The 72,089-nt window shown below is 34.3% G+C and overlaps 2 protein-coding genes across 2 annotated transcripts in view; both read left to right on the top strand.

Annotated features, from left to right (window-relative positions):
• The window catches only part of LOC131852814 (serine protease inhibitor 3/4-like), a 23,161-nt gene extending 8,297 nt beyond the window's left edge, over positions 1–14,864 (top strand). Inside the window, exons 2-8 of the mRNA XM_059203549.1 lie at positions 6,314–6,454; positions 7,304–7,507; positions 8,950–9,048; positions 10,466–10,606; positions 12,521–12,733; positions 13,517–13,664; positions 14,710–14,864. Of these exons, the coding sequence (XP_059059532.1) occupies positions 6,314–6,454; positions 7,304–7,507; positions 8,950–9,048; positions 10,466–10,606; positions 12,521–12,733; positions 13,517–13,664; positions 14,710–14,864 (1,101 nt within the window). The remainder of the gene's footprint in view (positions 1–6,313; positions 6,455–7,303; positions 7,508–8,949; positions 9,049–10,465; positions 10,607–12,520; positions 12,734–13,516; positions 13,665–14,709) is intronic.
• A 21,834-nt stretch (positions 14,865–36,698) lies between these two features.
• Positions 36,699–69,264, top strand: LOC131852813 (uncharacterized). The gene is made up of 3 exons (XM_059203548.1): positions 36,699–37,269; positions 37,312–38,657; positions 69,136–69,264. The coding sequence occupies exons 1-3, from the start codon at positions 36,699–36,701 to the stop codon at positions 69,262–69,264; spliced, it is 2,046 nt and encodes a 681-aa protein (XP_059059531.1).
• Positions 69,265–72,089: the final 2,825 nt, after the last annotated feature.

Below are 72,089 nucleotides of genomic sequence, written 5' to 3'. Positions count from 1 at the left end.
GATCTGAAATGATTATCATACAAATATATACAGTACATCATATATATATAATAACACTTAATATATTAATTGAACGCTAACAATTCCATTCACTCCACTCTGTGTAATGCAAACGAAAATATTCATGGTACCTACGAGTATATCAGGATAAAGATTTTCCTTGGTAAGCAATATGCGAAGTTTCCACGCAATCTATCGTCGGTATAATGGAGCTGTTAAAGACAATATGCTAGGAAACATATTGGATGCAGCTCGACGAATGTGTAAGCGGGCGAGCTGAGACGACTGCTCGCGCCGGTGGCACACCGGGAGCGGCGATTTACTATTATTTTTATCTTTCTTAGTCTGTATGGAAAGTCGGCACTCGATTTCATGAGAAATTTAATGAATCAAATGTTTTACCTTTGCTTAAAAGTATATATACGTATACGTAAGCAAAAATCTTCAGTTATTTCCAAAATGGCTACAGTAGTGTAGTGGTATTGGGTTGGATTCTCAGACAATACAAATAATAGTTATCACACGTGTGATCAGTTGTTTGTATGTTTGGCACTATTACCCGTGTATTAATCTGCTTTTTTGAGATGAAAGATAACGTCCGTCTTAGGTATTTATTTATTCCGAGCAAATTTATGGTCCTTATAATATAAAACTTTCAGATTAAAATACATACAAAATGATAATACTGTAGTACCATTTATTTTCGCGTCAGATTTCTCTATGATTCATTCAGACATATATATATCGATTTATAGGTTGGATTAGAAAACATTTACAGAATAGGGGATGCCTTACACCATTTACAGGGCTTGACAACGCTGCTGAAGTCGCGGTAGAATGCTAGCGCGACGTCGCAACTCCAGCAATGGCACTCGTAAGGCTGTATTTGAAAAAAAAATTAAATATTTCTATCACAATTAAATTTCCACCGTAAAGAGACAAATTATATTTAACATTGTACCAATTTTCTTTTCTTTAATATAAATAAAATTCTGTTAACATGATAATTCATTGCATTACGTAGTTATATATCATTTTCTATTTAGTTTACTTTTTATTATATAACCTTATCTAGCTATTTAGCGTATATTGAATGCGTCTATATAATTTAGCTCTTAGGCATACATAGTGTTGGATTACAATCCAGTTCTGTACCGAACTACACGCTCCTATTATATTATTATATTGACTGTAATCTGTTTTGTATGCTAATAAATAAATAAATAAATAAATATCAATTATTTAGAGTCCATACAAGCTCTGCTTAGTTAGTTTAGTTGAGTGGATGGCGCTGTGTGAATAGTCCTGGAGCTTATTGTTGATTTAATTTTCTCTACGTGCAGCACTCGGTGTGCCCCGGCGTTTAGGGAGCGATAAATCCGCTGCTACATCTGGGCGATCGGTTCAATTTTATTACTATTCCCGGCGACTTATTTGATTCACCCGTCAAAGCGGCCCGAACAGGAACACTTGGGTTACATTATCTCCCCGGCATCCACCTTATCTTCCAGATAGCCTTTGGAGGTATCGCCGGCTCGCAACGGGAATTTATGTTTGAAATTTTTGAAAATGACATTTCAAACTGTCGCAGAAGGTCTATATCCCATCAAAAATATAAATGTGAAATGATAGCCGAGTTTAATATTATGATATATGCGCTGATTGTTGACTTCTACGACAAAAGAGGTGAGATCTAAATGGGTGCCAAGTTCAATGGTCTGTCCTGAAATGTATTTATAACTATATAAAATATCATTTCTTCTTATAACTTTAAATTTATTACTATTCCCGGCGACTTATTTGATTCACCCGTCAAAGCGGCCCGAACAGGAACACTTGGGTTACATTATCTCCCCGGCATCCACCTTATCTTCCAGATAGCCTTTGAAGGTATCGCCGGCTCGCAACGGGAATTTATGTTTGAAATTTTTGAAAATGACATTTCAAACTGTCGCAGAAGGTCTATATCCCATCAAAAATATAAATGTGAAATGATAGCCGAGTTTAATATTATGATATATGCGCTGATTGTTGACTTCTACGACAAAAGAGGTGAGATCTAAATGGGTGCCAAGTTCAATGGTCTGTCCTGAAATGTATTTATAACAATATAAAATATCATTTCTTCTTATAACTTAGGATAATATACTGTAGCCTACTACTGTAGTAAATATACACACGGTGCTGCTCGCCAGTTGTCTTACTTGAAACTCGGTTTGACACGCTACCGCGTATCCAGATTCATTGCATTTCAAAACATACAATACGAGTACAGCACATCAAAACGCTTGTAATCTATAATATAAAAATGAATCGCTAAATGTGTTGGTAAGCGCTAATCTCAAGAACTACTGAACTGATTTCGATAATTCTTTTTTTAGAATATTCCTTGAGGTACGAGGATGGTTCTTACGGAGAGAAAAAATTAAAAAAATGCCTAAAAACAACACTTTTCCTTAATCCCATACAAACGATTCTTAATGATACTTAAAAGTCAATTTGAACTTTAATACCATACCATAATAGTTTTAATAGATAGAGTGATTCAAGAGGAAGGTTTATATGTATAATACATGTACACCCGTGCGAAGCCGGGGCGAGTAGTTAATAATAATAACTATTAACAATCTAGAGCCATCGGAGCCATCTAGACTCAAGTTAAACAGATCTTGTGTTATTGGTACTGGGTAATAATTGATATACATAAAAAAACACTTAAATGCATTTATTTTTAAATACATAATATACATAGAAAACACTCATACAAATTAATATAAATATCAGCACCGTGCGAGGAATCGAACCCGAGACCATCGGAAGTAAAGCGTGTTAAACCGCTATCCCACAGAGGCCGTCAGATATAATTACAGTATATTAATAAGCCGAGAAATTTAGAGATTTGTAACACATCCATGTGAAACCAGACTGGTCGCTACTCGATTCTAAAATATCATAAAAGCATACATATTGTTCTACGCTGTTCTTTAAACACCTATTTATACTTACGTGGTTATAGAACAGTTCTAGAAAATTACTCCTAGACGAATACACAGTCTATGTTTAGTGTTACACAATTTCGCGAGTGGCGTTTGTTATATTCCGCACGAGACTGCCTCCATTTTCTCTCCATCCGGATCTCCTGCCTGGAACCGGTGTGTGCCTTGTTCTTTAACAGATGACATCTATTTCATTATTGATTATTATCGTTATTTAGGAAATTACGATGGTCTGAGCTTAGGGTTCGAGCTCCTAGTCGTGTCTTCAGACTTTAGTCAGGTCCGCCAGTGTACCGTATGTTTAAAAAAAATATATCTAAGTGTTTTACCGGTTCTGATAAGTCCACAACATAAGCTCTGCTTAGCTTAGGAATAGATGACGCTGTGTAAATTGTTCAGGGTTATTATTATTATAAAAATATACTCCACTTTTATATATCCACGTCAAAAAATTTCAAACTTGACAAGCAATTATCAATCTTATCCTACTTAACTATAAATATCAAGAGAAATATCGTAAATTGGACGGCAATAAAATAGACGAGTCCACTTTGGCCATAAATTGAAATTTCGTTACATTTCCCCCGCAAGATTTATTGGGACTCTCTCTATGGTTGCTCAGAAAATATTTCATACAATGTCACAACAGTTTTACGGCAGAATCCATATGGCTTATCGATGTAACATTTTGTTGTATTACAAATAAAACGCGTTTTATAGTCGACTACCTAGTTATAGAGTATACATCAGCTCGCGCGGTGCTGTTGTGAATACGGAATTTTTCCGTAATACATACTAAAACAAGAGCTACTGCTCTAGTTTCGAATATACTATCATGAAGAGATGCAGTTTTACTAATCTTCAAATCTGTTAATATTTAATCATATTTTTTTATACACCTATTTTGGATTCTTTAAATATGTTAATATCTTCATTACATAGTATACTAGCTACTCGCCCTGGCTTCGCCCGGGTGTACATGTATTATATATATAAACCTTCCTCTTGAATCAGTCTTTCTATAAAAAAAACCGCTTCAAAATCCGTTGTGAAGGTTTAAAGATTTAAGCATACATAGGGATAGACAGCGACAGCGACTTAATTTTCATTACATAGTATAAAAGGTAATAGATAGAGTGATTCAAGAGGAAGGTTTATAATACAATACATGTACAGCCATGCGAAGCCGGGCGAGTAGCTAGTTATATATAAAAATTACGTGTCACATTGTTTGCCCGCGATGGACTCATAATCTACTGAACTGCAAATTTGATTTGCACATTGTGTGCGATGTGATCCAACTTGAAAGATAGGACAGCTTACATCTCAATTTATAATAATATCGTAATATTCAAGAACCTTAGCCACAGCATCGTGTGGCCGGGTCCGCTAGTTTAACCATATTTCATTATATTTTATTTTCATTACATTTTGGATTCTTCAAATCCATTAATATTTAGCTATATTTTATTATACACATATTTTTGATCCAAATATTTTGGTCGTTTCAAAACTAGATAATTTTTGAAACCCTAATCAGTTTTATTATCTTTATACATTTTTCAAAACTTACCTTTATTATATAACTAGCTACTCACCCCGGCTTCGCACGGGTATACATGTATTATACATATAAACCTTCCTCTTGAATCAATCTATCTATTAAAAATATCGCTTCAAAATTCGTTGCGTAGTCTTAATGATTTAAGCATTCATAGGGACGGGCAGACAGCGACCGAGACTTTATTTTATACTATGTAATGATTAGCTGTACCTCCGACTTCGTCCGCGTAAATAGTGACATTGACTAAATAATAAAATATTATCTGTGCCTTTATTATGCGTTTATTTTTTTTACTACTCGATGGATTCCACACAGTCAGGTTTCCATACCGTATATTCGTAGTCTCACACATGTTTATTGTAGCGGAATTAAACTAAATAGTAGTGAAATGGACTTCCGCAAAATGACACCTAATTCGATAATTTTTTTATTTAATTTTAACGTCATAGTGGTTTAATAAACATTCTTCCATGTTGCAGTGCCTAAAAGGTGTATGTTATGTGTATGAATTAATTCATTATAATAATAATAATAATAATAAAATTAGATTCTGCTCGCATTGTACGCCGGTTTCTCTCCCTGGGGCCTTGAACCCCGGCCAACTGTGCTCCTGCCGGGGGTATGTTGCCATCTCCTCTCCTTAAGAGGGGAGATGAGAATTTTTGGATAAAAATAATAATAATCTCAGTACAATTCACACAACGCCATCTAGACCCAAGTTAAGCTTGCTAAAGCTTGTGTTGGGTACTAGACAACTGATACAAATACATAGATTTTTTTTTCGTAAATACATACATGTTATACATAGAAAATACCCCGACTGATATAAACAATCATACTCATGAATACAAATGTTTGTGACGTGCGAGGAATCGAACCCGCGACCATCGGACGTAAAGCGGTGTGCTAGACCGCTAGACCACCGAGGTCGTCGTATATATACAGTAATTGTGTAAAGCGATTTATTTATTTACGTTATAAATAAATCGAGGCTCGACAGGTTGTCGTCGTTGCCATTGATTTTATTACTCGTTTTAAAAGCTAATTTTATCTTTTCAGTGTGTATAGCTTACATTACTCTATATGCAAGATGTAACGTAACGGACAGTTTGCGAAAAAAATTGGCTATGGTAAATATATAGAGTATAGAGTTACATTCTTCTAATACTCGACCGGTGTAGTCATTCAGTTGTTCATCTATATATATAAATAAAATTGGAGTGTCTCTTTGAATTTTGAAACCGTTTTTTACTACATGCATATGAATATAAATATGGAAGTACATACACCAAAATTACTGTTTTACAATTTTTGTCTGTCTGTCTGTCTGTTTGTTCCGGGTAATCTCTGAAATGGCTGGACCGGTTTTGACGGGACTTTTATTGACTGGTAACTGATGTAATAAGAAGTAACGTGGATTATTTTTATTAAAAAAATCTTTTATTCCAGAAAAATATGTAGTATATAATAGTATATAAACTTAAATTTGTTTTACTTTTAATAAATGTGTACTTACGTATATACATACATGATATCTTGCCTAAGTGACGTAACTAAATAAATAAATCTATCTCAATAACGCCTCTCTATCTGTCTGGCTGTCTATTTCTTGACGTAACCATAAATATATCATAACTACTCATAACTTATATCATAAATACTAGAGTAACTTTGTTACACAAATATATCATATTTGTATCACTTTAAATGTATTATCGTTGTATTGTAATTATTAACTATTATTACTGTTTAGGATATATTGAAAACAAAACAGTCTAACATGGTAGTGTCAAGTTTGATTTTGCGACTGTCATTTTGCAAGATAGCCTCAGAAGCCGATGGTCAGTCTAAATTGGAGTTATTATCAGCTCTGGGGATGAAGGATAAAAATATGGTAAATTATTAATTACTATATTTTTTTGTTAACTATAAAATATTGCATAAAATATCATATTCAGTCTGGAGTAACTGTACAAATTATTATTATTATAAACTACCTGTTTCCTGCGACTTCGTCCGCGTGGAATTAAACTTTCATTTTCTAAAATAAAAGTAGCCTAAGTTACTCCCTATTATATAATAAACAGTCCCGTCAAAATCGGTCCAGACATTTCAGAGATTAGCCGGAACAAACAGACAGACAGACAAAAATTGTAAAAACTGTTATTTTGGTTTATGTATCGTATTTATATTCATATGCATGTAATAACGGTAATTTCAATATTACAAACAGACACTCCAAATTTATTTATGTGTAAAGATTGTAATAGGACTCTCGTTCATGTAAATTATTAAATATCTTCATATTTATAAAGGAAGTACTAAAATTTTTATATTTTCTATAATATTTTTAGGCTGTTAAAGTTCATTTTTCTGTGTGAAATGTATTCCTTTTGACATAATAAGAGCGTTATACTTACACATACTTTAGTTACAGAAAAATGAACTTTAAAAGCTTAAAAATGTCATTAATATTAATTATGTTTGGTAAACATATAAAAAAATAAAATATTTGTCATGTAATTTGTTAAAAAACGTCCTTTTTACATTGTTTTTAGTTTTTAAAATTAATTATATATATTATATACTTACAGTAGAAACATAACATAATCCTCTGAAATAATAAATCAGAACTTATATTTTAAACTCGTGTTTCTTGAATGGAACTTTGACTACATCACTAATGAGTGATGTAGTAAAAGTTCCATTCAAGAATATTTGACGATTCTATAACCATTTTCAGCTCAAGACGTGCTACAGCAGCGTGAAAACTGATCTATCGATACTAACAGAATCTGATCTCATCTTACTCAATAAGATATACGTGAACTACACATCTCACGTGAAGTCAAGTTTCATAACGGATTCTTGGCAAAATTATGGAGTGTTAGTTGAAAAGATATCGTTTAAATATAAACAAGCGGCGAAATCGTTCATTAATAGATGGGTTTGTAATTTTACAGTTTTTTTTTATAATTGTCATGATGCAGGGTTTTTTTTTATTACGATGTTGACGAGAAGCCTTTGGCTCATCTGATGGTATACAGTTACTATATTCTATGGACACCTAAGATACCAGGGGTATGAGGTGTGCGTTGCCGACCCTTAATAAACTTTAATATACCCTTCTTGAAAAACCCCATGCTGTAGTATCGCAAGAAAACCTCGGCAGGTAGTTTATTACACAATGTAAGTGTACGCGGGATGAAGCTCCTCTGAAACCGCATTGTCCGAGACCACTTAGGTTCTAGCGTGTGGGGTTGAATTCCCTGTCGATGGCGAGCGGTGCGATGGAAAAAGGTAGCCGTGGGCATCATGTCGAGCAATTCTTCAGAACACATAAAGCGATGCGAAGTCTCGCCTCAAGCCACTTAGCTACAATCCCGTTTGCAATATTGGGATCAACGACAATTCTCATAGCACGTCTCTGAACCGAGTCAAAAGGACCGAGCTGGTTGGTATCCAGGGGTCCGGCTCCAAGATGAGAGCAGTACTCCATGTACGTGTGAATCTGCGACTTATATAAGAGGAGTCTCTGGTCCGCAGTGAAGTATCGCTGTCCGAGACTACTTAGGTTCTAGCGTGTGGGGATGAAATCCTTGCCGATAGCGAGCGGCAAGTGACAATACCTCTGACTACCTCATCTGGAAAAACGGTCTAGATGGTAGTTAATTATTTTATTAGTCTGTATTGTCTTTTTTCCTATGAACACGCTTTCCCTCACAATGTGAATATTTGTATTCATGAGTTTCATGAATTTGTTTATTAATGCCCATTGCTTTTTCCTATGCATTATAAGTATCTATTTATAATAAAATAATACTTAAGTGTACTTATTAGTGACTTAGTGTCACAGTACAAGTATCTAAGTATGGGACGAAATGGCGCTGTGTATTATTTTTATACATATTTAGCAATTTATCCTCGATGGTCTAGTGCTTTAATTTACGGCTTTACTTCCATGGCCGCGGATTCGATTCCTCGCACTGTACATACATGCATTTATGAATATTATTCCTTTTATCGGTCTGGATATTTTCAATATATATTATGTATATATTTACAAAATATGTATATCTGTACATTTATATTAGTTATCTAGTACCAATAAAATATACAAATATAATAATCTCATCTCGATCTGTTTAAAATTGACAATGTTTCATATAAACTTTCATCCTCTATTTTATCCCTTTGGGGGTAGAATTAATCAAAATCATTTCTTAGCGGATGCCTACGTCATAACATCTACCTGCATGCCAAATTTCAGCCCGATCCGTCCAGTGGTTTGAGCTGTGCGTTGATAGATCACTACGTCAGTCACCTTTGAGTTATATATATTTAGATATTGAATCAGATAAATAATAATATAATTAAAGTGCATTTTAGGTGGAAGTTAATACATACAAACGGATAACAGATATAATAAATGACAATGATATTGACGAGTCCACAGCAATGATTATAGTGAATGCAGCACATATGAAGGTAAATTTCAAAATCAAATCAAAATATCCTTATTCATATAGGCCTATTACAGACTCTTATGATAAGTCAAATCTACCATCAGTTCAAAGTGCTTTCAAGCTAAGAAGTGATAAGAAGCACTTATTCTTTTCAAATGTAATGATCTTATACATGTTTAAAAAATACAAAATCTTTTTTTTTATTTTTTATTTTAAGGCGCAACGCTACCAGCAAATTGGGTTATAGTACAATTATTGATTTTTTTATATTATTGTTAATAAATTATATTGATTTTTAATTTCATTTGATTGGAAAGTTATATTCATATTGTACTCCAATATTTATTTTGTTGATTCCTATATAAACCTAATTTCGCGGTATTTTAGTACGCAGTATAAGACGTGTGTATTGAGATAATAATATAATATTAATAGTAAATTTTATTTAATCTCCACAAATTACATAATGCCAGTTTTATTATATAAATGCCAATACTAAAAATCACAAATATAATTTGTGGGAAATCTGGAGCCCAAACTAACCCATAGCCTGTACCTAAGACACCAGATCTCCCAGAGATCCAATTATATTTGTTCTTTTTTCAAAAAAGTTCTGTATTAAAAAAAGTATCTTAATTGATCTTCAATTGCGTAAAAAGAACACCAGTGATAAAATGACCATGAAGTCAGATCAGAACCATCGCGGTACATTTTCCACGATGGTTTCCAGGGGAACCACGTAGAGGTCTACCCGACATGGTACACTGCTAGCAATGGTCTTCCCTAAAATATGGTTGAGCGCAGTGATGGCTGGCTCATCCGTCATACTCGTGAACGAGTGCTGCTTGTAGGGACTGGTCTGCTCTTATCACTACGACTGATTTAATCTTATTGTGCTTTTATATTTGAGCCTAAATAAATTAGTGCTGGTTGGTAGTTTGTATTCACACGTTTCGACTTGTAAAATGTGAACTTACAAGGATTGTTTAAAAGAGCAACACACAAGTTTCTTGCTTATTCTTCTTGTGATGAGACAGCTTGCCGAATAAGCGGTAGATTTAAAAAAAAATTTAACTGTTCAAAAGTGATTTAATTAAGTTTATTTGAATAAATTATTTTCTATTCTAATGGGATTATTACTCCACATTTCGAAATGAAACCCTGAGCTGCTGTTAAACAAGTATCTTAAGAAGAAGAAGAAGAAGAAGAAGGGGAGAAGAGTGGGTAAGAAGTGGGACACCAGTGATAAAATGACCATGTAGTCAGGTCTGTACCGTCATGGTAAATATTTCACGATCGTTTCCGGGAGGAACCGCGTAAAGGTCAACCTGACATACTAGCAATGGAATTATTAGTCCACTTTCAATCATCAAATAATTATATTCTCTAAGTACATGATAGTTTTCTAATCAAATTAAATTAAAAAAATTAAATTGCAGCCTACTTGGGAATTCCCATTCAATATTAAATACACTACACAGAAAACCTTCAGACTAAACAACAATACCGTGATAAAAATTCCAATGATGACAAAAGTTGATCAAATACTTTATTTGGATGATGAATTGAACGACTTAGAGGTATGTAATTTATTTTATTTATTTATTCATTTCAATATTACAACATAATTATAATTTATTTTTAATTATATATTACTAGCTGTACCTACGATATCGTCCGCAAAAATAATGAAAAGATATTTAATAACCTAACTCAATATAAGTCAAATAAAAAGGATTCATCGTTTTAGCTTCAAATATGATTATACAAAAAATAAGTTTCAGATACTTGAAACTTATATTTTAAGCTATTGATTGAATTTTATGGATTTTTTGTATCATCATTTTTGAAGCTAAAACGATGAATCTTTTTTATTTGACTTATACTGAACTTTGATACTGAGGACACTTGTATACAATCTTTCAACCCTTTTTCTTTATTTATATATAATCAATAGGCTAAAAAATAAGTTTCAATCATCTACCTGCAAAAATGGCGAATTTACATAAAAAATTGCATCCCCTATTTTATTTTACCCTCTTAAGGGACTTTTTTACAAACATTGAATGTCATATTTATTTACATTTAATCAACTGCCTCAAAAATAAGTTTCAAGCTTCTAGCTTCAAAAATGACGATTCTTCCATACAATCTTTCATCCCCACTTTCAACCCCTTACAATCCTATTTCGCATTAAAATATAGCCTATGTCCGTTCTCAGGGTCTAGACTATCTGTATACCAAATTTTATTTAAATCGGGTCAGTAGTATTGACGTGAAAGCATGACAGACAGACAGACAGAGTTACTTTCGCATTTATAATATTAGTAAGGAAGTAAAGATATACGTGAAGCAAAAACTTTGTACCTCTTTTTACGAAAATTGCGTGGACAGAGGTGTAAAAATTTCGCACACTTATCATCATCACTACATAGTATAGAGCAAAGTCACTATCGCTGTCTGTCCGTGCTTATATGCTAAAATCTTTAAAACTACGCAACGGATTTTGAAGCGGTTTTTTCAAATAGATAGAGTGATTCAAGAGGAAGGTTTATATATATAATACATGTACACCCGTGTGAAGTCGGAGCGAGTAGTTAGTAATTAGATATATTTTAACAGTTCAAATTTTGGCGCGCTCTGCCTCTTTCACCTTGAACCGCAAGGTGAAAGAGTGCAGAATACTAATATTTTTTTTATTATTTTATATTGTCTATAAAAAAAATTTTATTGATTGAAACAAATGCGCACAACGACATATATTACAAACACACACACAATATATATACTGTTTTGCATAATTGTTATTCCTGATTCATTATTAAATTATATATTAGATTTTATTAGATATTTTAAAGTTTAATGTTTATTTTTAAACTAGTGTAATTTAATTTGGTCTGAATTATTTTAATAACATGAATCCATTAAGTATTAAATTAATGTTTAATATCTTGCCAGTTCTATCCATTAGATTCGTAGACTGAACTCATATAAGTGACTAAAATATAATATCATTACATAGTATAAAATAAAGTCGCTGTCGCTGTCAAATAGGAACGTTATTTTTTTTTTTTCGGACTACTCTAATGCTGTTGGCCGTAGCTGGCCTTTACAGCTTCACCGGACGTTATGGGGCGAGTGCAGATGGCACTCCAAACCCGCGGAAGGACTTATGGAGCGGCTGAAGGCCAACTCCTGCCCGATGGATACGACTTTAGTCTGAGGGCACCACTAGGGGTTCGAACCTCGGCTCAGGCCGTCGTAATTTCGATCCCCGTTTGAATTGGACGGGGGATCGATCGGAGGGGTGGAACGTTATGTATGCTTAAATCTTTAAAACTACGTAACGGATTTTAAAGCGACTTTTTTTAATAGATAGAGTGACTCTTGAGGATGGTTTATATATATAATACATGTATACTCATACGAAGCCGGGGCGAGTAGCTAGTATATGATAAATTATTGTTTAATTTGAATATTCAGTTTTATTACAGATGATTTCAATGCATCTTGGTGCACGAGGTTTTTCAATATGTATTATAGTGCCAAACAGTGTTGACAGTTTACCAAAATTCCTGGACAAGCTGTCCAAAGACCCTGATATGATGATCAGAAACCGAAACAACATGAAGTGGACATATCTGAAGGTGGAACTGCCCAGATTTAAGATAAAATTTCTCGTTGATTTAACTGAGTATTTGAAAGGGGTAAGTTTGTATTTTGCTCTATAATTTAAGTAAATAAACATTTTAGTCTGTGTAATGAAACATTAAGTTATCATTTACCCTACAAATGCCGAGCTTTTTTTTTATAAAAAACATCATTAATGATACATATTGTCCAAAAATGTTTTACTTATCTTCTGTGTTTGTTCTTATTAACACAAGATATATTCTATATACTTAAAACACGTAACATATATACATATATATAATACATCTCATCCTAATCAAAAAAGTTTGTGAGTTTTGATGGTTGATTGTTACTCTTTCACGGAAAAACTACTAAACGGATTTTAATGAAACTTTACAGTAACATAGCCTATACCTACACCGGAATAAGATATAGGCTATAAATTTCATGCAGGTAAACCGCGGGCACAGCTAGTATGATATATAACTGTAAATATATAAATTACTAGCTACTCGCCCCGGCTTCGCCCGGGTGTACATGTATTATTATATATATAAACGTTTCTCTAGAATCACTCTATTTATTAAAAACGAACCGCTTCAAAATCCGTTGCGTAGTTTTAAAGATTTAAGCATACATAGGGACAGACAGCGACAGCGACTTTATTTTATTCTATGTAATGATATATATATCATGAAATAGTTTTTAATATAGAAGATGTTAATATAGATTTTGCTCATCTGTTCACTTAATTTTATTTTCACATTTACGACTATATAAATATAGAAAGTTTCATCAAGATTCATAATCCTTAGTACAAAAATAAAAATAACCAAGTCATATGTCTTCATTTCTAGATTGGATTAAAAAGTATATTCGATCTACAATCGTCAGGTTTAGATTCCATATCAAATAACAATACAATAAATAAAATGTACTTGAACCGAGTTAAGCAGAAAATCTTCTTTGAGCTTGATGAGATGGGCCCATACAGACAAATAAACCGTAAGCTTACTAAATCCCTCAGTAACTTATCCTAACTAATTTTATATAAATTTTAATGTATAAAAAAACTATACACGAAAATGATGGAATAGCCCGCCGCAACCCCCAATTATGCCCCTCGTCCTCCGAATGTTGAGATGGATGGATGTGTGGTGTGACGAGGATAGACAAGATAAAGAATGAATACATCAGAGGAAGTATGAAAGTGGCACCGATGTCGGAGAGGTTAAAGAGTAATCGTCTATCGTGGTATGGGCATGAAATGCGTAGGAATGAAGATCATATCCTAAGGACGGTGCTACATATGAATGTGGATGGTTATAAGGGTAGAGGAAGACCGAAAAAGAGATGGATGGACGGTGTAAAAGATGATATGGTGAGAAAGGGAGTAAATAACGGGATGACTGCGAACAGAGATGATAAGCAGAAAAGAAAAATATATTACGCCGACCACAAATAAATGGGATAAGGAAGAAGCAGATGATGAGGTCCTCCCCGGAGGGGGGGCGGTCTTTTAAAGATTTTTCTATACAATAAAACAAGGTGAGGTGCCAGAATACAATAATAGGAAGCATCTTCTTTCGCTTCAATGGTAACTAAATGTATTTTCCCCAGAATGCTGCGAAGACTTTTGCCCATTCTGTCGCGTTTTTTAATTCTTCCTCTGTGCAGGATGTTGGGCACAAAGGACAGGTCAATAGATATGGCCTATGGCCCCATAGTCTGTGAATAATAATAATAGTAATAACCCAGGACAGTTTACACAGCGCCATCTAGACCCAAGCTAAGTAGAGCTTGTGTTATGTCTTATAGATAACTGATACAAATACATAGATTGGTTGTCGTAAGTACATATTATACATAGAAAACACCCAGACCGATAAAAATAATCATAGTCATGAATATAAATGTTTGTATCGTGCAAGGAATCGAACCCGCGATTATCGGAAGGAAGCGGTATACTAAAACGCTAGACCACCGTCAAATAGTTGTATAAAGGCATTTTACCTTCTAAATGTATAAATTGATCGTAATTTCTCCACAGCCTCCGACTACATGATGCAAGATATCTCACCGAATGCAAGAGTTAGTGGAAACCTAAAGTATTTTGCCGCAACTAAGCCGTTTTACTTCACCATCACAATGGAAACGGGTCACGCCGTGGAAGAGTTATTCAATGGTGTTTATTATGGTTATTAATAAAGTAAAATTATGGAGACGTTTTAAGATCTGATAAAATCGAATGAAAGAGCTTAATTCATTTATTTTAGGAAGATTAACGTTGTAATTTTACAGGTTACTTACCATATTAGATTGTCCTATACCAATTAATAATCTATTAATCGTATTACTAGATTAAATTTTCTCATTATCCAATTTTAACAATCAAAGTAATCACGTGACAGTGTTTTAGTTGTAGTTATACAGTACAAGTAAACAGACCAACATACCAAGTAATGATGTATCCACAGAACATACAAATAAAGTACGGCTATGTACCATTAAGGAATTGATTACATACGAGTTTCCTGAGGCAGTGCTGAAACAAAACAGCACCATTAAAATACCACATGTCTTTTTTATGTCAGATGAAAAAATCTATGTTTATTTATATATCAAGATGTGTATTTTTTTATAACACAGAGGACAAACGAGCATGCGGCTCACCTGATGGTAAGTGATTACCGCCGCCCATGAGCACCCGGAAGAGAGGAATTGCAAGTGCGTTGTCGGCCTTTCAAAAAATAATAAGCTCTTTTCATGAAGGTTTCAATATCGTATCGGTTTTTTTAGACGTTTTTTTTATTACACTATACATAAGTTATTTATTTAGAATCTTGCACTAGTTATTACCGACTAAATACCACAGTCACAGCGGTAGGTTGACTGGAAGAGATCGCCTTCAGAGATATCCTAGCTCACATTTTCAGTCAGCCTTAAAATTTGTAGTCTATGTATTATTCTAGTGCATAAGTTATATCATTGTAAAAAAAATTAATTAATTTTTTATCTATCGGTCTATCTGTATGTTTGTTCCGTCTAATCTCTGAAATGTCTGAACCGATTTTGATGGGACTTTTTTTGACAGGTAGCTGATGTAATGAGTATCTTAGGCTACTTTTATTTTGGAAACATAAAGTTAAATTCCACGCGGACGAAGTCGTTGGTCCAGCTAGTTAATAATATTAGTAAAAACATTTAGAATAGAATAGAATATAAAATCATTTATTCAAATAAACTTAATTTAAGCACTTTTGAATAGTCATAACAATTTGTTTCTCTTACTTTATGTTAAACATGCACATGCATTATACATACGAGCATGTATTAGAATTCTAATTATTTTCATTGTTAGCATTTATTGTATACTTCTATCATTTATATGAATACAAACGTCAGTGACATCACAAATGTATAATAAGGGTGGACTAACGAGCCGCGTGGCGTCCACCCTGCACTCTATTTATTGAAAAACGCCCTCGCGACAAATTGGCCGAACAACAAAAGGGTAACAATATACTGCTCACAAATTACGTCAATCATTGGCATGGAATCAGAACGTTAATTGATCAAGGGTTGAAGACAGATTACTGAATACTTTCGCAACTTAAAAATAAATAATATATACTTGATAGTTGGAAATTGTAGATTTCTGGGCATTACATCTTCACGTATCACGTGATGACGTGATATCCTGATGCTGTTCATGAATACAGCGACGGTTTACTCTTACTATGAGATGAGCCGTTAACTTCTTAGACATTATAGTTTAGTAAAAATAATCTCAGTATCATTATATAGTATAAAACAAAGTCGCTGTCGCTGTCTGTCCGTCCTTATGTATGCTTAAATCTTTAACACTACGCATCGGATTTTGAAGCGGTATATATGTAGTATAAAACAAAGTCGCTGTCGCTGTCTGTCCGTCCTTATATATGCTTAAATCTTTAACACTACGCATTGGATTTTGAAACGGTATTTTTAATAAATAGAGTGATTCACGAGGAATGTTTATATATATAATATATGTACACCCGTGCGAAGCCGGGGTGAGTAGCTAGTAAATAATAAATCAATCTCAGGACAATTCATACAGCGTCATTTATACCCAAATTAAGCTAGTTTAAGCTTCTGTTATGGGTGTCAGACAACTGATACAAATATGTAGATATGTTTTGTTTGTAAATACATACGTATTATATATAGAAAATACTATGAAAGTACAGACGACTTCAACATTAGGTTTTACAATAAAATACCAGAGTCTGTTATAAATCTGCCAGAAAAAAGATTTAAATGTCAAATAAAACAGTTCCTTTGCAAAAAAGCTTACTATAAAATTGAAGAATTCGTTAACGATAATAATGTTTTTATAGAAAAACTTTAAATCCATAGCACTGACAATATTATCTGATTACATTAATAATGAGTGCGTAGCGACTTCTATGTTGATTATCGCATGCCTCTTACTTGTTATACTGTAATTATTTATATAAAAAAAAACATCTATTAAAAAGAGCAACACAAGTTTCTTGCTCATTCTTCTTGTGATGAATCTGCATTCCGAATGAGTGGTAGAATCAAAATATGACTATTCAAAAGTGCTTGTAATGAGTTTATTTGAATAAAGATTATTTCTATTTTCTATTTCTATTATTTTTTATGATGACAAATGATCGATAGACGATAGCACCAATAGATAAATGAGTGGACTGACTCTACATACGTGTGAGATTAGACATCATTGGATAAAAAGTATAAATCCTTGTAATGTAATGGTAACGAATGGTAATAGTGCAAAGTGCAAAACTCACAATTCTATAACTTGAAAAAAATAATTCAAAATTGATATAAAAATGTGGCAAAAGTTTGCAACAATGATAAAAATAAAGATATATTAATTTAATAAAAATAGAAATAGAAATAATCTTTATTCAAATAAACTTAATATAAGCACTTTTGAATAGTCAAGTTTTTTTATTCTACCGCTTATTCGGATTGCAGATTCATCACAAGAAGAATAAGCAAGAAACTTGTGTGTTGCTCTGTTAAATAAATATTGATTTACTTATATTTAATTAATAACAAGGATTAGGCATGCGACAATCAACATGGAAACTTAATCTCTGTCTCACATAATCTCTCTCTTAACTACCTTAATTGTTATGAGATCGCAAAAGTTCTATGGGAAGGCCATAAATGTGGTAAAAAGTGATATGAATACTGTGGAGGGGTAAATTGAAGGAAACCTTTACTCGAATAAGGCGAAATGATGAGATTATGACCTCACCCTTCAGCTGAAATACAAGATTTGAGGTGAGATGTGGTGGGAAAAGGTGAGACAAAGCAAGCAAGGTGGTATAGAGGATTCAAAAATATTCTAAAAGATTGCATAAGTTTTTGAATTGAACGAATTGACTTAAAACCGGTAATCCTGTCCACAAACTCCGTTTGACAGCTCTGTCCCGTAACACTGAACCGATCCGGCGCGATCCGGTCGGAACCAGAGCGTCTGATCGCACGGAACTAATTGAATCCCTCGGGATGTCACCTGTCAGATGAACACTGAACATCGGACATTGTGGACATTAAATTCCCTTTATTATTGATTTCTTAATAGCACATTATAATATATTTTTACTAGATGACCCAACAAACATTGTTTTGTCATTTAAATTAAAATCGTTATTTAAAAATAGGGGTTGATGCTTGTCCGAGTCAAAATAGTGTATAAGAAAAATAAAAATCTCTTGTCTATGTTATCAGAACATATATAGTGTATTGAGTGTACTAGACATGATCTATACATATAAATAAAATTGGAGTGTCCGTTTGTAATTGAAAAAATCGTTTTTTACTACATGCATATAAGTATAAATACGGCACATACACCAAAATAACATTTTTTACAATTTTTGTCTGTCTGTTTGTTCCGGCTAATCTCTGAAATGGCTAGACCGATTTTGACGGGACTTTTTTGGCAGGTAGCTGATGTAATAAGGAGTAACTTAGGCTACCTTTATTATAGAAAATAAAGTTAAATTCCACGCGGACGGAATCGCGTGTACATTTAGAAAATAATAAATAAATAAAATGTGTTTTAATGAAAGTTATAAAACAGCGAATAATTTAAGTTACCACAGATCCTAACACAGATTTATGCATTGTTTCATTATTCAAACATAACACCACAAAATTATCGGACAATAACTAAATTCGAGGAACAACAATGATCCTACTAAATTATACGGGCACTACTTTATATGCATGGCAATATACAGTTAACAATATTCAAATCGGTTGTGTAATAACAATCAGGGGCAATTATCAGGGCGTTGGGGAGAGACGGCAGCAAAATATGCAGATGAGTCATGTCGCTCGGCCCCAAGGCACCACCTACAGTATAACAAACCGTACTAAATAATTACTTGAAAACGACTGTTAGTTTACATACAAACATAACATACTATAATAATAATAATATCTCAGGACAATTCACACAGCGCCATCTAGTCCCAAGCTAAGCAGATCTTTTATTATGGTTAGTAGACTACATATACATTTTTTTGTAAATATATACGTAATTTACGTAGATAATACCCAGACTGGGGGGGAAGAAGATTGTTAGTAATGTGGACTCATGACACCATTACTAGCAATGTACTATATCAGGTTGACCTCCACGTGGTTCCCCCTGGAAACCATCGTGATAAATTCATGGCGAATTTACCGCGATGGGCTAACTGACCTGATCTCATGCTCATCTTGTCATCCTCCACTGGTGCCCCGCCAGCGTAAACCGTTAGCGCAGGCGGGAGCACCATTCCACTATCATACACAAAAAAAAAATACCCAGACTGGAGGAAAAGAGGATTGTTAGTAACGTGGACTAACAACGCCCTTGCTAGCAATGTACCACGTCAGGTTGACATCCAAACGGTTCCCCCTGGAAACCATCATCACAAATTCCTGGTGATTTTTTCTTGATGGACTGACTGACCTGACCTCGTGCTCAACTTATCATCCTCCTATCAGGTAGGCGCACCATTTCATTTACATTCATAAAAAAAATATACATAAGAAACACTCAGACCGACATAAATAGTCATATTCATGAATACAAATGTTTATGCTGATCAAATACCGAACCTGCAACAATCGGAAGTAAGGCGGTACGTTATAACATTAAGACTACCGAGGCCATCGAATGAATTAATAAAATAACTGCCTTGAGTATTATCCAAGTAAACTTAGCACAAAGTCATTTGCGTGGATACCTCAGTCAAGTCTCAAGTTGTGTTTCGGTTATAGAGTGGGATTAGGAAGTGAAATTATAGGATAAAGAGCACTGCATCTTTATCCTCTTAAATGGCAACGCATTAGTTCTATCACGGGCGTCGTGATAACGTGATGACGTATGATCATGTATATAAATGACAATTACCAATTATTAGGTAGGACGTCAATATATTTACTTAACTTACTTAAATAAGTTTTAAGTAAATAAACTTATTCCAATTACATTAAAATAATTGTATGTATGTAATATGTATGCTTGTGCAATATCATATACCGATGGTCACTATATTCTTCCAAATTTGAATTTAAATGAAATAGTATTGTTGTAAATATGTACAATATTAAAAAAAAATACGAGTTGAGTTTCTTGTCAGTTTTTCTCATCTCGAAATCATTCCGAACTGACGGTAGATTTGACATATCATAAGTCCGTAATAGACCTACTTGAAAGAAGATATTTTGAATTTGATTTATGTACGTGCTAATCCTTCGCGATGCGATCTTTCGTTGGACAATCCAGTCAGCTCGTGATCACGGCTAGTGGAAAAGTACTTATTCTTCTATGGTTGTATCATAGTCTATGATATATATATGTAGAATTGTGTATAGCTATGATAATATAATCCCTCTTTAAAGATTTATATATATCATATATCATATAGGACATATTAGCCGCTTATGACCGTCAAACTTTTTACATTATATTTTTAATTTTTTCCCTACCGTGCTGATCAGTATATAGATCCAATTGAGAAGAACTGGCAAGAAACTCAATTAAATATTTTATACATTTTTTTTTATTAGCCAGTTTATTTACAATGTACATTTATATAGGAAAACAAACTCTAACACAATACACACACAACGCAAAATCACTATATGACCTTATAATCCTACAACCAGCAACCATTGCACCGAGCAGCGTGCACCATATACCTGCCATTAATTTGGGTACCAACATACCGGCACCAACTCCTACTATAGTAGTACCAACCGCACCTACATCAGACGGTTAGGTACGGTGCGCAGAAAAATTGTGCGCGTCGCACACAATGACAGCAGGTCATTTGTTAATTCGCTGAAATATGGTGGCAGCGGACGGCTATTCATTATAAGGCCTGCTCGTTTGTGCCACACGTGTGAGTCGGTAGCGTCAACAGCACAAACTTTGTAAACGCTGAGGAATTTATTTATTTACTAGCTTCTCGCCCCGGCTTTGCCAAGATGTATATATATTATTCATATAATACATATATATCTTGAATGCTGAACAAAGGCCTCCCCCAAAGATCTCCACGACGATCGGTCCTGCGCTGCTCGCATCCAACGCCTTCCAGCGATTTTGACCAGATCGTCGACCCACCTTGCTGGAGGCTTTCGCTTTGTCGCGTTCATTACTTCTAAATTTTATTATTGTACTAGCTACTCGCCCCGGTTTTGCCCGGGTGTACATGTATTATATATATGAACCTTCCTCTTGAATCACTCTATCTATTAAAAAACCGCTTCAAAATCCGTTGCGTAGTTTTAAGGATTTAAGCATACATAGAGATGTACTGACAGCGCTAGCGATTTTGTTTTATACTATGTAATGATTTATATGCACACTATCATCACAGGCATTTACATCAGTATTATTTCAGTCAGTTCGTGACCACGGCTAGTGCAATACAGTCGAAACATTAAGAGAGGTAAATAACATATTAACCATATAATAAATTCCACGTTAAATATTAATAATACTAAACGTGAAAGTTTAAAAATAAATTTAGTTTTAAGATTCTTCATAAAAAGTGGGAGACAAATAGAATAATAATCTTTAATCTGAACCCCAAGAAATATAATGGTAAGTGAAATCATATTAATATTTAGTACAAATGAATCATATTTTTTGGGACTTTCAAATTATTTTCTGATAGTAATTCAGTTTCATTAATAATGTATCTGAGCATAAGTTTGGTATATATGTAAGTAATATAAGTTAAGAGGCAGTAGGAGAATAAGTTAGTTATATCTAACTTATTCTCCTAGTAAAAAATAAAGTTAAATTTAAACATACATTTTTTCAGAGACTCTTTCAAGGGGTAACTTGCTAAAACACTCACAACTTAGATAGATAGATAGAATATACTTTATTTGCAACGTACAGTAAAGAAGAAGCACAAACAATATAACAAAAGACACATGTATCGTTACAATAAGGCGGCCTTATTGCTAAAGCAATCTTTTCAAGGCAACCTTAGGGAAACGGATTGAAACATCGAACAGGTAGGTAAAATGACATGAACAGGAGAAAACTAAAAGGTAACAAATATATAATGATAATAAAGAAAAATAATAATAAATATTATATGAATTAAAATTTAAGTACATAATAATATTCATATATTAAACTACATACATATTATAAACTACATACATAATTTTAAAGTTAAATAGAATAAACTAAATATAAATTAAAATGTCATACTAACTGAAATTTAAATATTGAGGAGGAAGTCTTATTTTGCAAATCGTACAGTACGAACTTCAGTTTCAGTGTTAATAGTATAGCGTTTTATCTGCGAACGGTACCTCCAGCCGGTGCATTCACTCGTGCAATGGCGGCAAACTGTAACCGATAATGCTTTCTCTCTTCTACTACCCATTACATTATATGTTTATCTCACTTTAACACATTGACTGTTTATCTAAAAAGTATACGAGCTTAAAATTGTTTATAATATATTTAATAGGTATATGATCCTACCCTATATTCTAAGACTGACATAGCGTCTTGATTTCAGTTAATCAGAATATACAGAACTTTCCTTATTATTAGTTTGTAATAAATGGAAATGTTGTCCACTGTTGGACATAGGACACTTCCCACCAAATCACATCTTAATTTAAGAAAAAACATGTTGTGTGTACAATTGTAAATGAGATGTGGTACAGATCGTGTTCAAAATTATAAGCCTCTAAACCTCGTTTCTTCTATTTATAACGTATTCATCGACTAGCTAAGAATTTAACGAATAGGTCTCCTTAACAACGATCTCGTTGTTATCTATGTTGTTACATAGATAACAACGAGATCGTTGTTAAGGAGACCTATTCGTTAAATTCTATATATATGTTGTCTCGAGATCTCGTTAAATTAGGGAAGTTCTTTTTAAAGGCAAGTTATGTAGACACCTACACAGTGGGTGGAAAGGTAATTGTTAGTAATGACTCCATTGCTACCAATGTACCATGTTGGGTCGACACGCGGTTATCCCTAGAAATCATCCTGATAAATTCCTGGTGAGTTTGTCACGATGGGCTAACTGACCTGACCTCATGCTCATCCTATCATTTTCCACTAGTACCCCGCCAGCGTAAACCGTTAGCGCAGGCGGGTGCACCATTCCATTATCATCCACTAAAAAAACCCTATATCATCTACAGGGCGGGCAAACGCCGGAATCGAGGTAGATGGTTGCTAAGGCAACCTCGAGACTCCGGTAATGGCACTGGAAGGTATATTTTATGTTTTTTTAGTGTGTAAGAATCCCACACACCCCCTCATCACCCCTCTGACTAGGAGTCGGTCTTTTGAAGATTTTTCCACTTGATAAAAAGATAAGAATTTAGATTACTTACAAGAACAAAAAATAATTAGTTCTGTTTTACTGTCCAAATGTGTAATTATTATAAAAGCTTAATAGGTATACTCATAACAACACAATAATTACATATATTAAGAAATAAACAATTAATTTAACGCACATTAAATGAAACATTTTAACTTAAATTAAATAAAATGTACCGAGCCATTCCGCTAATTAGTAGGCAGACTGTGAGGCATTCATTAGTGGTGTATTTAAAAAAAATATTACTCACATAGTTTTATATAGTCACATGAGTGACAACCGTCACCTATACCTACATATGAACAGCACGACAGATGTCACGTCACTATGTGACATAGGTACAACTTATGCCATTCTAGATGACTAAGCTGTACCTCCATACCCTGTAATTTTCAAATTCATATTCTATAGGTTTCAGGTACCAAAGATCTTAGAATAAGGAGGAGCTTCCTCCCGCGTACACTTGGATTGTGAAATGAACTACCTGCCGAGGTTTTCTCGAGAGACTACAGCATGGGGGTTTTCAAGAAGGGTATATTAAGGTTTCTTAAGGGTCGGCAACGCGTATGTGATACCCCTGGTGTTTCAGGCGTCCGTAAGCTACGGTAACCGTTTACCATCAGATGGGCCGTATGCTTGTTTGCCACCTAAGTGGTATATAAAAAAAAATGTTTCACTGTCTTCAGCAATTACGCATTTTTTTTAATATTTACAGTGATTCAGACCTATTCAGGACCTGTGGGAGATTTCAAAAATATCGAAAGGTTTATGCCTGGGAGATCTGAAAGCTCAGCCTAAAGATGGCGGTACTCCTCGGTAAAAGATAGTGAACGTAGTTGTGCATCTTTTGACAGTTACTTACCAAAGTTTCGGCCATTTTGGAAAACGAGCCCCTATAGAGAAAAATGAAATCCTGCTTCACCAAGACAACGCGCCGTCTCCCACCGCAGCGGTTGCCATGTTAAAAACAAGAATTACGGTTTGAACTGCTTGACCATACGTCTTATTCACCAGCTCTATCCCCAATCCACTTCTTTTTGGGCCCTGATCTAAAAAGTGCTCTCGGAGGATAGACATTTTCATCAAATATGGAGACAATCACCTTCGTAAACAAGAGAGAAAAACGCCTAGTATTATTTGGACGGGTTAGAAAGAGTTGTGCATTTTTTGACACTTACTTACCAAAGTTTCGGCCATTTTGAAAAAACGAGCATATATACAGAAAAAGAAAATCCTGTTTCACCACATGGCGCGTTATGTGGTGAAACAGGATTTTCTTTTTCTGTATATGTGTGTATCAGCAGTTGCCAAGTCAAAAACCCAAGAATTACCGTTTGAACTGCTTGATCATACGCCTTACTCACCAGATCTACCTACAATTAACTTCCTTTTGTTTCCTCATCTAAAAACTGCACTTGGAAGATATAGATTTTGAGTCAAATGAGGAGACAATTACCTTTGTAAATATTGGAGGATGGTTTGATCTGCTTGACCATACGCCTTACGGTGAATAAGATCTACCCACAAGCAACGTCTTTGTTCCCTCATCTAAAAACTGCGCTCGGAGGACAGACATTTTCGTCAAATGAGGCAATCATCTTTGTAAATAACGGAGGAAAACGGCGAGTACTATTTGGACAGATTAGAGGGATGGGAACAGCGCGAGAAGTGGGTAGAGTTACAAGGAGACTAGAGAGATGGGAGCAGCGCGAGAAGTGAGTAGAGTTACAAGGAGACTACATAGAAACATAAAAATGAAATTGTATCATTGTTAGATGTGAAACTATACAGACCACCTATATTCTGTTCTTGTAAAACATATATTATGTTTTTTTATTTCACTTAGACTTAATAAATCTCCATTTTCTTAGGATTTTTCTTATATTGCTGTTTACCTATCCTTGTTCTCACTTCCTTACGACGACCTCGGTGCTCTAGCGGTCTAGCACACCGCTTTACGTCCGTCGTGGGTTCGATTCGCACGGCACAAACATTTGTATTCATGAGTATGATTGTTTGTATCGGTCTGGGTGTTTTCTATGTATATTATGTATGTATTTACAAAAAAAATCTACATACTCGTAGATATTTTTTTTTCATCAGTTTTTTATTTGTATCAGTTATCTAGTATCCATAACACAAGCTTTAGCTAGCTTAACTTAGGTCTAGCTGTGTCTTGGTCTTCTCCTACCTCTCTTTCAACTTCTTCAACTGTATCAACAGCTAAAAAGACTGATAGAAGATCATGAAAGGTGGCGGGAGCTCCACGGACGAGAACACAGCTCTTAAATTATGAATGAATGAATGAATGAATATTAGTATTAGTATGCAGGGCGGGCAGTGCCGCAGAATATGTAATAACCCGCGGGTAATTTGCCTAATACATATTACCCATACAATACTCTAGAGTTGCCACGTCCCTTCAACTATACGTGTTGTTTCTTCAAATTCACGTTCACTATTTTTGAATAAAATAGTATTTAATACTAGTTTATTTATTTATTTATTTATTTATTAGCATACAAAACAGATTACAGTCAATATAATAATATAATAGGAGCGTGTAGTTCGGTACAGAACTGGATTGTAATCCAACACTATGTATGCCTAAGAGCTAAATTATATAGACGCATTCAATATACGCTAGATAGCTAGATAAGGTTATATAATAAAAAGTAAACTAAATAGAAAATGATATATAACTACGCAATGCAATAAATTATCATGTTAACAGAATTTTATTTATATTTATATTAAAGAAAAGAAAATTGGTACAATGTTAAATATAATTTGTCACTTTACGGTGGAAATTTAACTGTCTCCGGAACTGGACCAGCGTTGAATGGAAAATATCTATATTTCTATTCGAGACAAGAATTTCATTGTATTGGCGACACATTCGACTAGTATACTAATGTTGTAAGCAACGCACTACTTATATATAATTTATTACATATTTTTGTGTCATGTTCCTTTTAAGATGTTTTTGTTTTGCTCTATTGTTTAGAACTGTATGTATATCTGTATTACGCACCAACGTATATAAATGAGTTACTTTTACTTCCATACTTATACTAAACTAGCTTTTGCTCGCAGCTTCGCTCGCATTAATTTATCCCCTTAGAGGTGGAATTTATCAAAACCTTTTCTTAGGGGATACCTACGTCAAAGTAGCTTTATGCATGCAAAGTCTCAGCCCGATCGGTTTAAAATTGACAAAGTTTCAATCAAACTTTCATATTCCTATTTTATCCCCTTGGGGACAGAATTAATCAAAATCCTTTCTTAGCGAATGGCTACGTCATAACATCTACCTGCATGCCAAATTTCAGCCCGATCCGTCCAGTGGTTTGGGCTGTGCGTTGATAGATTACTATGTCAGTCACCTTTGAGTTATATATATATATATAGATTTATTGTATATTTGTATGTCATGTTCCTTTTAAGATGTTCTTGTTTTTCTCTATTATTTAGAACTATATATATACCTGTATTACGCACCTACGTATATAAATGTGTTACTTTTACTTCCATACTTATACTAAATATAACCGCGACTTCGTCCGCATAAAATAGTGACTATGATCAAATAATGAAGAAATATTTAATAATCTAGAAACATCTAAAAAACTAGCCTTAAAAAATACGATTCATATATACAATCTTGCATGTCACCTTTCAACCCTTTTTACGCATTAAAAAGTAGCATATGTCCTTTCTCAGCGTCTAGACTATATGTGTACAAAATTTCAATCAAATAGGTTCAGAAGTTTTTGCGTCAAAACGTAACAAACATCCATATTTACATATTTTCGCATTTATAATATTAGTAAGGTATATATTAAAAAATTAGCTATATAACTGACGAGACAAAAGTTCAGTTATAAAATTAACTAACGAATAAATGTAACCTGTTTTTACATGGCAAATAAATAAATTTAAATCTAAATATATATAGATTTAGATTTATATTTAATTAGATTTAAATTAATTTAGATTTAAATCTAAACTTAAATATATATATATATATATAGATATTAAGATTTACTATAGATTTAAATTTATTTACATGCCATGTAAAAACAGGTTACATTAGCTCGTTAGTTAATTTTGTAACTGTAAATTTTTGAATATATATATTATGCTAAAGAAAACTAAAATATATATCAAAACCTGGAACTATATATTTTACTACATCATACGAGTGGAGTGTATTATTTGAGATAGAGTTATTTATTTATAAAATTTCAATTAATCTCACGCTTCTAATATAACGCTATCTCGCCCACCTAACCTAACACTACTTTAACTAGCACAGAGCTGGTTACAGCAAAATCGCTATTAATTAAATGGATTGTGCTCTGCCGTCTGCATAGTTCAATGTTTGTCTTAAAATTCGACCACTTGAAAAGTTAGTAATTACGCTTACGGCTTCGTATTTAGAACTGGAATTCAATTTATATTAATGCATCATAGTTACAAGTTGTAAATCTCTGTGGTTAGGTTTGCGTGTTGATATACAGAAGGAGTGATATTAATAAAAGATTGAATATATGACGGTGTATATATGTAATATCAGAATTAAAAATAACAAATAATAATTAATTTAACAACTTATTTAAATCAGTAATTTGCAAGCGAATGAATTTGACATTTTTGACAATATACTTTTTATTAAAATGTGTCTGTGTTATATGGCTAGTTTATGCAAGGAGGTTGGTAGCCTACATCTCTTTAGATTTTTAGATATTTTAGATCTTTAGATATTTTATTTTATATTTATTTATAGAATAATATATATATGTATTTGTGTATGTATATTGTTTTTATTGATTATATTTGCACCGCCTACAGTTTTTCTCTGCACAGCCTGTGGTTGACTGGTAGAAAATGCCTTAAGGCGTTAAGTCCGCCATATGTACTTTTACCTTGGTATTTTGTGCATTGAAGTTACATAAATAAATTAAAAAAAAAAATTAATAATATAGAACTAAACTGCGTACAAATAAATTTTATTGTAACTTGAGATTCTTTTAACATTCCTTTTTACTCATACTAGCTACTCACTCCTGCTTAGCACGGATGTTCATATATTATATTCAAATTCAAATTAAAAAATCATTTATTCATGTTCATTTTAGCCGCTTATGAACGTATAATTTTTTCCCTGCCGTCCAGTTCAGTATACAGACTTGTCACAAAAAGTTTCTCAGTAAAACATATTAAATATACAATTGTAGTTGAATAACATTATATATATATATATATATATATATATATATATATATATATATATATGTATATTCTTATAGCTGTGGAATGAAAATAATGTCTGTGCGACTAAGATAATGCTGACTCTAACTGGACTGTGACGCTAGCTATCTGGCTAATCCTCTGAGCTCTCAGATTACGCTAAGATTCTGTAATAAACTTTATTTTCTTTTTAGGTAAACACAAAATGCAAAATTTAACTCTACGTAACATACTATCTTTATGAAATTTATTGATGTTTCGGTCATATTTTGAAAGGTGAAAAAAAAGGAATTATCATAATAAGAAATAATATAAAACAGAAGTGGCTAAAATGTCTTGCCTTAATAAATTATTTTTGATTTAATTTGATTTATATAATAATAATTTTTATTTTGCATCCAATATTTACAATTTAAATTATTCCCTGGTACCTAAACTAAGCAGAAACTTGTATTTTAGGTACCAGTTCCCTACTCTTACAATTCACAATGTTTGGAATTACAATTTATAAAAAGACAATTAAATAAGGTAATAACACAAGCTTAACATTATTTACTTGCAAAGTGTATGTATATGTGTGTGTGTGTGTGTGTGTGTGTGTGAGAGAGGATAAGAGAAGAAGAAGGAGAGATAAATATTAATACCAATACTAATACGGGGACACTAGTGTTTCATAGTTTTCATATTCAAGTGGTTTTAGCCATTTCAAAATAATCTTTTTTATATCATGATTAGATTTATCCTTTAATTTATCATTATCCTTGCCAGCAAGGGCATATAACCGAGGTGCTATATAATTTATCATTTAACTATTTTCAAGCTTCGGGTTTAGTATACACTAGCCGACACGTCTTGGTTTGCATCACATATTGACAATTATCATTATATTTCGCCCAATTTACATAATATCTTTTTAAATTATAGCCCATGTGTTATTCTGAAGTATAAGCTATTATGACCACCTCAACATATACCCTGTATTTCTACGAGTATAATCTAAGTGTACGCGGGAGGAAGCTCCTCTGAAACCGCACTGTCCGAGACCACTTAGGTCCCAGCGTGTGGGGATAAATATCTTTTACATAAAAAAACTCTGGTTCTTTTCAATTGACTGCTTGATTTATATTATTTGATTAAATAATTTTTAATTGAAGCTGTATACTGAACTGGATGGACAAAAAAAACAAATCATCATCATTATCATCATCGCAGCCCGGAAGACGTACATAACATAAAAAACCAAATATTAATACAAAAAACTTAAAACGTCCTTTATGAACAAATGATTTTCTATTTCATTTAATAATAACTAGATACTCGCCTTAGCTTCGCTCGCGTATTTATTATACATATAAACCTTCCTCTTGAATCACTCTATCTATTAAAATAACCCCTTCAAAGTCAGTTGCGTAGTTTTAAAGATTTAAGCATACATAGGGACGGACAGACAGCGACAGCGACTTTGTTTTATACTATGTAACTACCTACTCGCCCCGGCTTCGCACGGGTGTACATGTATTACATATACAAACCTTCCTCTTGAATCACTCTATCAATTAAAAAATCCGCTTCAAAATACGTTACGTAGTTTTATAGATTTAAGCATACGTAGGGACGGACAGACAGCGACAGCGACTTTGTTTTATACTATGCAATGATGATGATTTATTTCATCCAATATTTACAGTTTATAATGTTTCTTGTTGCTTAAACTATTTAGAAACCTATATCTTAGGCACCAGTTCCATCCTATTACAATTTACAAGTATTGGAATTATAATTTTATATTTGAACTCTTATGATTTCGCATTGTAAGTAATATAGATATCACAGAACAATATAATATGAAGTACTGAGCCTGTCAACTAGTTAGCGGCCGCAAACACTGCATATGAAACTGTGGAGGGGAGGAAATAGGGCGGGATGGGGGTAGGGTTGTCCAACACCATAATGAGGACATAATCCATTCATTAATGTCTCGCTTTTACAATACTTGGTGGTAGCGGGTTCGATTCCTAGCTCGCTGCAAGCATTTATAGACGGTAGAGAAAAAAATTATAATGTAAAAACTTGACGTTCATAAGCGGCTAAAATGTCCTACATGAATAAATGATTTTTGAATTTGAATATATCCATGAGTATGAAAATTTGTTTTAGTCTGGATGTTTCCTATGTATATTATCTAGGTATTTAAAATATATATTATATATTTGTTTTAGATATCTAGTACGTATAACACAAACTCTGCTTAGCTTGGAACTAGATGGCGCTGTTTGAACTTTCTAGAGTTAGTATTAGTAATATTAATTAATATAATTTTAACTTTTTCCCTACCGTCCAGTTCAGTATATATGTAGATCAAATTGAGAAGAACTGGCAAGAAACTCAATTGAATTACTTTTTTTTAAAGCCATACGGTACCTATGATATGAATTGACAAAACGTGTGGTTTTTTAGTACCTACGTGATTATTTATTAAAACTTTAATGCACAAATACTCAACTAAAGGTGCACATGGTAGAGTTAACAGGTAGGGGCATTTTCTCCCAGTCAACCATTGGGCAAACAGAGATTATCTCTCAACCCTAGTGGGTACGATATACTGATGCTGCGACTCGTCGCGCGGTGTTCCCAATCAGCACCATTTTGTTTGATTTGCAATATATCTCGTAATTGCAATGCTATTCGGTACACACAGTATTTCGCAGTTGTTAATGTCATTTATATAAAGTGATGTAATTGATTACATCTGAACATCAACATGACATTATGATAACGTGATAAAGTAGAGTTTTTTTATTGGGGGTTTGGGCTATTGTCAGGTGCTTGGACTGCCTTTAGCACTGCGACCTGTAGAACTATTGTGATATAATTTATTACATCTGACCATCAACATGATATTATGATAGTGTGATAAAGTAGTTTTTTTTAATTTTTATTGGGGTATTTGGGCTATTGTCAGGTGCTTGGACCTGTAGCACTGCGGCCTACATATTTCTATTGTGTTTACCCTTTTTCAGAGCTACCTAGGCCCATCAGGGACAAGAAGAGAAGGATATTCTTAGGAGCGATGGTTTTTATCTTCTCAGAATAGAGTGTAGACTTTCCAAAGGAGATATTACGTTTATGCATGAGTGGGCTACAACCACATAGGAGGTGTAGTGGCATTTCCTCTTCAGTTTCGCAAAAAATCTGCAAATTTTTGTAGTGCACAAAAGTAGAATTAGTAGCAGGTAAATTCAAATGTAATAGGTTATTGAATTTACATCCTACTAATTCTTAATCTTTTTCTAGTTTGATTTTTTTAATGGAGAATAATAGAATAGTGCACCCGCCTGCACTAACGGTTTACGATGGCGGAGCGCCACACAGTGGGAACTTTGACTCATTTTCATCTCATAAATCTATAACATCTGTATTAATAAAGATATATACATGATTTTTTTTCCTGATAATCTTAAATATATATACTTTTAAATAATGTATGCTTTGTGAGTAAAAAAATATTTCTAATAGTTATAGAAAATGTAGGAATACAAGAAATATAGAATTTGTAGACTTACATTTATGTCCTAAGAAGTTTATACAGAAATAAGTAAAAGTATCTACGTAAAAAACAAAAATTCTTATAAAGATAGCTTACAAGTCACTCAAGAGCTCCTTTGCTTCATCAAAGAGTACTAAATATTTTTAATTGGAAGGTTTTCTTAAACTGTTATGTATGGGTCAGAGGTATATAAAAATGCGTGTAGAACATCTTTGTTAGAGGCCTCGAACATTGTCTTGCATGATGAAGCCTGAACTGTTTATAGTCTTTGTTCCGTGACTCTTGAGCATCTTCTGAAAGTTGCCCGAGAGGCAAGACAGAAAAGTGACGTGTCACACGTTCACATTTCATTTCATAACATAAAACAGTTTTATTAATTCCTCATCTATACCAGTGATTTTTAATGTACAATGATAATTTTGGAAAAATCTTCTGGCTGTATTGCCGTCATTAGTGTTGCTATCTAACAACTCCTCATATTTTTATACTGTGCCTTGTTCAGATCCAATTTTATGAAAATGCTAAGAGCTTAATGTTTTGAATATGCTGTTATATGTGCCGGTTCATTAATAAGATTACTCATTAAGATTGCTCATTTCATTCTAGTTTTCTGCCGGCAATGCTCGTAAAATATCAACGATGAAACCCTTAAACCCTGTATATATGAGTTCAGTATGAAGTCCACAGGTATCAAGCAATCCCTTGTTTTTCCGTTTCTTTGTCCAAACTGTCTTCGTACGTTTTAGAAGGTCTGCCTCTTTTCTCTGTCGAAGTAGGAGGTTCAGGTTCGCATGTAGTTTTTTCTAGGTTTACAGTGAAAATACCATCCTATCAATTGCTATTTTATTTAAAAACTGTTCTTTCTTTCGACCACATTTCGTATAGCGTTGACGAAACTGAGTTATGAAGGACTTCTAAATACTTGCGATAATTTTTGCTATATTGGCATCTGAAGATTCGGTAAAATTATTTCGTATATAGTTTGAGATAGAATCAACATAATTTGTATCACTTTAAATCAATAAGAGACTTAAGTCGCATCTGGTACACGAGAATTCACTCATTGGGGCGAGATGAGTAATTAACAATTGTTTAGTAATGACAAATGCTTATGAAGAACTGTAATATTTCATATGCAAATACATACACTATTTTATACTTGATAATGATCATATACGTGTGCAAAATTACTTGATAAAAAATATTTATCATTATGCGGTATAGAATAGGTCTGTATGGGAATGGGAACTATATACTGAGTGAAATAGTTGATAAAAGTAAGGCAAAAGATAAAATATAAAGTAATAATTGAGCAAAAAGTATTTTTTTGAGTATTCAGACAGTGTTTGCGCCACAACTAGTTTAAATGCACATCTCGTGTAATAGACAAGGACAGACATACTCACGATCTAGGGCCGAAAGGAGCCGAGTACGCCCGCGCCATCGCTGGAAAGAAAGATGGCGCTTCTTCTTCGTTTCCCGCTCGTGCCTGAGAAACGCCGCTCGCACATAATTACGTTTTATAATAATTGAATCACTACGATTTAATAAACTATTGAATTGTCAAGGTGTATATAGATAGTGTGCAATATTCAAGGTGTATATACACTAATTTCCGCCGCGCGTGTTGTGTGTGTGATCAGTTCATCGATCATCATCGTCGTCGATCATCGATTCCTGCACCAAGACGCCATAGCAGAAAGCCAGGTACGCTCGTAACTCCTTACTTTGCCCGTGATCTGTGACGACAGTCTTATCGAAGGAATATATCTCTCGGGATACATATCCCTAGGGAACCGCTTTAACATTTTTTGGCCCGTTGCGAACCGGATATTTTGCTATTTTTTAAATTGAGTTACATTTAATAACGTACCCCTTTTTGCTATTTATTCGCAAGGTCCTTCGTTTAATATTATTATTAAGAAACCGCTTTCAAAATTGATAATATAAAATCCGCTTATTTAGTCTTATATTACTTATTTGTTTCTCAGACATACCCGCGTAGCCATATAGGATTGCCTTGTTATTTCTTTATATTATACCGCAACCAAGCACCTATATGTGTAATAGTTTATTATTTATAAACATATTTATTATATACCGCTATAGAATACCATATGATATCCCGCATTCCTCTGTATTATCTCTTTAGATAATAAATATTTATATCACCGCATTTATAGTATAGTCTTAAAATTGTATCCTATAACTATATTATACATAATATACTTGTACATCCCGCACACCTATAATATACAAATATAAATGTCTATATCCCGCATTCCATTATATTTTATATAGTAATCTACGCAACACTTAACCGTGTTCTCGCTACATACCTACATATAATTTTATTTTCGTTACTGTCCGCTTACGCTGTCTATTGACAGGTCACTGTATAATTACCTATAGTTATATTGCGTTAAATCATTAGATATGTCACGTAAAGATAAAGATGCGCCTACCTTTTCACCTAGTCGTCAACTTATTATGTTAGAAGCTAAACGTAATGCTTTATTTCAACGAATACAAAGTATTTACGATAAGTCGAAGTCGGCTACGGAATCGGAAGAAAAAAGACGTATGTTTCTTAGTTCATGTATAACCATCGATGACGTTCGTAATAAGTTTCAAGATGTACTTGATGAATATAATAGTAGGATGCTTGATGAGAATCCTTCTGCCGTACCTAATTTTCATGTATATGACTCATTTGAAGATTTGTTTTGTTCAATTAAACAGACATTTTCTGATCTTTCTTCTGCGCCCACGGGTGGGAATTCGTGTGGGATAGATGCACCTGTATCTAGGCCCAGGCTCCCCCCCCCCCCCCCGATTAGTCTCCTTCAGCGGCAATTATCAAGATTGGAATTTATTTTACGCTAGTTACAAATCTACTGTCCATGACAACTCCTCACTTACAAACTCAGAAAAACTGTATTATTTACTGGGTAAGTTATCACCCAAAGTACAATCGGTATTTGCAGGTATTACACCCTGCGCCGAAAACTATGAAATTATTTTTAAGTCTCTGCTTGATAAGTATCAAGATATTCACGTTCTCGGTTCTAATTACTTAGACCAGATTTTAAATCTTAAATTAGGCAAAATGCCTTCCGCCGCAAGTTTTCAATTATTTATAGATAAGTATGTCACCGCCGCTATGTCATTAAAGGGCTTAGGTATAAAACAATTATCTGATTTCATTTTATTATATATTGCAAAACGTAAATTCGATTCAGAAACATTACGCGCGTTCGAATTACACTCTTCTATAACAAAATCACGTGATTTTGACGGATTTATTGATTTTATAAAAACGCAATGCCGCATATATGAAAATACACAACCCGCGCCCGCCACCAGTACAGAGTCAAATAAATACCGCCCGCCTACTAATAAATACCGCCCGCCTACTAATAAATACCGCCCGCCTGTTAAGTACCCGGACCCGCAGTCTTATGTTTCAAGTGTAACACCTATAAAATGTTCACTTTGTAATAGTAATATGCATGATCATTTTTATAAATGTAGTGCATTCGAAAAATTGTCACCTCTCGATCGTTATAAACATATTAAAGCTAACAATTCATGCGTAAATTGTTTAAGTACCAAGCATAAGTCAGGTGTTTGTAGATCAAAATCTTCGTGTCGTGCATGTCAAAAGCGCCATCATTCTTTGCTACATTTTGTTACGGATCGGGGCTCGCTGCCCGCGCGCGATGCGCCCGCGCCCCGTAGTAGCATGGCCTCACCCCCGCTCCCGTCACACAGTGGCGAGGCCGTGGCCAAGCAGAGTGGTCTGTCACTTTGCGCGCTCAGTAACAAAACTGTGCTACTAGCAACTGCATGCGTTATTGTGTATGACGCATTAGGTATTAACAACACTTAGTTCGATGTTTATTGGACAGTGCGTCCCAAAGTAATTTTATTACTGATGAATGTTGTGACCGCTTAGGTTTATTAAATGAATTAAAATATTCATCTACGATGGTAAAGGGTATCGGTGGCTCACAAAAAAACGTTAAGGGTTCAGTAGAATTTAATATATTTTCTCGTTTTAATTTTAATGTTCACTTTAATATTTCCGCGCTTGTTGTTGACCGTATTACGGACAGTTTGCCTTCCGTTCCTGTCAATACCGCCGCATTTTCACACATTAAAAACCTACCGCTGGCAGACGGCGAGTTTGCCATTCCTAGTAATATAGACGTACTTATAGGTAGTTCTATATTCCCGCACTTGCTATTGCCGGGTATTGTGCATAGCAAGCATCGTAATATTCCGCCTGCGATACAAACCGTATTAGGGTTTGTAATCATGGGTTCCGTACCCACTTTTAATTCCGCATCGCCTAATTCCGCATTATTAAATACCGCATATACAACGTCATGTTGTTCCGTGATTCATGATCGTATGGACACTCTCTTCCAAAGTTTTTGGGAATTGGAGGAGATATCCGCGCCGCCCGCTCAGAGTGCCGATGATCTCGAGTGTGAACATTATTTTCGCGCCACCACTACTCGTGATGATAGTGGTAGATATATCGTATCCCTGCCGTTTCGAGAGGACGTGTTCTCCTTAGGCGACTCTTTCGCTGCCGCACATAGACGTTATTTATGTCTAGAACGTAAGTTGGAAGCGTCACCTCATTTTCGTTTTTCTTATAACGAAGTAATTCGCGCATATATTGATAAGGGCTATTTAAGTCCAGTTAAATCGCATCAAGACAATTCACTTATACCCTCGTACTCGTACTACATTCCACATCACGGAGTGCTACGAGAGGATAAGGTCACCACTAAATTGCGCGTGGTTTTAGATGCCAGTTGTAAAACGACATCTGGTCGTTCGTTAAATGATATATTGCATAGTGGTACCAACCTACAGGGTGATTTATTTAGTATTTTAATTAACTTTCGTCTTTTTAAAGTTTGTATTTCCGCCGACTGTTTTCAAATGTTTCATCAAATAGTTGTACGCGAACCCGATCGTAGGTTTCAGCGAATTTTGTACCGCTTCAGCACCGATGATCCTGTGACTGAATATGAATTTAATTGTGTATGCTTCGGACTGAGGTCGAGTCCATTTCTCGCGCTCCGCGTTGTTCAACAACTAGTTGAAGATGAAGGGGATAAATTCCCTGCTGCTGCCGCTGTTGCTTCGTCTGCACTATATATGGATGATATCGTATCTTCTGTTATGACAGATGAACAGGCTATTACCATTAGCAACGAACTTATTGCACTTTTTAAAATGGCACAGTTTGATCTCGTAAAGTGGACGAGCAGCTCCCGCGACGTGCTTGCTCACATCCCGGATACACACAAAACCCTCAGTGACAAATCATTCGATAATTCCACCCCGCACAAGATCTTAGGTCTATTTTGGGATAACTCTAATGATTCTTTTAAGTTCAAGGTAATCACGCCAGACGCTATATGTACTAAGCGCGCTATTCTCTCCGCTGTTGCCCGTTTATGGGACATTTTAGGTTTCGTGGCTCCCGCTATTTTGTACGCCAAGCTCCTTATTAAGGAACTCTGGTTGTTGAAATGTGATTGGGATGCTCAACCCCCGCATCATATCATCGCAGCCTGGAGACAGTTCTGTTTAGAACTGCCCTCGCTTAATAGGCTTCGCATACCGCGACACTTAGGTGTGGTTGAGGATTGTCAATTGAATATTTTAGGATTTGCTGACGCTAGTGAACGTGCTTATGGCGGTGTAGTCTACCTACACATTCAGGTTGATAATAAATATTTTGTTCAATTATTATGCGCCAAGTCAAAGGTCTCGCCTGTAAAAATTGTATCCATCGCGAGATTAGAATTGTGCGCAGCCGTATTACTCGCAAAACTACTTCGTAAGGTTGTTGATACTATCGCACCACGGTATCCTGTGAATAATATATACGCCTTTAGTGATTCAAAAGTGGCTCTTTGTTGGATCCACTCTTCTCCGCACCGCTGGCAAACTTTCGTTGCCAATCGGGTAGTACAAATTATCGATAACGTCCCGGCAGACTGTTTCTATCACGTTGCTGGTTCCGATAATCCTGCAGACTGCCTGTCTCGTGGACTCACACCAGACAAGCTAGTAAACCATCCGCTATGGTACACCGGACCTTCATGGGTATTAAGTAACCCGGCCGAGTGGCCACATGCTGTTAATCACGACTTATCGAATGAAGACATTCCCGAACAACGGACTGTTATACACACATTAATTTCAAATACCTCTGAATCACTACTTTACGCGCTATCTCAACGCTTTTCTGTATATTCTAAATTATTACGGACTATTGTTTATATATATAAATTTATTAAACGCCTTCCTCGTAATACCGTTATTACGAGTGAAGACTTAGATTTTGCTGAAATAAAGTTAATCCGCGCCGTGCAAGAAGTATATTTTGCACATGAGTTTAATAATTTAAAAAATAATAAATATTGTTCTTCCGCTTTAAACAAGCTCCGACCATTTATAGACAAGGACGATGTCATCCGCGTCGGTGGTCGCTTGTCAAGTTCCGCTGAGGATTACTGCACTAAGTATCCTCTACTTTTACCGCGCCGCGATCATGTTATCGATATTCTTATCGATTTTTATCATAAGAAGCATCTTCATGCTGGACCAGAGTTACTTATGTCCTTACTCAGGCAGAAGTACTGGATCCTGTCCGCTCGCCGCTTAATACGTTATCGCATTCATAAATGTAACGCTTGTTTTAAAATAAAACCGCGCCCTACGTTTCCACTCATGGCCGATCTACCGAGCCACCGCGTCACTCAAGTTGATAAGGCATTTACGCATGTAGGCTGTGACTATGCCGGTCCCTTACAGTACACACCTATTCGTGGTCGGGGGGTTAAAAGCCGCAAAGCATGGCTATGTATTTTCACTTGTCTGACAACCCGTGCTACTCATATTGAAGTTGCTACTGATTTAAGCACGGTTAGTTTCTTATCCGCACTTAAACGATTCTTATCTCGCCGAGGCCCGATAAACTGTTTATATACGGACAATGGAACATGTTTCGTGGGTGCTCGCAAGTATCTTCGCGATTTATATAAGTTTCTTGATGAATATCGCCCGCATTTAGAATTAGAACTTTCAGAAAATCGCATTAGTATGAAATTTATTCCTCCCGCTGCTCCCCACTTCGGTGGAAGTTGGGAAAGCATCGTAAAAATAGTTAAAAATAATTTATTTAAGGTGATAGGATCACAAATTCTCTCTTATGAGGAACTTATAACAGTGCTTTCTCAGGTTGAGGCACTTATTAATTCGCGTCCACTCACAGCTAGAAGTAGTGACCCCGCTGAGCCGTCTGCTCTTACGCCGGCTCATTTTTTAAATACTGTCCCTCTTTCATCCATTCCTGCGCCAGAAGCTAACACGCACGATTTAAATCAACGCCATTCCCTTCTGGATAGCATTGTACAGTCTTTCTGGCGCCGGTGGCGAATGGAGTATCTGCATCAATTGCAGACACGCGCTAAATGGAATCTTCCATCAGTTCCCATTAAGGAGGGTACTGTTGTAATTTTAGTAATAGATAACGCACCGCCCTTTTCATGGCCATTAGCTGTCGTTGAAAAGGTACATCCTTCCAAAGACGGAACTACGCGAGTGGTCACTGTTAGGACTTCAAAGGGTAGCTACCTTCGCCCGGTAGTTCGTTTGTGCCCATTGCCGCATCAATAGTTATATATTTAATATAAGTAAAATTTAGATTTAGCTTAGTTATATATAACTTTCATTCATATATCGTATTCACATAACCTCAGATAACTTCCCGCTTATGATTAATCTTATACGCATTAATATACCGCTCATTTTATTTATATATATCTTCCGCATACTGCTATTCATTTCCCAGTGGTATATATATGTATATTTTTTTTAAAGGCAACCCTTTAAGGCCGGGGGAATGTTTGCGCCACAACTAGTTTAAATGCACATCTCGTGTAATAGACAAGGACAGACATACTCACGATCTAGGGCCGAAAGGAGCCGAGTACGCCCGCGCCATCGCTGGAAAGAAAGATGGCGCTTCTTCTTCGTTTCCCGCTCGTGTCTGAGAAACGCCGCTCGCACATAATTACGTTTTATAATAATTGAATCACTACGATTTAATAAACTATTGAATTGTCAAGGTGTATATAGATAGTGTGCAATATTCAAGGTGTATATACACTAATTTCCGCCGCGCGTGTTGTGTGTGTGATCAGTTCATCGATCATCATCGTCGTCGATCATCGATTCCTGCACCAAGACGCCATAGCAGAAAGCCAGGTACGCTCGTAACTCCTTACTTTGCCCGTGATCTGTGACGACAGTCTTATCGAAGGAATATATCTCTCGGGATACATATCCCTAGGGAACCGCTTTAACAGACAGAAAATCTCAAATAAAGAAGAAAATCTTAATATACGTACTTAGAAAAAACAAATCTCACCATGATATTATACTCGATTTAAATATTTTACGCAGTGAAACTGCAAAAAAAAATGTTATGCCATCAAATTAAATTATATTTCCTAATAAATAAAACCAAATTTAGAACTTCGGCAAGCTTCGGCAACTGTCAAATCTCCAAGTGAAAGTCTGAGAAAAGAAAATAGTACATATAACGATATATGGATTTTTAGTTAAATAATATTCGACTAAACTAAATATATTTTTATTTTATAGTAAAGTACACATTCTAAGCATTCTAAAATGGTATCACACTATATGACTTGATATTGTTTTGATACTATAAACTTGTACCAAACAAATTTAAGTTACAAAATTATTTTTGTATTTTTTTCATTCCTTGACTTTAGAGGCTCTATTCTATGAAGTATGAATAGTCAGAGATTTGAATCATATTTATAATGATAGAGTAACTCTTTGGCTACAAGTTGAGGTATTATATATGCACATCCACTGAGTTTTAGAAAAAGTATTTATGAGATGGCTTTCTTAGGTGAGTTCCCACTGTGCGCCAGTCGAGAATGATAAGATGACCATGAGATCAAGTCAGTTAACCAATCGTAATAAATTCAGTTACTCAACTAATCACGATGTTTTCTAGGGGCAATCGCATGGAAATCAACCTGACCTGGTACTTTTTAAGGTTTAGTTTTTTTTAAGGATGACAATGGAATGGTGCACCCGCTTGCGCTAACGGTTTACGCTGGCGGCACCAACGGAGGGTAAAATAAACATTTGGTCAGGTCAGTTAGCCCATCGTGTCAAATTCCCCATCACTAATCACAATGGTTTCCAGGGGGAACCACGTGGAGATCAACCTGACATGGTACTGGGTTCATTAGTGCACATAACTACCAATAAAAGAAGGCGATCTACAAGGAATCTTATTGCAATAAGATACAGAATTCCTTTTCTTTTTCCTTCTACTTCTACAGTCCCGAAATATGTATAAAAACAATTTACACACTCAAAAATTAACAAGTCAATCACAGACCGTTAGCTGTGAAACGGTTACGTGTTGGAAATTTTTAAACATCAGCGTTATTTAGTTATGCGGCGCACGGGGCGCCATTCAAAAGCGGGACGAACAGAGCCAATTATAATTTGCTGGAAAATCAAATGAAGCGACACGTTGGTGAACTTTTAACGGCATTTTTTATACTGTATAGGTAACAAACAAGGATACAATCTATCTACCTTTTACCTTTACCTGGACGCGTAAAACAAAAGGAGTTTTACGTGAAAACTATCCCACAATTTTTTTTTTATTAATAATGGGATTGCGCTTGGTCTTACCTCATCTGATGGTAAATGATGGTAAGACCTAGGAATACAACCTATCTACCTTTTACCTTTACCTGGACGCGTAAAACAAAAGGAGTTTTACGTGAAAACTACCCCACAATTATTTATTTTTATTAATAATGGGATTGCGCTTGGTCTTACCTCATCTGATGGTAAATGATGGTAAGACCTAGGAATACAACCTATCTACCTTTTACCTTTACCTGGACGCGTAAAACAAAAGGAGTTTTACGTGAAAACTATCCCACAATTTTTTTTTATTAATAATGGGATTGCGCTTGGTCTTACCTTATCTGATGGTAAATGATGGCAAGACCTAGGATGTAGCGTGGTTACCCAGAAGATATCTATTCACCATAGACTTGAAGAATCCTGGGTTGTATTTCTCCGGGAACACAAAAGCTGGAAGTGTGTTCCACTCTTTGGCAGTGCGTATTAGGAAGGACGATGCGAACCGCTCAGTGCGAATGTGCGGAATTTCCACGACGTACGGATGAAGTCCCAGTATTCGTCGTGTAGTTCGGAGGTACAGTTACTCTGTAGTAGGTAAGATAAGAGAATGCATTCCGTAAACCGTTAACGCAAACCGTACACCATCCTATACAGATGACAACATATCAGTAAATAATTAGTTTATTAGCATACAACGTTATAATTTATTTTTCTCATTGCTTTCTTGATGTAATTATTTTAGAAATATGAAAGCGTAGCGGTTTTTGTATTGATTGCCGCATGCATTCTTATGTAAATGTGCAAGTTTTGACGTGGTCTAGTGTTTTGAGTAGTCATGCTCACTAAGATGTCCAGACTTGTGGCGGCGTGGTGGGCCGGGTCATTGGGCTCCCTAAAATATGGTCGAACGCAGTGATGGCTGGCTCATCCGTCATACTCGTGAACTGGTGCTGCTTGTAGGGACTGGTCTGCTCTAATAACTATGACTGATTTCCTCTTATTAATTGTTTAACCAGTTGGTTACATATTCAATCTTTTTACTATTTAAGTATTTAATTGAATTACTGCTAATTGGTGGTTTGTATTCGCACACTTAAACTTAAAAATGTAAAGTAATAATAAAATTATTTAAAAGAGCAACACGCAAGTTTCTTTCTCGTTCTTCTTGTGATGAGACAGTTTCCGAATGAGCGGTAGATTAAAAAAATGTAATGACTATTCAAAAGTGCTTCAATGTAAGTTTATTTGAATAAATGATTTTCTATTCTATTCTCCTATTTCATTCCATAATATAAAAAACAAAATGGGTATTAATAAAATATAATTTTCACGGTTAAGTCAATCCGTTTCAATCATGATGTGATAATATTACCCACTGATTAAAACTGCATTACAGTATGGTTTTTTCTCACGGCGATCCCCCCAGTTTAATGCAAGCTTTCATTGATGGCGATAATCCCATATTGTGTAACATACACCGGTTTGTTTGTTTGATTTAATAAAAATCTTTTGTTACACTAAATAAATGGATTTATACAGTATCCCTCTCTCGACTCAGTTCTCTCTCTCTCGTTCATGCCACGTCTTTATTCTAATAAATTTTAATTTATTTTTAATAATATTTATAATAAAACCAAGAAGAATAGACAAAAAACTCTGTAATTATTTCTCTTTTAATCTAAATGTGTTTTTTTATAAATAAACTATTTATTGGTCTTCACAAGAATAATTTTAGGGTGAATAAAGGAATTACATGTCTAAAAAATACACGGATTTATGGTGTCTCTCTCTCTCTACTCGGATCTTTCTCTCTCTCTCCCGTTAAGCTACTTTTGTATTCAAAATGAGGCATAACATCAACAATATTTCTTCATGTACAGGTATATTTAACAAACAGTCATTTTTTTATTTCCTATTAGATCCAAATAATTATGTAAAAAGTTCCTTAATTTCTATAAAAAAAAGTCGATAATTGAATACGTAGTCTTTTAGTAAATCCAAAAGAAATCCGTTTGTTCGCGTGGCACGAGCCGCCAGTGCTGATTCCCTTTCAGCCGTCCTTTCCAATTACACGTTAAGAGATATAATGGAGAGAGCCCGGCGTGTGTCTCGCTTGTTTCTTTCAAGTCCACACTAGGCGATTATTACGGCTAAATGACCGCCTTAAGACGCCCGCTTCGACCGCAAGTCAGAAGCGGAAGCGTTTTTATTATTTTCTCAATAACTACTCTCATGAGTACACCGTTATATTACGTCTTATTGTTATTAACGTTGAAAAAATTAAACGCTAAAAAATAAAATATGTTATTGTTCTGTCTTTAAAAGTTTTAATACTATTTGCAATTGCTTGTCTTTCTTCTCTACTGAATCTGTATACTGAACTGGATGGTAGGGAAAAATATATAATATAAAAAAATCGACGTTTATAGGCTGCTAAAATATCCTACATGAATAAATAATTTTTGAATTTGAATTTAACAAAATATTTTTTCACACAGCGCCATCTAGGCCCAAAATAAGCAGACTTTGTGATTATTGGTATTAGACAACTGACAGAAGTACTGGATTATTAGATTTTTTTACTTTTTAGAAGTACTTGATTCTAAATATATACTTAATATATGTATGTTGTATAGTTAAAAACAAATACATAAAAAACACCCAGACCAATACAAACAATCATTCTTATGAATACACGTATTAGCATCTCGCGAGGAAGCGAATCCGAGACTATTTAAACTAAAGCGATGAGCTAAACCGCTAGATCAACAAGGCAGTCTTAATTCATGCAATTTTTTGGATGCAACCTTCATTTTCGTAAAACCTCAAAGCGTTTCTCAAAGTGTCTAATCTCTTGAATTAATTGTTCTGTGGACGATACAATAAGGAGAAATCTTTATATATAGAAATTACGTGTCAAGTTGTTTGTCCGCGATGGACTCCTAAACTACTAAACCGATTGCATATTTGATTTGCACATTGTGTCCAATTTGATGCAACTTGAAAGATAGGATAGCTTACATCTCAATTTATAGTCGCAATATTATTTAACCTTAGCCACAGCATCGCGTGGCCGGTTCTGCTAGTCTAAATATATATAACTCAAGGTGACTGACATAGTGATCTATCAACGCACAGCCCAAACCACTGGACGGATCGGGCTGAAATTTGGCATGCAGGTAGATATTATGACGTAGGCATCCGTTAAGAAAAAATTTTGATTAATTTTGCCCCCAAGGGGATAAAATAGGAGATGAAAGTTTGTATGAAACTTTAAATTTTAAACCGATCGGACTGAGACTTTGCATGCATAAAGCTACTATGACGTAGGCATCCCTTAAGAAAGGATTTTGATAAATTCCAGCCATAACTGGACAAATTAACGCGAGCGAAGCCGTGGGCAAAAGCTAGTATATAATAAAATTGTAATTTAGTGTAGGGGCAACATTTCAACCTTTTGTTAATGACAATAGAGACTCAAAGGTACCAAGTCTAACGATCCACACGTAAATTAATTTGTTAATCGCTGACTGCTTGTAACTTGCGCCACACTAGAAGGCAGGGAGACACGGAGGGTCCTGTATTGCCATCATTATAGGAACTCATCTCCTCGATATAGAGAATTGATAACTGAACCTTTCAGACGGGATGCTGCGATAGTTAAAGGAAAAAGTATCAAAAGAATGAAGTTTTATGAACTGATTGGGATCTGCCTTTGGTATTATATGAATCACGGATGGCAACTTATCAAATACAAGATCACTAGTGAAGCATCTCGGCTTTATGCGTACAGTTTACGAAGGAGAGTCATATATACATATATGGCTTCCGTGATCTAGTGATCAAGTACAGCAATTTAATGCCAATACTCGCGGGTTCGATTCCAGGGTTCGATTTCGGTGCAAGCATTTCTATTTATGAATACGTCCTTTGTATATTTATAAAAATATTATATATATGTATATTATCCAGGACTACAACGCAATCTAGATATCAATATTTAGATACATTTTACAATTTTTTTTTGCGTAATTAAATAAATTATAATCAATTCCCAAATAACTAACATATTATAAGCTGTAAGGGTGTAATTTATCTTAGCCTACGTCATAGTAGTTTTATGCAAGCAAAATCTCAGTCCGATCGGTTTAAAATAGACGAAGTTTCATACAAACTTTCATCCCCTATTTTATACCCTTGGGGATAGAATTAATCAAAATCCTTTCTTAGCGGATGCCTACGTCATAACATCTACCTGCATGCCAAATTTCAGCCCGATCCGTCCAGTGGTTTGGGCTGTACGTTGGTAGATCACTACGTCAGTCCCCTTTGAGTTGTATATTTAGATATATTGATGAAAGGTTATATTTAATACTTAAATATTCCCATAAATATTATAAAAACAAATAAATAAGATACAATTAAATAGACTAAAACATACTAGAATGTATAAATAAATGTACACGCGTTTATATAACAATATACCACTTGATTTCTTCCTTCAAATGTAAATTGCTCTACATATTAGGTATACTCCGAATTTGAGGGGCAATCCAGACATTCGCAGATCCGATTTGAATAAGAAAGCAGATTAAAATTAACATAAACCGGTATTTGTTACTTAAAGTTCTCGTTGCATTATTTGTTAGTAAGACAAACTCTGGAGACGCAGGCGAGATGTGATTACATAAATTTAAGATGTTACAGTACGAGTACACTCGTGTATGTCTGTGGGCAGTGCCTGAAAATCAGTGGATAGCTTTCTTATACCAATATGGTGAACAAGCATACGGCCCATCTCATGGTAATTGGTTACCATAGCCTATGGACGTCTGAAACACCAGGGGTGTTACGTGCGCATTGCCGCTTAAGAAACCTTCCTTAAAAACCCCATGCTGTAGTCTCGTGAGAAAATCTTGTCAAGTAGTTTATTCCACAATGTATGTAAGAAACCTTAATATACCCTCCTTAAAAAACCCCAAGCTGTAGTCTCGTGAGGTAAGAAGTCTCGGCAGGTAGTTTATTCCACAATGTATGTAAGAAACCTTAATATACCCTCCTTAAAAAACCCCAAGCTGTAGTCTCGTGAGGTAAGAAATCTCGGCAGGTAGTTTATTCCACAATGTATGTAAGAAACCTTAATATACCCTCCTTAAAAAACCCCAAGCTGTAGTCTCGTGAGGTAAGAAGTCTCGGCAGGTAGTTTATTCCACAATATAGGTACGGGAGTAACCTCCTCTGAAACCTCACTGTCCGAGACTTAGGTTCTAGCGAGTTCGGATGAATTCCCTGTCGATGGCGAGCGGTGCGATGGTAAAAGGTAGCTGTGGGCATCATGTCGATCAATTCCTCAGAACACAGTCCGCTGCTTGTATGCTGCAAACAATACACTGAGGTGCTGCATTTTTGCGTATGGGCTATACACACTACGTTACTCACGTTTTGTTTTTGTACCCGTGTTAATACTCATAGTATCATAACGCACACTCCATATCGCGCATTCAACCGGGCGCTTGCACACCGGCGCCCCCGGTCGTCCCTCCGATCGATCCCCCGTCCAATTCAAACGGGGATCGATATTACGACGGCCTGAGCCGAGGTTCGAACCCCTAGCGGTGCCCTCAGACTAAAGTCGTATCCGTCAGGCGGGAGTTGGCCTTCAGCCGCTCCATAAGTCCTTCCGCGGGTTTGGAGTACCATCTGTACTCGCTCCCTATCGTCCGGTGGAGCTGCAAAGGCCAGCTGCGGCCAATAGCATTAGAGAGTCCGAAAAAAAAAGCCATGACGCACCCGTCAATACTGCGGCTGCGCGCCGTGCAATATTCTGCATCTGTGGTGCATTACGTTTGCGCGGGAAACACTATAAAGGAAAGACAACAAAATGGCTTCTTCTGCAGACACACTGATTAATAGTTGTATTCCTGATTTTTAATTATTTTATACTATTCTACATAACTTCAAATGTCAGCAATAATATAAATACAGCCCCTTGTGACATACCTAACAACATTATTTACTAACAGTATTGTATTTTATCTGTATTGTATTGTATTTTGTTGACTGACCAATGTAATTGTGTATCTACTTTTTAATTAGACGATCTAGCACACCGCTTTACGTCCGATGGTCGCGGGTTCGATTCCTCGCACGGCAAAAACATTTGTATTCATGAGTATGATTGTTTGTATCAGTCTGGGTATTTTCTATGTATGTATGTATTAACGAAAATACGACTATAGGGAAAAAAGATTATAATGTAAAAACTTGACGTTCATAAGCGGCTAAAATGTCCTACATGAATAAATGATATCAGAATTTGAATTTGAATTTGAAAAAAAACAATCTATGTATTTGTATCAGTTATCTAGTAACCACAACACAAGCTTTAGCTAGCTTATCTTGGGTCTAGATGGCGCTGTGTGAACTGTCCTGAGATTATTATTATTATAATTTTTCTTGTTAATATTACAGTGCCTTCTGTGTCCCTTTAACGTAAATAAAAATTGTATCTATCTATCTATCTACACTGAACATCGTTTGCAGCTGTAACGAACGTAAATATTCATTAAAAAATTATAATTACACAATATTTTCTTATTGTAAATACAGTAATTTTCAGTATAAACATAAAAGGAGGTTTCTACACTGAGCAATTTCTTCCAGACAACCTCGGGGTACATTATTTAATTACGATACAAAGAACATAAGATATTACTTCTGTTATTCACAATTATGTAAAATAACAAAGATTTCACGTTCTAATGCAAATAGAAGAAAAAATTCTGTGTAGGAAGCGCGATCGTGTATTATTTTGCGCTCCGATATGCCAGAACAATGGATTTCAACTACAGATAACTAAAAGTAAAAAAAAAAATAATAATAACTTTTTATTGCGCATACATAAACATAGGACAGTGAGTACAAAACAATGAAAATAAATGTTTTACAAAAGGTCTTATCGCTATCAGTAATCTCTTACAGACAACCTGGTGTTATGGTGATTATATTTAATTCTAGCATTCGTAGATGTTACAAATATTTGAACAGATTATAAATTATAACTTATTTATCTGTATTAACGGATATTGCTTGTATGGACTGTTTAGGTTGCGAATACTAATTAGATTTCCTGTTTTTTGCAATAGCATATGCTGGCGGTCACTCTATTCTCCCAAATTTGAATTTAAATGAATCTGTATTATTGTAAACATGTACAATAAAAAATACGAGCTGAGTTTCTTGTCAGTTTTTCTCATCTCGAAATCATTCCGGACCATATTAGACCATATTGGACCGGATTCATAATAGACCTACATGAATAAAGATATTTTGAATTTGAATTGAATTTGAACGTTAGTCCCCCGATCTATAATATCTATATACATACATAAAATAAAGATATATATCATATGATGGCTAGAAAATTATGTCATGGAAAAAACAAAATTAATTCGTGATCCATATTGTACGCCTCTTGTACTCTTTTATTTCACTGTCCAATCCGAACCTTGTCATCAGACATAAATCAAGTAAACCATGACAATGTCAGAACTAACATTGACGGCCTCTATGATCTAGCGATTGAACACACCGACTTGCCGACGAAGGTAGCAGGATACCATTTTTTTTATTGTATAAATCTTGTGTTTTCAAAATAAATTAAATGATAATTGACTACCTCGGTGATCTAGGGGTTTAGCACACCACTTTACGTCCGATGGTCGCGGGTTCGATTCCTCGCACAGCACAAAAAATTGTATTCATGAGTATGATTGTTTGTATCGGTCTGGGTGTTTTCTATGTATAACATGTATGTATTTAGGAAAAAAAATCTATGTGTTTGTATCAGTTATTTAGTACCCATAACACAAGCTTTAGCTAGCTTAACTTGGGTCTAGATGACGCTGTGTCAATTGTCCTGAGATTATATTGTCATTATTATTATTTCTTTATATATATATTATATATCTCCCTTTGATGGGGTAATAGACTGATCATTGCGGGTAAAAATCACCAAACAATGATAGTATAAATGATGAATGATGAGGATGGATAATTTTTAAGTGGAAAACAATTTTTTTTATTATTATTATTAAATCAAAATATCTATTCATGTAGGTATTCTATTAATGTCTTATGACTGTTATGATATGTCAAATCTCCCTGTCAGAATCTAATGGGTGTCTATGTCGAACATTAAATGAAAATCCCGTGCATGAACAACTATTGCCATGCGCGTTTGGTTGTAAATAATCGTTAAGTAAGCTTTACTCAATAAATATGATTTAACAGTTATTTTGAATTTATTAAAAAGTAATTCCAGTATATCTTTTGTTATCTTATTATGTAATTGTACTAAAAACTATAACGTATCATAATATCATTCAAATAATCGTTAAATGGGTTCAATAAATATGACTTAACAGATGTTTTGAATTTATTAAAAGGTAATTCCAGTATATTGGAATTACCTTTTAATAAATTCAAAACATTGTTTTGTTATCTTATTGTGTAATTGTTCAAAAAACTATAACGTATCATAATATCATTCAAATAATGGTTAAGTGGGATCAATGAATGTGAATATAATAAATTTAACAGATGTTTTGAGTTTATTAAAAGGTAATTCCAGTATATCTTTTGGTATCTTATTGTGTAATCGTTCTATGAACTATAAGTTAATATTATAGTTGCTATATGTTGGGGCCGTCTGAAATAGCGAAACAGTGGGTAATCACTGAAGTTCATACAATCGACACAGTGGCAAATAATATTTGCATACGCCTCAGGCCGGGGATGTGACACTGTGTAGTGTCGACGGGGTGGTTCGTGCGAGCAAACTTTGCATGTCTATACATATAAATAAAATTGGAGTGTATGTTTGTAATACTGAAATAACCATTTTTTACTACATACATATGAATATAAATACGGTAGGTACATACACTAAAATATCATATTCACTATTTTTGTCTGCCTGTCTGTTTGTTATCTCTGAAATGGCTGCACCGATTTTGACAGGACTTTTTTTGGCTGGTAGCTGATGTAAGGAGTAACTTAGGCTACTTTTATTTTAGAAAAATTCTTTTATTTTATTAAAATAAAGTTAAATTCAACGCGGACGAAATCGCGGGTACAGCTAGTACATAATAAAATGGGAGCTCGCTTGTTGTTTTAGGCAAGATTCAAACTGATATTTCAAAGAAAGGACTAGTCAACTAAACTTTGTACGGACGTCAGCCGAATTGGATGTTACCTTTTTAGGATAAATCATCACCTGATTCCTTATCTCTTGGGGTCGGCGTAATATGTTTTTCTCTTCCATTCATCTCTATTTGCCAAGATTTCATAACCATCCACATTCATACAACACTTTCTTTAAAATTCCTGTCTTCATTTCCACACATACATGCCGAAACTTTTTAGTATAAAAATTATATAAAAAATTATCGTGTCACAATATTATTTAATAATAATCTCAGGACAATTCACACAGCGCCATCTATGTAGATCCAAGTTAAACTAGCTAAAGCTTGTGTTATGGGTACTACGTAACTGATACAAAAACAGATATTTTTTTCGTAAATACATACATAATGTACATTAAAAACACCCAAACCAATATATATACAAACAATTATACTCATGAATACAAATGTTTGTGCCGTGCGAGGAATCAAACCCGCGACCATCGGACGTAAAGTGATGTGCAAGACCGCTAGACCATGGAGGTCGTCACCAGTCATTTCATAACCATCCACACTCATATAACACTTTCTTTAAAATTACAGTCTTAATTTTACGCATTACATGCCGAAACTTTTTACTATAAATCTTGTATATAAAATTCTCGTGTCACAATGTTAGTTACATAGTAACTCCTCCAAAATTGCTTAGCCGATTTTTATGAAATTTTATATGCATATTCAGTAGGTCTGAGAATCGGCTACGATCTATTTTTCATACCCCTAAGTGATAAGTATTGTAGGAAAGTGATAACTAAGATTTTTTTTTATTTAGTAGATATTTTTTTTATTATGTGGCAATAAAAATATATACAACCCTAAATGTTCTCTCTTCTATCCCCAACCCCTATTTTTTAATAGCGATTTTATTTTATATGGCAATACAACGTTTGCGTGATCGGATAGTATATTATAAAAATACTTGTACCCCATAAAATGGCCAAGATACACTTTGTACAAAGTCGTCTGTAGAATCCATGTTTCTTCTATTTTAAGGAGGGGTGAAGGGTGAGAAAATGCTGTTCCTATTTCAAAAGAAATTGATTGAATTTACTCAACGTGTAGTTAGGCGATTTCCTACACATATTTACATCTATTTTTCAGGATTTTCGTAGGATGGTAATAGTTTTTAAGAATGTTCCTTGTAAAACACGAAAGTTCGAGATAGGTAAATTACCTGTATTAACCATAAAATTATTCGTGTTAAAAAAATCTATTTTTTTTTTGTTTTTTCTATACTTTGTGTCTTCTGTCAGTTAGATTAGAAAGAATAGCGTGTTTTTTATGGATTTTTTATTTTGTAATCAAATATATATATATATATGTTGAGAGGTACCATGGATAACATTTGTTGATATGATGTCAGTTGTGCTATTTATGTATATAGGTGACGACTACCACTTACCGTCAAGTAGCCTATATGTTTATATGGATTTTTTGGAGATACAGAAATCTTAATTATGCTAAAAATCTAGAGAAAATTAACAATACTATACTTATACTGTGTAATAAATACTATATACGAATAAGAAAACTTTCTTGGTCAATACTTTTAAAGGACCAATTTTTAGTTTTTTTTTTGTTTGTTTGTATTTAACTTTAACTTTTTGTTATCTATTTGCACAAAAGATGATAAAAGACAACTAAATTTTTTTATTTGTTTCATTTTTAACGTTAACTTTTTATTACTTATTTTTACAAGAGATGATAAAAGATAACTAAATCAATTTCAGTGAAGTGGGTCTAATATTTATGTTACATTCTTAGGTTAGAAAACGTATAACACTACATTTGGTTCGTTGGTTCACCATTTGTTTGAATATCTCATCGGACGGGACGGACAATCCGATTTGTAATGCCCGATCGAGTTTACCCTATAGGTACAACTTACTTGCAAACCTTTCGAATTCTTTACAAAATTATGATGAATATTGTAACTCAATTTATATAATGCACCCCATTTTCTAAATCCTTATTGAATACGAAAAAAATGTATCGAATATATAATTGTATTCCAGAGCTCAAACATATTTCTTTACTAGCTGTGCCCGTGGTTCCGCGAAATTTATAGCATATATTTTATTCTGATGTATAAGCTATAATACTGTGAAGTTTCATGAAAATCTGTTCAGTAGTTTTTGCGTGAAAGAGTAACAAACATCCATCCGTACTTATCCGTATTTCGCATTAAGATACTGTAACTCAATTTATACAATGCACGTCTTTTCTAAAACCTTATTGAATGCGAAGAAATGTATTAGAATGATATCGAATATATAATTATGTTCACGAGCTCAAATATATATTTTTTACTAGCTCTGTCCGTGTTTTCCGCGTGAAATTTGTAGCCTATATGTTATTCTGATGTATAAGCTATATTACTGTAAATTTTCATGAAAATCCGTTCAGTAGTTTTTGCTTGAAAGAGTAACAAACATCCATACTCACAAACTTTCGTGTTTATAATATTAGTAAGATATTGTAACTTAATTTATACAATGTACGCCATTTTCTTAATACTTAAAAATATATTCGAAATGTATACAATATATAATTGTATATAAGAGCTCAAATATATGTTTTTTATTATCAAATGTAGAGTGACTTCAGTTGTTATTGAATTTTGGAGAAGTCAAGATCAATTACGTCGAATAAATTAATCTTTTCTTAGTGAGACGTATTTCCAGATGTGGATGAAGCCTTTAAAATGAGTGTGCTTTTTTATACCACTAATATGGTAATCAAAAATTAACCATTTACCATCAGATGGGCCATATTTTTGATTACCTTAAGAAACCTTATTTATAACCATACTCCTATACTCTATAACCATTTACCATCAGATGGGCCATTAGAGTATAGGAGTATGGTTATAAATAAGGTTTCTTAAGGTTGTTTCAGGCCTATGGACGCTTGAAACACTCTTAAGAAACCTTAATATACCCTTCTTGAAAAACCCCATGCTATAGAAAAGGCAGATAATTCATACCACATATATTTTGATATTTATATTCATTTACATTGTTACAAATACCTGCGAAGTTGATATTAAAAAAACCGTTCCGGAATCTTCCTTAGCCCGTCACATTTTATTATCTATGGAGAGAAAAAAGTAAAAATATTTCTATGTCGCCATTATTTGGCGGGTTTCGCAGTCGGCTGACAAACAAAGGGTGTGTGGGCAAAAAGTTTGACAGCTCGTTACGGGAGGCTAGACGAGGGGCAGGGGCGGCCCGCGGGGCGGGGGCTACTAATTGGCTACCTGAGGGACATTTTCCAGCGATCACTGCTTGTTATCTACTTGTTTTTATTGTGCTCAAACACTCGAGATAATCAATGTCTTGACGTCACATCCGAGTCCTGCAATTGACAGGTATTGTTAAGCGGGACTTGATGATTTTATATTGCAACTGATTAATTTTGTTAAAAAGTAATATCTATTATACAGTGCTTACTTCGGGTTCACGTCACTTACTTAGGGTATAGGCAGAGAGATTAAACTAGAACGTTGTTACACATATATGTATTAAATCTTATTAATATCATAAACTTGAAAGTATTTGCGTCCATCCATACTCGTGGATGGATGTTTACTATTTAACTCGCAAAAACTACTGAACGGATTTTGATGAAACTTTACAGTAATATCGCTTATACATCAGAATAATACATACGCTATAATTTAAAAAGATATTATAGTTTGGGAAATATAATGATAAATGTCACGTGTGATATAGATGCAGTTTCGCGGGACAGCATTTTTAAACTCCAGTCATATAATAATAATAATAATAATAATAATAATGTATTTATTATCAGGCTTAATTGCCCACTTTGTTAGTATTACAGATTTCTTATAATTAATGTTAGTACGTACAGACTACAGACACAAAATACACACACAAAAATAATAATAATACAAATAATATCAAAAATTAATATTAAATTAAGTTAAAATATAAATTAAAATACATTCACATATAAATCAGTATAAAAATCACCGCTGTACCATTCCATTAGAAATAGTACAGCAGTGATTAACATATGCACAGTCCAGCCTGCCCGCAATCATGCTCAGGATGCTGTTGGTACTGGCACGTACCCTCCGCACCAGGGATGCGCATCTTTTCCGCATTGTAGCATAAAAACAATCCACACGGTACTCCGCGAACATCCCTGATGCACTGCAGTTTATAGGTACATCAGAATGACACATAGGCTATAAACATGCGGGCGAAACGCGCGGACACAGCTAGTAAGTAAGTATGTAATATAATGAAAGCATAGACATAAAGGGAATGCTATTGAACAACCTTCAATAAGACGCCGAGGTTTTAAAGTAAGTTAACAGCGCAGGTACCAACCCCAAAATACATTAAGAAAACTCCGTCGGCAGCTATTTAATCTTAGCAATTGCCCCAAAAGCTTATCAAACTTGTTTCAAAGTTTGCTTATTACAATTCAGCGTACGAGTGCTGGCAGGCCACTCATGAAATGAAATTACATCGAACCGCGCCCGCCGCGGCTTACCTCTAAACTCGGCACATTTTTAAAAAGCATTACATCATAGATTAAGTATATTTTAGTTGCGAAATTTTTACAGAACGTCACTACCAATATGAAATGAAATGGTATTTATTCTATAGATGCTCAGAAACAAAATACTCTTAATTACAATCGATTAAAAGTAAAATGAACAAAAACAATAAAACATACATAAAGTAAAACAAAAGACAAACTTACTTCTAAACTGGACACATTTTTAAAAAGTATTAGATCATAGATTAAATATGTTTTAGTTGCGAAATTATTGCAGAACGTCACTACCAATGTGAAATGAAATGAAATGGTATTTATTCTATAGATGCTCAGAAACAAAATTAATACTCAATAATTACAATCGACTTAAAGTAAAAATGAACAAAAACAATAAGACACACATAAAGTAAAACAAAAGACAAACTTACTTCTAAACTGGACACATTTTTAAAAAGTATTATATCATAGATTAAATATGTTTTAGTTGCGAAATTTTTGCAGAACGTCACAAACAATATGAAATAAAATGAAATTCGGTAAGAAAATTTTATTTCGGTAGATGCTCAGAAACACGACCCTTAATTAATTTAAAAAGTATTAGATCATATTATTCACGAAACTTATCTGCATAGTAACGTCGCTATTGTATAGATATTATTTAATTTATTTATATGTATATATGTATGTATATATATGTGTGTATGTATATTTTATATATAATGATTATTATGTAGTTATATGTATGTGTATATGATATGTAAATTGTACATCCAACAACGAATTGTTATACCTCGACCAGACACAGTCTAATCACTCCTCTCCATCCTAAGGTTGCCTGGAAGAAATCGCTATTTAGCGATAAGGCCGCCCATTGTTACCTCTATATTATAATTATTTTGTTATTATTTTCTTATTTAATGTACATATTAATTTATGTAATTACTCTTTCTGTGAGAGGAACAATAAAGTGTTTTTCATTTCATTTCATAGATCATAGATTAAATATATTTATAATAAAATAGAATGATATGATATGATTTAAAATAAAATAGAACAAAAACTATAACACACATAAAATAAAACAAAAGAGACCACCACTAAACTCGGTACATTTTTAAAAAGCATTACATCATAGAATCAATAATTTAGTTATGCAATATGTGTAGGACGTCACTAACAATATTAAATAAAATGGGATTGATTTTGTAGATACTCAGAAATAAAACGCTCACAATTACAATTGACTTAAAATAAAATACACATAATATAAAAAAAAACCCAAACTTACCTCTAAACTCGGGACATTTCTAAAAAGTATTATTACATCATAGATTAGGTATGTTTTAGTTCAAAATATGTGCAGAACGCTAAACTGCAGAAATTGTATTTATTCGGTAGGTGCTCAGAAAATCGACTCTCAATTTACATAAAATAAAAATGAACAAAAACAATAAAACACACATAAAGTAAAACAAAAGACATTACTAAGAATTTCCAAATAAGTATACATTTATATAGTACAATAGTATACAGAAATTAAAACAAAAAAAGAAGTTACATATGTTTGTACCATAATGTTTGGAGCAGTCACAACATATGCTGAGTGGCTGCTGGCTCAATTATCAACTATATAATTAAATTAATTATATTACTAATTACTAATTTTGCGCAGTATTATTGTAATTTATTTATACGTTATTAATCTACAATAAATTTCTTTTCTTCTTTCTTTAAGTCAACATCAGAAGCATTAATTGACTCGCCATGTTAGAAATAAACAGTTATATCATGATTACAATAACTTACAGATAATGGTGGTGCCGTCCGTCCGTGAGACGTTAAACCAATATTTCATTTTAAGCCAGCTGCGAAATTTTATCCGCAAAGTCCTGAGTCAACAATGTCATGATATCTATCAATATTAACGGCCCACTGCGCTTATAAAAATGTTATACTTAATTCTATGAGAAAAATTTCACAATTTTCTATATAGATGTATAGCGTAGTGGTTTAGTGGATTATGACTCCGTTTTATTGATTCCTTTACTGCTTCTCTATCTACCTACTTCTCTCCCAAAGATTGCGAGTTCGATTCTGGGTGACACATATAACTATTTGTTTCAAACTCACGACCTTGGGATCGAAACCAGGTTTTAATCAACTAGATGAGAAATTGTTAGTAAATTTGGAATTTAAAAAATAGATTGTTAGTTCAGATTTTAATTAGGACTACTGCCTCATTATAGGTATATACCCTAACAAGTAGATCTCCACGCGGTCCCCCTGGCGTTCCTTCCAGTAGTGTCCCTCCAGATAAGGGGATTGTTAGTAATGTGGACTAATAACCCCATTGTTAGCAATGTCGGGTTGACCATCACGCGGTTCACCCGTCGAGCATACAATCGTGGTAAATTGCCATTTGCAGATGAGGTAACTGCTCTGACTTCATGCTCATTTGAGCAACCTCCACTGGTGCCCCGTAAGTGTAAACCGTTAGCGTAAGCAGATGCATTCCATTGTCATCCATACAAAAAAATTGCCACTTCTATACCCTCTGCATGTATTTTATACTCTTTGCCACAGTCATGATACATATTGCAATATTGCTAAGAAGAGAAACTTTTACATTTTGCGTTCACCACACCGGATGCGGTACCTACGTCCAGTGTAAACTTTGTTTTTATACGATAATCGTGGCAAGCATACGGCCGATCTGATGGTAAACGACTACCTTTACTATAGAGGAAATACCATGTGTCCTAAATATACCCTTCTTTATAAACCCCATGCTGTAGCCTCTAGAGGAAACCTTGGCAGTTCATTCCACAATGTAAGTGTACGCGGGAGAAAACTTCTCTGAAACCGCCTATGAATAACAGTAATAATAATCTCAGAACAATTCACACAGCGCCATATAGACCTAAGTTAAGCTAGCTAATGCTTGTGTTATGGGTACTAGATAAATGATACAAATACATGGATTTCATAAGTATAATTAGTAAAAATCACGGGATCTTACCACGTTTTATATTTATTTGCTGAGTTCCTGATATTTCGGCAGTGTTTCAACCACCATGATCACGGGTAAACTGTTCATTGGTAACGGTAACGGGTAAACTGATTCTGTTGGGATCAGTTTACCCGTGTAAGATCCCGTGATTTTTACTAATTATACGTATAAATAATGACCACGTCAAGTTTAAAACAGTATATACATGGATTTCTTTTTGTATATAAATACATATTAAACATAGAAAACACCTAGACCGTCACAAACAATCGTACTCATGAATACAAATGTTTTTGCCGTGCGAGGAATCGAATCCCCGACCATAGGAAGTACGGAGGTGTGCTAAACCACTACACCAGCGAGGCCGTCGACAATAGATTAATACAATAAAAAGTCATTATCACAACTGTCATGCCTATCATTTGCGTATCGAGTACCTCCCTTGTTCCCTCTGTGTGTATTATATATATATTCTTTATTGCACAGATAATACAAACATAATATAATTTAGAGACAATGTGAGCAAAGGTGGACTTATCCCTAGAAGAGATCTCTTTCAGTCAACCTAAAACAGGATATGTGGTACTAAGTGGGTAATAACTGGTGCAAACAAAAAAAAATGTCCATACCTAGATACTAAATACAATTCAATAATTAATTGTAGAATCTATAACAAAAGTAAAATACATAAATACATAAACATAAATAATAATACAAATATATACTCTTTGCCAGTCATGATACCCCTCCGATCGATCCCCCGTCCAATTCAAACGGGGATCGAAATTACGACGGCCTGAGCCGAGGTTCGAACCCCTAGTGGTGTCCTCAGACTAAAGTCGTATCCGTCAGGCGGGAGTTGGCCTTCAGCCGCTCCATAAGTTCCTCCGCGGGTTTGGAGTGCCATCTACACTCACTCCCTAACGTCCGGTGAAGGTGTAAAGGTCAGCTGCGGCCAACAGCATTAGGGTAGTCCGAAAAAAAAAAAGTAATGATACATATTGCAATATTGCTAGGAAGGGAAACTTTGACACTTTATTTACTTACTTTATTTTTTTATTATGGTAAATTAAGTTTAATTATTTTATTTGCTCTTTTTTTTCGTTTGTTGTTTATATTGTATTTTTTACATTGCACTGAATAAAATATTTTTCTTTCTTTCTTACACTTTGCGTTCACCACACCGGATGCGGTACCTACGTTCAGTGTAAACTTTATTTTTTCCCAGAAAATTCCATGTAATGGCATTGTTAAATACAATCGATACATACCAGCTTCTTCCATTCGACCGCATTCAGAACCGAGCAGCCAGAATCATTGGTAATCAACGTCTATGTGACAGACTCGACCCATTGGCTTTGCGGCAAGATATTGCATCTCTGTGCATTATCTACCGCATATATCACGGGGAGTGTTCTGAGGAATTGTTCGGATTAATACCAGCTGTTGAGTTTCACCACCGTACCACCCGCCAGAAACTGAAATACCATCCTGATCATGCCTGATCATGCCTGCCATTGCCTCGCACAACCACATTGTGGAATCACCTTCCAGCAATGGTACTTCCGAACCGATACGATATTGAAACCTTCAAGAAAAGAGCTTATTCCTTTTTAAAAGGCCGACAACGTACTTGCAATTCCCCTGGTGTTGCGGGTGGTCATGGGCGGATCATTACCATCATTACCATCATTACAATCAGGTGAGCCGCATGCTCGTTTGTCCCCTGTGTTATAAAAAAAAAACATTAAATACATACTTAGGCAACATGGCAGATTGCCGTCGTCAGTGCCGTGACCACACAGACAGTTTCAATATTTCAATCTCTTTCATTCATTCATTATTTCAGCCCGGAAGAAATCCACTGCTGGACATAGGCCTCCCCCAAAGATCTCCACGACGATCGGTCCTGCTCTGCTCGCATCCAATGCCTTCCGGCGATCTTGACCAGATCATCCGTCCACCTTGCTGGAGGCCTTCACACGCTGCGTCTTCCGGTCCGTGGTCGCCACTCGAGGACTTTACTGCCCCAACTTTTAATATCTTAGTTTTATTATATTAATTCTTATGTATGTCAGTCTATAAGGTATTTATAATATGGGCCAAGTGGCCTGAAATAAATAGATAAATCTATCTCTGACTATTACTTGATAGCCTCTCTGGTCTAGTGGTTTAGCACATCGCCTTACTTCCGAAGGTAGCGAATTCAATTACTGGCAGGGTACGAACATTTGTATTCAGAAGTATGATGATTTATATATGTTTTCTATTTATTAAGTATTAAATAAATATTATTAGTAAAAGTCTCCATTACCATTATTTTCAAAAAATATCATCTGTCAAATGTTGCATACACGTTCATAGTTTAGGATAACAAATATTTTGTTTATTTATTTATTTCAAGTTAATATTAAAACCCCATATCACTACACAGTATAAAAAAAGTAATCGCTGTCTGTCCGTCCCTATGTATGCTTAAATCTTTAAAACTACGCAACGGATTATAAAGTGTTTTTTTTTTATGACAGAGTGATTCAAGAGGAAGGTTTATATATAATACATGTACAAGCCGGGGCGAGAAGCTGGTTTATAAAGTATAATATATACTTTATAAACCAACATGCATATGAAATAATAATAAAATATAATTAATAATATTAACTGCTTTTATAATTGAATACCTGTAAAAAAATCTGAAATTCAATAGCGTTGCAAAAAAATTAATAATTAATAAATATGTTTCAATTGGGCGCACATTCGTTTCCGCCCGACCCGTCCGGACGGTCCCGTTCAATAACACTTGCCGATCGCGCACCGTACGAAATTTAAAAAAGCAACATAGCCGAAATTCGAAATTTAAAAAAGCAAAATGGACGAACACAGCCGTTACTAATTTGACATGTGACGTCACATTTATTCTGCGGCTGTCAGGGGTGGCGTCCGCAGTCAGTAGTAAAAATTAATTGGCCATTTTACTGGACAGATATTTCTGACGTAATATAGGTATTTCAGGGTCGCCAACTCGCTCTTGACACCCCTGTTATTTCAGGCGTCTATAGGCTACGGTAACCTTTTACCATCAGATGGGCCGTATGCTTATTTGACACCTAAGTAATTAAGAAAAATATTGCTGTGCTAGCTGATTTCGCGACTTCATATAACTGTTTTGTTTATAAACCGATTAGAATAAAATATATATACATATAAATAAAATTGGTGTGTCTGTTTGTCATATTGAAATAACCGTTTTTTACTACATGCATATGATTATAAATACGGTACATACACCAAAATAACATTTTTTATAATTTTTGTCTGTCTGTCTGTCTTTTTGTCTGTATTCCGGCAATTCTCTGAAATGGCTGGACCGATTTTGACGGGACTTTTTCGACAGGTAGCTGAAGTAATGAGAAGTAACTTAGGCTACTTTTATTTTAGAAAAATAAAGTTAAATTCCACGCGGACGAAGTCGCGGATACAACTAGTAATATTATAAGAATAGTGTTAGTTACAATTTCTTAAATCTCTCTTCTTGATTGCTCAAATAATAGCATAGAATAGAAAGGTCTCTCATCAATGTGGAACAATATCGGTCTATAGGGTTGACAATTATATCCGAGCGCAGTTCAAAGGGGCTAATGGAAATTTAAATACTTGCTTCCGAACGCGTGTCACACAATGGTCCGCCGTGACAGCTAATTGTCACACTTACAGTATTTTTTTGTCACTTAACATCAAATTCGCTATTGTGTAAGTGCAATCATGTGGACAGGGCTGCCACTTACCTCCTTTCGTTTTTATCACGAACAGTGAACGGCTGGACGTGTGACATATTTGCTTTTTTAAATTCCGTCTGCAGTATTTTAGTAATTTGATCAAGTTTGCACTACATACAGACATACAAACACATACATGTTTGTAATGTATGTACTTCTAAGTATATAATATATATATATATATAAATATAGCAATATATATGCATGTATTAAAAAACGGTTATTTCAACATTACAAACAGACACTCCATATATATACATAAATGCGAATGTAACTCTGTCTGTCGTTATTTTTGAAGCTAGAACGATGAAACTTTTTTATTGGACTTTTACGGGGTTAGATTATTAAATATTTTTCATTATTTGGTCAAGGTCACTATTTTACACGAACGAAGTCGCGGGTACAGTATGGGCATGTAATGCGTAGGAATGAAGATCATATCCTAAGGACGGTGTTACATATGAATGTGGATGGTTATAAGGGTAGAGGAAGACCGATAAAGAGATGGATGGACTGTGTGAAAGGTGATATGGTGATAAAGGGAGTAAATAACGGAATGACTGCGAACAGAGATGAATGGAAGGGAAAAACATATTACGCCGACACCAAATAAATGGGATAAGTAAGAAGCAGATGATGATGATGATGAAGTCGCGGGTACAGCTAGTGGATAATAATCCGAATTAAACATTATTATTTGTCTCGTATAACATAATGGAACTTCTAATGAAACACAGGTTTTATTATATTTAAGTATTTTAATTACGACAACGTTTTACAAATTAGGTTAGTACAAAAAAAAAGGAAGTGAACTCAATAACTGACAAATGTCTATATAAGAAAAAAATAAAAATGATGCAGGTATACAAAAAACAAGTATATGTATATGCAATGCGACTATTCAGTGCATCTTCTTGTTGCTATTAAAATATATCAGGCGCTTTAGCCCTGAACATTATTATTACAACAACAACGAACAATACATGAATATTTATTTGCCTCTGTCTTAATATATCTATGTATTCTCCCAAATAGAAACAGAAATCATGTTTATTCAAACAAACTTAATATAAGCACTTTTGAATAGTCGAGTTTTTTTTTATTCTACCACTCAAATCTGAATTTAAATGAATCTGTATTATTGTCTGTAGTAAACAGGTAAAGCATTTATTTGAAAAGAATACGAGCTGAGTTTCTCATCAGTTCTTCTCATCTCGAAATCATTCCGAACTGACGGTAGATTTGACATATCATTAGAATCTGTAATAGACCTATATCAATAAAGATATTTTGAATTTGAATATATTATTTAGGTATTTACAATAAAACTTTGTGAAAAAGTGTTTGTATCAGTTGTCTAGTACCCATAACTCAAGCTCTGCTTAGCTTGGAACTAGACGGCGCTGTGTGAATTGAAGAGTATAGGAATAGATATAAAAATTTACAATAATATACCAAAGGATATATTGGAATTACCCTTAAATAAATTCAAAATATCTGTTAAATCATATTTACTGAGCAAAGCCTATTACTCACTATATGATTACTTGAATGACGAGCATGCATGGCAATAGTTGTTCATGCACTGGATTTTCATTTAATGTTAGACATAGACACCTATATAAATATATTATTTATTTATTTGTCTGTCTTTTATTATATTTTATTATTATATTATAAATAAACTGGCTTTAAAAAAAAGTAATTCAATTGAGTTTATTGCCAGTTCTTCTCAATTGGATCTATATAAAGAGCTGGACGGTAGGCAAGAAATTAAAATTATAATTAAAAAATTTGACGTTCATAAGCGGCTAAAATATCCTACATGAATAAGTTATTTTGATTTTCTGAAGTATGTATTTACTAAAAAAAATATCTTTGTATTTATATCAGTTGTCTAGTACCCATAACACAAGCTCTACTTAACTTGGTACTAGACGGCGCTGTGTGAATTGTCCTGAGATATTGTTTACCATATTGTATGTTTTGATTGTGAATTTGATACAAAAGCCTGATCATATGTACCCCGATTTACGCACAGATTGACAGATTCGTTAAAACTAATATAGGATTATGTGTATATCTGTAATAGAATCTCTTAGTAGGGGGAGAAATAGCCAAATGCTAGTTTATCTACTATCATAACATCAGAAGGGTGAATTCTACAAGTAGATTATGTACAGCCCTCTTTATTGTTTATTGATTCTTCCCTGTTTCGATAAATAAATCTTTAATTACCTATTACTATATTATATACTACTGTGCTATATATATATATATAGCAAAATTCAGGCACTGCCCAGAGACATATATATACATATATATATATATATATATATATATATGTCTCTGAGCAGTGCCTGTATATCAGTGGTTTGCTGCTTGGATGCTGCAAACAATACACTGAGGTGCTGCCATTTTGTGTATGGGCTATGCACACACACTACGTTACTCATACCGTTTTTTTTTGTGTTAACTGTATTGCATTTTATTTTGTCTGTATATATTTTTTTTTTTATACCACTTAGGTGGCAAACAAGCATACGGCCCATTGATGGTAAACGGCTACCGTAGCCTATGGACGCCTGAAACACCAGGGGTGTCACATGCGCGTTGCCGACCCTTAAGAAACCTTAATATACCCTTCTTGAAAACCCCCATGCTATAGTCTCTCGAGAAAACCTCGGCAGGTAGTTCATTCCACAATCTAAGTGTATATTTGTTATATATTGTATTTTGTTTGACTTGACTAATGTAATTGTATAACTGAATTTTTTTTTGTTCTTATTATTAAAGTGCCTTGTTTATGTGTGCCTTTAACATGAATAATATTTTTATCTATCTATCTAAAAGCGACACCTATTGCCAAACAAAGATTGTATCATTACATAGTTTAAGTCGCTGTCGCTGTCTGTCCATCCCTATGTATGCTTAATTCTTTAAAACTACGCAACAGATTTTGAAGCGGTTTTTTTAATAGATAGAGTGATTCTAGAGGAAGGTATATATATAGTATACTAGCTTTTACTCGCAGCTTCGCTCTCGTTAATTTATCCTCATAGCAGTGGAATTCATCAAAATCCTTTCTTAGGGGATGCCTACGTCATAGTAGCTTTATGCATGCAAAGTCTCAGCCCGATCGGTTTGAAATTGACAAAGTTTCATACAAACTTTCATCCCTAATTTCATCCCCTTGGGGGTAGAATTAATTAAAATCCTTTCTTAGCGGATGTCCACGTCATAACATCTACCTGCATGCCAAATTTCAGCCCGATCCGTCCAGTGGTTTGGGCTGTGTTGATAGATCACTATGTCAGTCACCTTTGAGTTATATATATTTAGATGTCGGGGCGACTAGCTAGTAGTTTATATATTTATTTAGTATATTCGTACTTCAGTATACAAGTATAATTTTCTTACCCCGTCTCATCAGTTACAGTAACCACTATTCCCGAATTATACAATTAACGCGAGAATATTCTCGTAATTGTGTTAATACACCTCAAAGTGCAGACAGACGTATTTGCGTGCTTCTCGTATTTAATCTAATGCTTAACTAATTTTAATGAAACTACATCAAAGCGTTCACACCTAAACTGCACGAGTTCGTCGATAGCAGTGAGAATGTTTGCCTTGAGCGAATCAGGGATGGCAGCTTAGTGATATTATTTTAAATTTCTGTATACATGTGTTTTCTATTTATTTCAGGCAACTTAATATTATGAAATTTCAAAAATCCAAGATGGCGACCAAGCTAGGGGAGATTTAGTTTTTGGAAAAAAATTGGGATATTTTTAATCGCGTTTTTGCTACACATGGCAATCCCATAACTAATCGCCACCTACTGACATGGGTGAGTCTCAGTAGGAAGATTTGCCAGGGCTAAAAATTTTCTCCGATTTTGGGTTGGGATTTGGGATTTGGGATTCCCATAAAGTGGGAAACTTTTTTTTTACCATTTTAAATGAAGAAGTCTTTTTGGTCTATCACAAATCGTCCCCTAACTCCCATACATCATGGGACAAATTTTTAAATTAAGGTCTAGCTTCAAAAACTGAAATTGATAGGGTACCTACGAGTGTGCTAGCTCAACGCACTGTGGGGCGTCGGATAGCCGAAGGACCCGGCCTCTAGGGAAAATTATAAAATTTTAGAAATCCAAGATGGCGGCAGAGATAGGGCAGTTTTGCTTTTCGGAGAAATTTGGGATATTTTTAAATGTAGTTAGGACACTTGGCAACCCCACAGCCAGTCGACTTCTTGGATTTCTAAAATACTAAGCTATTAATATCACTCAGCTACCATCCCTTTTAAATTTCTGTATACATATGTTTTCTATTTATTTCAGGCAACTTAATATTATTTATATAGCTCGTGTTGTTTATACCTTAAGGACTAACATACATAGAAAATAATGAAACACAAAATAAATGAAATGTGTTATTAGATTATAAGTCAGAATAACCTTTGTGTTATTCTGACTTATAATCTATATTACTGTAAAGTTTCATCTAAATCCATGCAGTAGTTTTTGCGTAAAAGAATAACAAACATCCATACTTACAAACTTTCGCATTTATCTATACATCTATACACATAAATAAAATTGGAGTGTCTGTCTGTAATATTGAAATAATTGTTTTTTACTACATGCATATGAATATAAATACGGTACATACACCGAAATAACATTTTTTACAATTTTTGTCTGTCTGTCTGTCAGTTTGTTCTGGATAATCTCTGAAATGCCTGGACCGATTTTGACAAGACTTTTTTAGGCAGGTATCTGACGTAACGTAACTGATGTAATAAGAAGTAACTTAGGTCACCTTTATATTAGAAAAATAAAGTTCCACGCGGACGAAGTCGCGGGAACAGCTAGTGATATTAATAAGATTGAACGCATTTATCAATTACGACATAATGAAATTATTTGTCGTCCAACTAAGTGGTATGAGTTCATAAATTCATAACGCGCAGTGCCTTTAATTCGCAAATGGCAATATGTAATATGTAATATTCAAGTCAGGTACGGAATGTGGATTTAACACATCATATGAGCTAATTTGTGATGCAAACGACCACCACTGGAAATCACTGATAATTGCCACGGTACGTGCCCGCCATGTTGTTATGGTGAATGAAAACATACTAATTGCATGGACTTATATTTAGCAGACAGGTTTTAGACACTAAAAATATATTCCAACTAGCACTGCTTGTTTCAAACGCTGATTTTGACGAAACTTTACACTAATATAGCTTATCTATATTACTGTAAAGTTTCATGAAAATCCGTTCAGTAATTTATACGTGAAAGAGTAACAAACATTCATCCTTACTCACAAACTTTCGTTTATAATATTACTAGCTACTCGCCCCGGCTTCGTCCGGGTGTACATGTATTATATATATAAACCTTCCTCTTGAATCACTCTATCTATTAAAAAAAACTTCAAAATCCGTTGCGTAGTTTTAAAGATTTAAGCATACATAGGGACGGACAGAGCGACAACGACTTTGTTTTATACTATAATAATAATAATAATATCTCAGGACAATTCACACAGCGCCATCTAGTCCCAAGCTAAGCAGATCTTGCCAGATCTTCTCAATTGGATCTATATCAGTATATAGACTTGACGGTAGAGAAATGTTTTAATATAAAAAAATTGACGTTATTATGCGGCTAAAATGTGCTACATGAATAAATGATTTTTTATTTTTAAATAAAATAAAATAAAACATCGTACTTCAACTACGGTTAAAAACTTACCTTCCACTACATTCTTATTTACATTCCAATTTCTATTTATATATTATGCATATTTAAGTAACTCATGGTTAAATAAAAAAGGATCTAAACAAGACCTATTTAGGGGACATCCGTAAGGTCACGAAATTCATTAACTGGATGAAAAGAACATCCCCAGGGAGCATGGGACCCTCTCTTTATGTTTAAAATCTCCATCGCCACTGAGAGTTGACCTTTTCCCGTTTTCTTGATACAATATAGGTATTTAATTTACCACCTGAATTACTGTCGAAATGATTGAGCACTTTTTGGTTATGGTTGTTTAATATTGCATAATAATAATAATAAACTAGTGGTCGCTTAAAGTCGAAACATAACATTTTATATCCTCAAACAACAGCCGGTACAAATAAATCTAACACGTCTCTTAATAACTTGATTTAAGTGGGAAAGAGAAGAAAGCATTATGTCGTCTCTAGCGCACACTGCTGGCATCATGCAGGCATTACGCTGTGAACGGCGAGTGAGAATAGTGGTATATGAGTAACCAGATAATTAGGAATACAAACAGTATATCAGAAATGAAGAGTCCTTCTAGATGCAGTTCCATTGGGCAGATTCGAATTCACAACCTTTGGTTGTCTAAATTGGAGTAATAAACTATTAGTTCTAATAATAATACCACATCCAGTTGCGTGCTGCTATACCGACCACGGCAATGTACCTGTCCCGCTTACACTATACCATCAAGGAGCAAGACAATGTCGACTATCTACGGACCAGGAGTAACCTGACATTGAGGGCGACGCAGCAGGACTAGAATCAGAACGCGAGTTTCATACCGTATGTCTCTACTGACATGCACCTTTATAAAAGAGGACTACTGGCCGAAAGGGTGGTGTATAGGCGTTACCATGGAAGATTACCATCGTCTGTGTCGTGACCATTTATATTACTTTTATATAACTTTAAGTCTATAAGGTATTTGTAATATGAGCTATTAGTAGCCTGAAATAAGTCAATGATAAAAAAACAATTACACCACGACGCACTCAGTCAAGAATATTCAGCTAACAGGGACCAAAGAAAACTGGCGCGTGGACAATAATCAGCCGTCCAGCATTGTGAACGAAAGGGTTTATCAATTCGCAAATAAATTGTCCCTCGCGAGTATGTTGACGAAATGTTTGCCCTTTCGCCTTTATTTTGCTCCCCCCAAACTAAATTGAATTTATTTCTGAACGAGCATGTTGGTCCGTTGCTTTTATATTTTATAAGATCTCGAGAACATTCTATTTTCATAGTCTCTATTATGTTGTAATAAAACAATAAATAAGTTTACGTAAAATGTATGTTTTTTACGTTTTTAGTTTATGTTAGTCGTTCGTAAAGTTTATTTTTTATTATTAAAATAAATCATATTTTGTTACTATTATATGAAAATAAATGTAGGTAATATTTTTATAGTGTAATGAAACAATAACTCAGTCTACGTAAATAATAAATTGTATTTCAGTTCAATACCTTAGTAAATGTAAATGCACTAGTGTTTTGCTCCTTACAAAAAATATTTTTTACTTTTTACCTTAGATTTAAATTTGTTTCTGATCTAACTTAATGAGTTTTGTTATTGTGAATAGACTGCGTTCTGGACACATTCCATTAAATAAACTTGCTTGTTTAATAAAAAAAAGTGACATCCCCTAATTGTTGTACTAGTGTTTTGCTCCTTAAAAAAATATTTATTTATTTTTTATCTTAGATTTAAATTTATTTCTGATCTAACTTAATGAGTTTTGTTATTGTGAATAGACTGCGTTCCGGACACATTCCATGAAATAAACTTGCTTGTTTAATGAAAAAAGTGATATCCCCTAATTGTGAAGCTTGTGGGAAAGAAGATCTACATCATATTATGATGACATGTGTTCATAATTGGTGATAATTTTGGGAATTATTTACTTTGTAGATACTTATGAATTTATTTATTGAAACAAACTTATCAGAACAAAAGAGGACATTATAGACAAAAACCGGAAGTATGGAGAGAAGGAGAAAAATCACAGTTAGTATATAAATAGAGAACATATAAAAGTTGTACATAGTAGGTTCAATATACAGTCTAAAAATATTCTAACAGTAATGCATCTAAAAGAGAATATACCATCCAAGCTTTAAAGTTAAATAGGTTAGATATAGGAGTATTCCATAAAATATTGGCAGAACCATCTTTCGATGCAGCTAAATTATTCTTCTGGATGGTATCATATTCGTTTTTTAAGTTATTTTTTATTTTAATTTAGTTATTTAGTATATGTACAATAGGATTGTTATGGTCTCACATATTGCGTACAAAAATCCTATAAAAAATAAAAAGAAAAAGAAACTTAAACAGCTTGAATACATCCAATGAATATGCTCTAAACAGGTGTTATTAGTGTGTAGTAGTGGCGTGGAATTTAACTTTATTTTTCTCAAATAAAAGTTGCCTAAGTTACTCCTTATTACATCAGCTACCTGCCAAAAAAAGTCCCGTCAAATTAAGTCCAACCACTTCAGAGATTAGCCGGAATAAACAGACAAAAGACAATAATGCAAAAAATTCCAGCTTCATAGAGTGACGTCACTAGCATTTTTTCTGTCATAGTAGCATATTCTATTTTGTACAAATAAATGTAATTGAAGTGTCTATTTATAATTTCAAATACGGCACTTACATCTAAAAATGGCTATCTGTTTGTTGTTGCTAATCTCTGTAATGACTGCTTCGATCTTGACGGGACTTTTACTCGCAGATAACTTTATTATAACTTAATAAACTTATAAGAAGTAACTTAGGCTACTTTTATTTCAGAAATTTTATAAAATAAAAACATTTCCACGCGGAGGAAGTCCCAGGTAACAGCTAATAGTATAAAATATATCTTAATAATATTATAAACGCGAAAGTTTGTTACTCGTTCACGCAAAAACTACTGAACGGATTCTGATGATACTTTACAGTAATATAGTTTATGCATCAGAATAACACATAGGCTATATTTTATATTGAAATTTAACGCGAGGAAACCGCGGGCACAGCTAGTAGTACAGAAAAGTAAATGTTACAAATCGTAATGACTATTTATTTCGAGATAAATCAACTTATTCACTGGCTAATTGCCGGTAGGGCTCCGACGGCTGGGACGCCCGGCCGGACGGTGTGACCAATCAGGGGGTGCGACACGTGTCACTTGGCACCCCTTTTTGCACGCATTCCTTTGATTTATATCCGACAAAGTTGCGTTTCGAACGACGCGTTCCAACCGTCGCGGTTTTATAATTGAATTTTAAAAATTCAATTTGACTACATCCCCAGAGTTTCATCGTAAAGGTATAAATTTATTCGATTAGATGGCAGCAATGTATAGATAATGAGGGTAAATAATTTGACTAAATAAATGGCACATCTTAGAAAACACGAGTTTCATGCTTCAAACCTTAATATATATACAATCATATTGTATTACAACTTTATTTTGTTGAAGCATTTTAAAATATATATAATAAATATAATGGATAACTGACCACACTGGTCAGTTATCCATCTGGAAATTATAATATTTTCTATGTAATCTAATTAAAAAAAATCAAAATAATATCTGC

This window comes from Achroia grisella, unplaced genomic scaffold (genome assembly GCF_030625045.1).
Source record: "Achroia grisella isolate CSIRO2021 unplaced genomic scaffold, CSIRO_AGI_Agris_v1 utg862, whole genome shotgun sequence".
NCBI lineage: Eukaryota > Metazoa > Arthropoda > Insecta > Lepidoptera > Pyralidae > Achroia > Achroia grisella.
Note: the sequence above shows the minus strand (reverse complement) of the source record. Positions and strands in the feature narration are given on the sequence as shown.

Excerpts from the sequence above, each read along its gene's own strand:
- LOC131852813 (XM_059203548.1), top strand. The coding sequence starts at position 36,699 with ATGGGTTCCGTACCCACTTTTAATTCCGCATCGCCTAATTCCGCATTA. Across the intron at positions 37,270-37,311 it reads TAGTGGTACCAACCTACAGG|TTTGTATTTCCGCCGACTGT; the intron begins GTGATTTATTTA and ends GTCTTTTTAAAG. Across the intron at positions 38,658-69,135 it reads CGCTATCTCAACGCTTTTCT|TTGCGTGCTGCTATACCGAC; the intron begins GTATATTCTAAA and ends TACCACATCCAG.